At 38.9% G+C, this 72,089-nt stretch overlaps 1 protein-coding gene, 3 non-coding genes and 1 pseudogene across 5 annotated transcripts; 1 reads left to right on the forward strand and 4 right to left on the reverse strand.

Moving 5' to 3' along the window:
- Positions 1-288: 288 nt before the first annotated feature.
- On the reverse strand, positions 289-603 carry LOC148567488 (uncharacterized). The gene has a single exon (XM_088484571.1). The coding sequence runs from the start codon at positions 601-603 to the stop codon at positions 289-291; it is 315 nt and encodes a 104-aa protein (XP_088340697.1).
- Positions 604-23,300: 22,697 nt separating this feature from the next.
- On the reverse strand, positions 23,301-23,408 carry LOC148567489 (small nucleolar RNA R71). Its single transcript, XR_015881743.1, has one exon. It is a non-coding gene; the product is annotated as a small nucleolar RNA R71 (small nucleolar RNA).
- Positions 23,409-38,857: 15,449 nt separating this feature from the next.
- On the reverse strand, positions 38,858-38,964 carry LOC148567490 (small nucleolar RNA R71). Its single transcript, XR_015881493.1, has one exon. It is a non-coding gene; the product is annotated as a small nucleolar RNA R71 (small nucleolar RNA).
- A 10,987-nt stretch (positions 38,965-49,951) lies between these two features.
- Positions 49,952-53,879, reverse strand: LOC107637788 (uncharacterized; annotated as a pseudogene). Its single transcript, XR_015880576.1, has one exon. The product of XR_015880576.1 is annotated as an uncharacterized LOC107637788 (transcript).
- Positions 53,880-66,435: 12,556 nt separating this feature from the next.
- Positions 66,436-66,543, forward strand: LOC148567491 (small nucleolar RNA R71). Its single transcript, XR_015882360.1, has one exon. It is a non-coding gene; the product is annotated as a small nucleolar RNA R71 (small nucleolar RNA).
- Positions 66,544-72,089: the final 5,546 nt, after the last annotated feature.

Consider the following 72,089-nt stretch of genomic DNA (forward strand, 5'->3'; position numbering starts at 1 on the left):
GGTCCATCCAATGGCATGCTTATGCTTTTGCAATACTTGGAGTAGTTCCTCCTCTTGTTCTTGGCTGAGGGCTGAGTTTATGATCACTGGATAACTTTCATTCTCTCCTAAATATGCATATTTGAGAGTGGACGGCAGTGCCTTTAGTTCAAGTTTGGGTGCTTATTTTTTTTCATTCTTCTCCTCTAGTGTGCCCTGAACATGAACCTCAGCTATTGCAGCCTCTTCGCTTGATGCTGATTCCTCTTCTTATGTTAACCCCTCAAGTTCTTCCTCTTCAAAAGTTTCTTACACTATAGCTTCCATTGAATCCAACCTCATACATTCTCCCAATGAGTCTTGTGGGTAATTCATGCCCTTGAACACATTGAATATCATTTTCTCATCATGTAGTCTAAGGGTAAGTTCACCCTTTTGGACATCGATGATAGCTTCGGAAGTGGCTAAGAATGGCCTTCGCAGGATGATAGAGGCCTTGGCTCCTTCATCCATATCCAACACTACAAAGTCTGCTGGGACGATAAAGTCTCCTACCTTCACCAACAAGTCTTCTACTATTCCATGAGAAAATTTGAATGATCGGACTGCCAGTTGTAGGGCCATTTTTGTTGGCTTGGCCTCCTCAATCCTCATTTTTCTCATCATTACTAAGGACATCAGATTTATGCTAGCTCCTAAATCACATAAAGCCTTTTCCACTATGATTTCCCCTATAATACAAGGAATTTGGAAGCTCCCAGGATCCTTCAATTTCTGGGGTAATTTATGCTGAATGATGGCACTACATTCTTCGGTTAGTACCACAGTCTCGTTGTTCTTCCAGTTTCTCTTCTTGGTCATCAATTCCTTCAAGAACTTGTCATAGAGTGGCATTTGCTCTATTGCTTCAGCAAAGGGTATGTTAATCTGTAATTTCTCGAAGATTTCTAAGAATATTGAGAATTGGCTGTCATCTCCCCTTTTCTTTAATTGCTGAGGGTGTGGGGCTTTTGTAACATATGGCTTCAGCACTTGTCCTTCTTGATGTGAATTGGGAGTGGGAACTTAAACTTCATCTTATTCCTTTTTCTTTTTATCCGTGTTCTTCTGTTGTGGTTTCTTGGAGGTCTCCTTCAATTCCTTCCCACTTCTGAGGGTGATAGCCTGACACTCCTCCCTTGGGTTTGAATTAGTGTTGCTGTAAATGTTGTGGCTAGGAACTTGCTTGAATAGGTAGCTAATTTCTGTTTCAAGTTTCTTCATGGCAGCATCTTGATTCTGCATATTGGATCGCACTTCTTCCCGGAACATTTTACTGTCTTGAACTTCCTTGCATATACCTTCAAGTAGAGTCTCAATTCTGGAGAGTTTATCTTTGGATAGTGATGGTGAGTTGAGGTTGGATGGGTGAGAAGGGTCATTTTGGTTTTGATATGGATGTTGAGAGGTATTGTTGGGTGGGTGTTGATATGATCTCTGTGTGGAATGTTGATGAGTTGCATTGTTGTTAGGGTTGTGACGTCTCTGATCTTGGCCTTGATCTTGTTGATTTCCCGACCCAAAGTTTGGGTGGTTCTTCCAACAAGGATTATAAGTTTTAGAGTATGGATCATGGGTTTGCCTAGGTGAGTTCCCAATATAGTTAGCTTGTTCTCGGTCACCCTCTTCCTATGTATTTACTCCTTCTTGAGCTGCTGATGAGGTGGTGACTGCTGCAACCTGGTTTCTTTCCATCTTCTTGGTAAGGTCAGCCAGCTACTTGGTGATCATCTTGTTTTGAGCCAGCAGAGCGTCCATGTTGTTCAGCTCTATCACTCCTCGAGTGTTGCCCCTTTCAGAAGCATAGAAGTAGTCATTCTCAGCTACAGTCTCGATGACATCTATGGCTTCTTCAATGGTCTTCTTCTTGTTCAGAGATCCCCCAGATGAGTGGTCTACTACCTTCTTTGATTCATAAGAAAGATCCTTATGGAAAATGTGTAGTTGCACCCATTCATTGAACATGTCTAGCAGGCACCTTCTTGTTAAGTCCTTAAACCTCTCCCATGTTTCATAGAGAGTTTCACCATCTTGTTGCCTGAAGGTTTGTACCTCAGCTCTTAACCTGTTGATTCTTTGAGGAGGGTAGAATCTCGCCAAGAATTTGTTTACCACATCTTCCCAGGTGGTTAAACTCTCCTTTGGGAAAGATTCCAGCCATTTAGATGCTTTATCCTTGAGTGAAAAGGGGAACAAAAGCAGTCTATAAGTGTTAGGATGAACACTATTAGACTTCACAGTATCACATATCCTTAGGAAGATGGTTAGATGTTGATTGGGGTTTTCTTGGGCACTTCCTCCGAATGCACAGTTATTCTGAACGAGGGTGATGAGCTGGGATTTTAGTTCAAAGTTATTGGCATGTATGGTTGGCTTTTGGATGCTACTTCCATAATTTCCTGGGTTTGGATTGATATAAGAGCCTATAACTCTTCTCTCTTGCCCAGCATGATTTACTGGGCCTTCTCTGGCATGGTTGTGAGATTCTTCTTCATGGTGATCCTCTATATTATCCTTCATGTCTATTTCAAAATACTCTTCCTCTTCCTCAGCACCAATAACTCTCTTCCCTCTTACTTCCCTCCTTAATCTAAGGGGAGTCCTCTCAGGTTCAGAATCAAAGGAAGTTGAAACCTCGCTTCTTCTACCTGTCATACAACCAACAAAGCAAAAAGCAAGAAAGGAAATGAATGAAGAAATTACTCTTGTTAGAATGGCTGTTAGTGCGAGTGGTACAATGTATCAAACAGTTAGTGGGTTAGTGAACTAAATTGTAAACAATGAAGAAAACACAACAAACGGGTAAGGGGAAAAAGGGAAGAAAATAGCTAAAACTGAAAGTAAATTACTCAGATGGAACAAAATAAAAGAAAATTGCTCAATCTAGTTATCCTCCAACTTAATCATTGTCGATACAAAATCAATCCTCGGCAACGGCGCCATAAACTTGATGCACGGAAACTTGTCTCTCAACAAATTTCCATTCGGCAAGTATACCGAATTGTCGTCAAGTAAAAACTCACAATAGAGTGAGATCGAATTCCATAGGGATTGATTGGTCAAGAAACTTTAATTAGAGGAATGTTCTTGTTGAGCTAAGCAGAAACTGAGTTAGGAGATTGCAGAAAATTAAATGGCGGGAAAGTAAATAACAGAAAATGTAAATGCTGGAAATAAATGGCGGAATGTAAATTGCAGAAAGTAAATTGCATAATCTTAAATGGGGATTTGGGGAGATGAGCATAAAAGTAAATGGCAGAAGATAAAGAGAATGGGTAAGATCAGAAATGGGGGATTCATTGGGCTTAAGAGATGTTGCATTCTCTGGATCAAGTTCATTCTCATCTCTTCCTCAATCAATGCATTCATTGATCTCCTTGGCAATCTTAAGTGATTGGATCCCAATTTCTTGGCAACCCAATCAATCTAAGCTTGAACAATTGCCGAATTCCTTGATTTAATTGCTCATGGGAACAGATGAAGTATGGTCACTGATTATACCACATGTATTTCCAAATCAAAGTGTTGGTAGGTGGTGCACGAAATTGTGATCATCAAGGCGCCATCAACATGGTATGCTCAATTGTAATCTCAACTCTTTATCACAACTTCACACAACTAATCAGCAAGTGCACTGGGTCGTCCAAGTAATAAACCTTACGTGAGTAAGGGTCGATCCCACGGAGATTGTTGGTATGAAGCAAGCTATGGTCATCTTGTAAATCTCAGTCAGGCGGATTCAAATGGTTATGGAGGATGAATGATTAAAAGATAAATAAAACATAAAATAAAGATAGAGATACTTATGTAATTCATTGGTGAGAATTTCAGATAAGCATATGAAGATGCTTTGTCCCTTCCGTCTCTCTGCTTTCCTACTGTCTTCATCCAATCCTTCTTACTCCTTTCCATGGCAAGCTGTATGTTGGGCATCACCGTTGTCAGTGGCTACAATCCCGTCCTCTCAGTGAAAATGTTCAACGCACCCTGTCACGGCAGGGCTATTCATCTGTCGGTTCTCGATCATGTCGGAATAGAATCCAGTGATTCTTTTACGTCTGTCACTAACGCCCCACAATCACGAGTTTGAAGCTCGTCACAGTCATTCAATCCTTGATTCCTACTCGGAATACCACAGACAAGGTTTAGACTTTCTGGATTCTCAAGAATGCCGCCATCAATTCTAGCTTATACCACGAAGATTCTGATTAAGGAATCCAAGAGATAAACAGTCAATCGAAGGTAGAACGGAGGTGGTTGTCAGGCACACGTTTATAGGTGAGAATGATGATGAGTGTCACGGATCATCACATTCATCAAGTTGAAGAACAAGTGATATCTTAGAACAAGAACAAGCTGAATTGAATAGAAGAACAATAGTAATTGCATTGATACTCGAGGTACAACAGAGCTCCACACCTTAAATCTATGGTGTGTAGAGACTCCACCGTTGAAAATACATAAGAACATGGTCTAGGCATGGCCATGAGGCCAGCCCCAAAACGTGAAAAGAACTATGAAAGTATATGAAAGGTGTCTGTTTGTGTGTAATAGCAAAAGGTCCTATTTATAGAGAACTAGTAGCTTAGGGTTTACAAAAAATGAGTAAATGACGTAAATATCCACTTCCAGGCCCACTTGGTGTGTGCTTGGGCTGAGCATTTAAGCATTTTCGTGTAGAGACTTTTTCTGGAGTTAAACGCCAGCTTTTGCGCCAGTTTGGGCATTTAACTCCCACTTTGGTGCCAGTTCCGGCGTTTAATGCTGGGAATTCTTGAGCTGACTTTTAACGCCGGTTTGGGCCATCAAATCTCGGGCAAAGTATGGACTATTATATATTGCTGGAAAAACCAGGATGTCTACTTTCCAACGCAATTGAGAGCGCGCCAATTGGGCTTTTGTAGCTCCAGAAAATTCACTTCGAGTACAGGGAGGTCAGAATCCAACAGCATCTACAGTCCTTTTTCAGCCTCTGAATCAGATTTATGCTCAGATTCCTCAATTTTAGCCAGAAAATACCTGAAATCACATAAAAACACACAAACTCATAGTAAAGTCCAGAAAAGTGAATTTTAAATAAAAACTAATAAAAATATAATAAAAACTAACTAAAACATGCTAAAAACATACTAAAAATAATGCCAAAAACCGTATAAATTATCTGCTCATCAGTAGGATTATATGTCACTATATCCATCCAAACCCCAATTTGGTCCAACATGAGAAAGCAATTCTAGCATGATCTCCTCATCCCTTTTTCAAGACTCAGAGGAGATCCAATTATGGAGAGTTTCTTTTCCAAGACAACTAACCAATTGAATTAAGATCGAAAGCTTTCTAGTAAAATCAAGAAAAAAGAAAGAGGAAGAAGAATGAAAACTATAATTGATCCATCAAATTACAACAGAGCTCCCTAACCCAATGAAAAGGTGTTTAGTTGTTCATAGCTCTGGAAATGGAAGATGATAGAGAAGAGCGCATTCTGAAATTAAACTAGAAGTTGCATAGAAAGTAAAATATACAAAGTGTAGTTCTCAAGTTCCAGATCCCTTTTTTGATTCAAAACTATCCCTATATATACTACTCTTCTGATCTTCTAGTTAGCTCTTCAAGTCTTGGATATGGGCCCTTGATCTTTATTTGAAGCAGTTACAGTCTTTAGTGGGCTCAGCTTTGCTTGCAGAAAGAATGTGAGTTAGGCATGATGGGAAGTTAGTTAGGATGTTAGTGGCATTAATGTTAAGTGTAAACTTGGGTTCGAAAGCATTAGTGACGATAACTTTGTCACTAACGTTCCAAACTAGTTGATCCACGTTAACTTCAACGTTAGTGGTACTAACGTGACCACTAACGTAGCCTCTTAGCCCTTCGCAACCGTTATTGGCACTTACTTTTACCAATAACACTGCTCCTTGTCCCTTTCTTCCACGTTAATGATCCACGTTAGTGTAACTAACGTGGCCCTTAACGTGGGCATCCCAAGACTCGAGAGCATTAGTGACACTTACCTTTGTCACTAACGCTTCAAAACGCCCCTTCCTTCCACATTAGTGCTTCACGTTAATGTCATTAACGTGACCACTAACGTAGATGTGCTTGCCATTTCCAACGTTAGTGACAAAGGTTTGTGTCACTAACGTTGGCATATCAGCCCTTGCTCCACGTTACCCTTCACGTTAGTGGTCTTAACGTGACAATTATCGTAGGCAATCTTGGCCTGATCTAGAGTTAGTGACAAAGGTGAGTGTCACTAACGTTGGCGATCTCTTCTTACTCCACGTTAGAGTTCATGTTAATTGGGATAACGTGACTCTTAACATGGCTATTTGCGGCCTTTTGGAACGTTAGTGGTGTTTACCTTTACCACTAACGTTGGAGCTTCTCTTTTCTTCCACGTTAGTTCCCACGTTACTGTAACTAACGTGGCAACTAATGTGGGTTATGATGGCTTTCGAAGGCGTTATTGGTGGTAACTTTACCACTAACGTTGCAAGCTTACTCCCATTCCAGATTAGTGAAGCTAACGTGGCTCTTCTTTGCTTCCTTTGTCCTAAAATCAAACAAACAAGGTGCATCAAAGCTTTGTTTCAAGTCATGAGATCATGCATCATCCATTTTATCATTCAATTCATGCATAATTCTCATGAAATCATGTAAAGTTCACAATGTTTGCTTTAATCAAGATGTCAGTGTATATTCACCCAAAACTTGCTTATTTACTAAGAAAATGTATGAAACTACCCTAAAATAGTAAAGAAAAAGGTCAGTAAAATTGGCCAAGATGCCCTGGCATCATGCTCTCCTAGTGATGAACTTGCATCCACAATTGAATTCCTTGAGCTTGAAGAATCTTCCCCAAGTGAGTATGAAGATGATGTAGAGGTAGACTTTTCTCGACCTCCAACTTATGACTTGAGTGATGGGGAAGAAATCGAAGAATTTGATCAAGACGTGGTTGCAGTTGAAGAAGTTTGCAAGGAGGTGGAGGAATTCACAGAAGAGTACAAGGGAGTAGAGCTAGCAAGACCACTAGAAACACCTCTCCCAAGGCCATTACTACACAATAAAAACTTCAAGTGGGTAAAATCCTTAGCCTTTATCTTTACCTTCCCACTTGAATATGGTTTGCTTGAGCTTTAAGAGTAAGAGGGAGATGGTTAGTGATAGGAGTTAGCGTATAAGATTCAATACAGTTCCACACTTCGGAAGATGTTTGGGTATTTCAGTGAGAATTCAGCTTGCGTACCACCCGGTTGGAGCAATGTGGATAAAAGCGAAGACGGGTACAAAAGCAAGGTTTGAGATCTTGGAATTTATACTGACAATCAACACACATAGAGTCTTATCAGTTGCTTTAACTTGCTCGAAGGCCTTATATGCCTTGTTTGGGACCCCGGAGGCCATTGGAATCGCAAAAGTTGGTGGAGATTTCTGGATGAGTTCAAGCATAAGCTACCATGACAAGGAGCTAACCAAATGTCCAACTTAAGGACTTTAACTAAAAGTGCTAGGTGGGAGACAACCCACCATGGTATGATCATTCTTTTTCAATCTTAGTTTTATTTTGTTTTGTTTTATTCTTAGTTTTATTTTATTCTAATATTCTTAGTGTTCCTTCATAATGTCTGCATTAGCATCTGCATTCTGCATACTGCAAAAAAATAAAAAGCGAACCACGCGTGGGCGTCGATTTCAAATCGGCATTTCCATCCAACGACCAGAAAGTTGGGCTGGAATTGTGCGGCTGATGTGGGATAGGCACAAATTGGCCCACGCGTACGCGTCCATGATGCGCTCGCGTCAATTTCATTATGGCACATCACGCGTGGGCGTGTGCAACGTGCACGCGTCGCATGCAAATTTTTGCCCCCTCAAAACAGACAGATAGTTGTGCCAAAACGGCGCTGGACTCGTGCGTTTAGCAAAATTCTGGTAAACGCATTCACGTGCCTCACGCGTACGTGTCATTTCCACTTATGACTCTTCACGCGTTCGCGTCACTGACGCGTACGCATCGTTGCAATTTTACCTCATCCACGCTCATGCGTGGATTTGATTTTATAACACCCCCTAATGCGAGAAACTCTAAACCGCGTTGCTAACTCCTTTCCCTCCCCCCAACGTTCCATTTTCCCTCTCTCTCCCTCCAAACCTCCATAGCCACCACTCACCACTACCAACCTCTCACCGAAACAGCCGCCGGCAACCCCATACCGCCGCCGCAACCGTTTCCCCCTCACTCTTCCTCTATTCCCCTTCAACATCCCAATCTCCTTTTTCCCTTCTCCCTCAAACTCCCAACCCACCACTGCCACCAGCCCGTGCCGCGGCCACCACCGGCGAAGCCAAAACTGCCACCGATACCACCCTCCTTCCCCTTCCTTCTTTCTTCCCTTCTCCTTCTCTTCCCTCTCAGCACCCCTCTCACCTTCCCGCCACCCCAAGCCGCTGTGGGCAGAACCAAAGCCGCCGTGCCGCCACCACCAGCACCGCCGCACCACCCCCTCTCTCTTTGTTTCCATTTCTTTCACTACCCACCAAGGTTTCTATATTCTCTTCTCTGCGTTTTACTCTTTTCTCTTTCTGTTCAAGTTAGTCAGTTAGCATTATTTACATTTTGTTCAAATTTAGGTTAGTTAGATATGCATGTTTTGTAGTGGATTCTAGGTGGTTTAGTAGCTAGGTTGTGGTTAGAGGACATAGGTCTGATAAGTGCTCCGTTCCTGCTGATTGAATTATCTGATTTTCACCATTGACTTGCTGTTTGAATTAGTTCGATATGCTGTGCCCTGTGCTGACCTGCTATTGATGCTATGTTCATAGTTCATTGTTTGCCTTTAACACTGGTTTCTTGTTGTTGCTACATATTATCTGAATTTAATCCTATCCGAATCGATTTGATTACTTGATAATTGGATTGTTCATGTCTGATTTTTGTAAAAATCCAAATCTGAGTTAGCCTTGCTATTCAATTCTTGTTGCAAGTTGGTCTTCATTATTAATTCAGTGGATTTACTTCTTTGAATACATATCTCTTGCTATTGCTTGCTTTCTGAACTTGATGAAGCTAGGCTACTTGCAGATACCTGCCTATTGCTATTTTGAATTGGCTCAATTGTCACATTCTTCTGAATTTACATATGATTTTAATGCTTATCATGGCTACTGCTTTCCTAAGAAATCCAAACTGCTAAACTGAGTTTAGGCCTAGCCTGCTACTTTCTTCTATTTTCTAATGCCTAAGTCACATGAGTTACCTTGTTCTTCATGCTATTGCCTTATAACAAAATTCATGTGCTGTTTGAAATTGCTGTTGCTTACTAATGAGGGGATATTTTATACGCTTTTTGGGGGTATTTTCATATAGTTTTTAGTACGATTTAGCTACTTTTTAGTATATTTTTATTAGTTTTTATGCAAAAATCACATTTCCGAACTTCACTATGAGTTTGTGTATTTTTCTATGATTTCAGGTATTTTCTGGCTGAAATTTAGGGACCTGAGCAAAAATCTGATTCAGAGGCTGAAAAAGGATTGCAGATGTTATTGGATTCTAACCTCCCTGCACTCGAAATGGATTTTCAGGAGCTACAGAAATCTAATTGGCGCCCTCTCAATTGCGTTGGAAAGTAGACATCTAGGGCTTTCCAACAATATAAAATAGTCCATACTTTTCCCACGTTTTGACGACGCAAACTGGGGTTTAAACGCCAACTTCCAGCCCTATTCTGAAGTTAAACGCCAGAAACAGGTTACAAACCAGAGTTAAACGCCACAAATAGGCTGCAACCTGGTGTTTAACTCCAAGAGAAGCCTCTACACGTGTAAAGCTCAATGCTCAGCCCAAGCACACACCAAGTGAGCCCCGGAAGTATATTTCTGCACTATCTATCTTAGTTTACTCATTTTCTGTAAACCTAGGTCACTAATTTAGTATAAAAACACCTTTTAGAGACTTACTATGTACCTTATGACATTTTACATCTGAATTTGTATCTTCTACGGCATGAGTCTCTAAACTCCATGGTTGGGGGTGAGGAGCTCTGTTGTGTTTTGATGAATTAATGCAATTACTACTATTTTTCATTCAATCCCGCTTGTTTCTATTCTAAGATATTCACTTGCACTTCAACAAGATGAATGTGATGATCCATGACACTCATCACCATTTTCAACCTATGAACGCATGCCTGACAACTACCTCCGTTCTACCTTAGATTGAGCGTGTATCTCTTGGGTTCCTGGCTCATACGTTTGATTGCATCTCCTGACAATAGAGCATTCAAATCTGTGAGATCAGAGTCTTCGTGGTATAAGCTAGAATCAATTGGCAGTATTCCTGAGATCCGGAAAGTCTAAACCTTGTCTGTGGTATTCCAAGTAGGATCCGGGAAGGAATGACTGTGATGAGCTTCAAACTCATGAATGCTGGGCGCAGTGACAGTGTGTAAAAGGATCAATGGATCCTATTCCAACATTAGTGAGAACCGACAGATGATTAGCCATGTACATGGACCCTTTTCATTGAGAGGACGGCTGGTAGCCATTGACAACGGTGATCCACCAACATACAGCTTGCCATGGAAGGAGACCTGCGTGCGTGAAGAAGAAGACAGTTGAAAAGCAGAGATTCAGAAGACAGAGCATCTCTAGAACCTCAACCTGTTCTCCATTACTGAATCACAAGTAACCTTTATTTCATGTTATTTAGTTTTCATAATCAAAAGTAATTTTTATCATTAATCTCCTGACTAAGATTTACAAGATAATCATAGATTACTTCAAGCCGACAATCTCCGTGGGATCGACCCTTACTCACGTAAGGTATTACTTGGACGACCCAGTGCACTAACTGGTTAGTTGTGCGGAGTTGTGAAAGGTGTAAATCACAATTTCGTGCATCACTTACATTGTTCATTCTGCTGTTTGAATTTTCAGGAAGGTCCATTTTACTGCCAAAATGCTGCCCAAATTTTTTTCTGCAAAATCTGTTTTACTTAATTATCACTCATGATTTGACTTTGGCATTTTTGACAATGCAATTCACTTGGTTTACACCAAAGCCATTTCATGATATACTAGGCTAGCATTTCCATTCCATTTGGTTCCCTTCTTCATTGCATCGCATTGTTAATGATTTTACTTTTCTTTGTGCTTTCTTTACCTGATTTATCGTCAATATTCTGCATTATCCATTTGTGCTTGATAAATTATATCCTGGAAACTTTGTTTTTTTCAGGATGTCTGATCCAAAAGGGAAAGGAAAAGCTAAGGCCACCATGGGTAAAAGGAAATGAGGCCAATCATCTATGGCTCTAATAGATATTCTGCATGATGTTTCCTGGCGTGAGAAGAACTTCACTCCGCAGGAAAAAGTATATCAACTAATGCCTGCGACTGATCCAACCAAGTTCGCAAATCGCTATTGTGAACTGAAATATGAGGTCTTTGCGACTAAAAGGCACCTATATTTGGAAAAGACCCTCAAAATTCCAGCTGAATTATAATAGTACACTACAGAGCAAATCAAACAGAGAGGCTGGTTCTTTCTGGAGAGGAACTTGACTAAGGTTAATGCATCCTGGGTCCGGGAATTCTACTGCAACTATTACAAGACGACCCTGGATGCAGTACAGCTCAGAGGGAAACAAATTTTAGTTACTGAGGAGGCCATTGAGGATATCCTCCATTTCCAGCCTAAATCAGACGAGCCAGATGGCTATCAAAAGGCTGAGGATTCCATGAGGTTTATGAGCTTTGACTGGGAGGCAATGAAGCGCACCATAACCGTTGATCCAGCTGTCCCATGGGCTATGGGTAAGTCGACAGTGAACCCAAAAGGCATAAAAATTATTTATCTTAATGATGAGGCTCAGATATGGCAACAAATCCTGAGCAACTATGTGATGCCGAGCACTCACGAGACAGAGATGCCAGCTGCTATGATCCTTCTTATCTGGTGCGTTATGGAAGGCAAGGATCTATACCTTCCACGGTTCATCACGCACTCCATGGCTAGAGTTTAGGTTAGAGGCACTCTGCCATTCCCTTATCTGATTACCCAGATGGGCCGCTGGACTGAGGTACCCTGGGAGCCTGAGGATGAGAAGCCCCCAGCTGCCGACTGCAAGAAGATCATCCCACACGGCAAGAGGTTCGAATCTCTGGGCCACAGACCTCCTTTTCTTACTGCCTCCGCTGATGTAGCCACATCATCTGTTGCCCCTTCAGCACTTGCTGCACCACCAACATCCACAGCACCATCACCAGCTTCCCAGCCCATATACCACCTAGTGCACTGCCTCTTCGAGTGCCTGGATCAGATGGAGCCCCACAACCAGTGGCGCTATGAGCGGTCTGAGCGTCGCAGTAAGCGACGCTATGAGCATTTGAAGCTGATGATCAGGTCGGGCCATTCTGACATCCCCTCCAAGCCTGATACACCATCAGAGCCATCTGAAGAGGAGGCGTATGAGCAGGAGGAGGAGGCACAGATAGAGCCCCAGCATGAGGAGCCCTAGCACGAGGAGCCTCAACAGCCACATCAGGCAAAGCCCCAGGCCCCTATACAGGCAGAGCCACAAGCTCCTTCATTGCTAGAGCCCACAGAGACAGCATTAGCACACCCTTCAGGCGGTGACGACCCTTTACACCCAGCTTGACTGAGCATCGAGGACGATGCTATTATACAAGTGTGGGGAGGTCGCCATCTCTGGTGAATCTTATTTTGGTGAACTATTTTAGACCTTTTCATCCTATTTTATTTCATTTTCTGTATTTTTGTTTTATTTTATTATATCTTATTTTCCTTTCAGTATTTGCACATTTTCTTTACTGTACTTTTATTTATTTCTACTTTATTACATTTTACCCTTTGGGCCGTATATATCTTAGATATTTAGCTTGATTTGCACTCTTAGTTTATTAGTTGTGATATAGAAAAATATGGATTATTAAGTTTAGTTTACCCTTTTTAGCATATGAGAATTTGTATTAATTGAAAATAGAGAGTAAACTATAAATTTTTAGATTTTCACAATCACAACAAATCCACTAGGTTGTATATATATATATAGTAATAAATGTTGGTCAATTGATGACATTTTCAAGGAATATATTTATTTTTATAAAAGCCATTCAAAGATTCACATTGATTTGAGTTGAAACTCTTTACCCTTACTTGCATGATATACATGACTGATATATGATTTGTGAGCCAAAGAACACACAACCTGTGAGATTTGAGCTTAACTACATGGTTACATTATTTAGCCATAATATTTTATTCTTGTGTATTTCTTCACTATGATCGCAGACTTTACTTTGTTCTATTCTATATGTCCATTGTTTAGTGTATTTACATGCTTGCATATTATTGAGGCAATGTTTTTTTAAAAGCTCACTTATCCTAAACAGCCTGCCCTTTCAATCACCGTTGTTAGCCACTTTGGACCTTTTAATCCCCATTTATTCTGCATTTTACCATATCACTAGTCTTAAGCAGAAAAATAAATTAAAAACCCCAAATTGAATCTTTGGTTACCTTAAGATAGAGATTGTGTATCAATTAAGTGTGGGGAACCGTGGGAACTTGGGTTGATGGGAAAGTATTGAATTGACAATTTATTTGAAATTTGGGTGCATGCTCATGTGAAACCAAAATAATTAAAATACCATGTGCATTGATATGTTATGTTTATATAAAAAAAATTTTCCTATAATTAAATAAATAAATAAGGGGACAAAATTATCCTAGTATTAATTTTAGTAGAAGATCAATGCATATGTAATAAAATTAAAAATGATTTGGTACATGAGTATGAGATGAAAAAGTGAGAATTATGGGTAATTAGGCGTAAATTTAGAGTTGTATAGAGTATGTGTATGTTAGGTGAGATCTTTGACTAATCAAGGATTCAATTTATAGCTCACTTGGCCATACATATATCCTCACCTTTGCCTTAACCCCATTACAACATTGAAAAGACCTCATGATGTTTGCATTTATGTATTAAATATTTGTTGATTGGTTAGATGAAGAACAAAGTCTTCGAAAGCATAACTAGACAAGAGCGGAGTGATTAACCCGAAACACTGAGTGATTAGAGTGCATATACAAATCCATTGAGGGTTCAATAGCTCATTTCCATATATCCATATTTGATCACTGCTTGTCTTGCAAGTTTGTGAACTCTTTTGATTGACTCAACTCAATTGTGAATGTGTTTTAATATGATTTAGCCCTTGGTTGTGCATATATGATTCCTTGAAAATTTGACTCAATCTAACCACATGTAAGCTTTATGTATATAGGTGGATAGTAATTAGAATTGTATGATTCATTTAGGTAGCTTGCATTTAGATAGATTGCATTGCATAGATTCCACCATTCTGCCTTCACTCTGTTTTACTTTCTCTTAACTTGAGCTTGACGACATGCTAATGACTAAGTGTGGAGAGATTGATAAACCAATATTTTATGGTTTATCTTGTGCTAATTTGAGTGGTTTTTATCAAGTCTTTGCTCACTTATTCATATGATTTGCATGGTTTTACAAACCCTTCCTTATTCTTTGATATAGTTAAAAACATGTTTCCTGGACCATTAAACTGTTGATTTTAAGTATCCTTTATTACCACGATGCCGTAATTTATGTGTTAAGTATTTTCAGGCTTTATAGGGCAGGAATAGCTCAGAGGACAGAAAGGAAACATGCAAAAGTGGAAGGAATGCGAGAAAATGAAGTTTTAAGAAACTGACAGTGACGCGCACGCATGGACGACGCGGATGCGTGCCTAGCGCAGAACATGAGCGACGCATACGCGTGACAAGGAAAATCACCAATTGACGTGGACACGTGACCTACGCGCATGCGTGACAGAGGCCACGTGCAGAAAGTTGCAGAAATTGCCCCCAGCGATTTCTGGGCTCCTTCTCGGCCCAAATCCAAGCCCGGAAACACAGAATAGAGGCTAGAGAATGAGGGAATCAAGACATTCATTCATTATTCACAATTTTAGGTTTGAGATGTAGTTTTGAGAGAGAGAGGTTCTCTTATCTCTCTTAGGTTTTAGGATTTAGGATTTCTTCTTTCAATTTCTTCTCAATTTCAGGTTCAATGATCCTTTAAATTAGTTACTCTTCTATTTTTATTTACTCTATTACTTTAGTTGTTATTTTCCTAATTTGGTTTATGAATTCCAATGTTAGATTTGATTTTATGTTTAATGCAATTTGAGGTATTTCAGATTTATGATTTTAACTTAGCTTTCTACATTATTAGCTTGAATTGAGTAATTGGTGACACTTGAGTTATCAAACTACTATGTTGATTGATAATTGGAATTTGCTGGTTGATTTAGAACCCTCTAAAGCTAGTCTTTCCTTAGGAGTTGACTAGGACTTGAGGAACCCCATTGACTAGTCCACTTGACTTTCTTTTATTTAGTAAGGGTTAACTAAGTGGGAGCAATAAACAATTCTCATCACAAATGATAAGGATAACTAGGATGGGATTTCCAGTTCTCATACCTTGCAATGGTTTTCATGATTATTAATTTACTATCTTGCCAATTTATTTCTTTGTTCCCTATTTCAAAAACCCAAAAAGATACAATCTCATAACCAATAATAATTACACCTCCCTGCAATTCCTTGAGAGACGAACCGAGGTTTAAATACTTCGGTTATAAATTTTACTGGGTTTGCTTTCGTGACAAACAAAACTTTTGTACGAAAGATTCTCTATTGGTTTAGAAACTATACTTACAATGAGAATTTAGTTGTGAAATTCTTTACCGACAGAAAATCCCGTTCGTTAGTGGTTCAGCTTCAACTAGTTGCTTTCCTTTTCTTCTTCTGGAACTTGACGAAGCCATTTGAGTGGGGAAGGGATGACAAAGAATATCTTTTGGTTAGAGCATGCTTCAGGAGGAAAGGAAAGAAAAATATGGGCACCGTGTGATGTTGTTGGTTGAAAGAAGAATGCTGTAGATTGTATGGAAAGAGTATGTGAATAAGGTACATGTGTGTGAGCATAGGAAAGGGAATCACTTGCTCATTAGTGTGAGCATAGGAAATAATTTTGAATTCTATCTTGAAAATAGTTTAATTATTTTGATGTGGTGGAAATACTTTTTGTTTTCTGAATGAATGCTTGAACAGTGTATATTTTTGACAGTAAAGTTTATGAATGTTAAAGTTGTTGGCTCTTGAAAGAATTATGAAAAAAGAGAAATGTTATTGATAATCTGAAAATCATAAAATTGATTCTTGAAACAAGAAAAAGTAGTGAAAAACACAAGGGTAAAGAGGAAAGCCAATAGCTGTTTAAACCAAAAGGCAAGAGCAAAAAGCTAGTAACCCTTTAAACTAAAAGGCAAGGGTAAAGAGGATCCAAGGCTTTGAGCATCAGTGGATAGGAGGGCCCAAAAGGAATAAAATCCTGGCCTAAGTGGCTAAATCAAGCTGTCCCTAACCATGTGCATGTGGCGTAAAGGTGTCAAGTGCAACGCTTGAGACTGAGCGATTAAAGTCATAGTCCAAAGCAAAAAGAGTATGCTTAAGAACTCTGGGCACCTCTAACTGGGGACTCTAGCAAAGCTGAGTCACAATCTGAAAAGGTTCACCCAGTTATGTGTTTGTGGCATTTATGTATCTTGTGGTAATACTGGAAAACAAGATGCTTAGGGTCACGGCCAAGACTCATAAAATAGCTGTGTTCAAGAATCAACATACTAAACTAGGAGAATCAATAACACTATCTGAATTATGAGTTCCTATGGATGCCAATCATTCTGAAATTCAAAGGATAAAGTGAGATGCCAAAACTGTTCAGAAGTAAAAAGCTACTAGTCCCGCTCATCTAATTGGAAATAAGATTCATTGATATTTTGAAATTTATTGTATATTCTCTTCTTTTTATCCTATTTTGTTTTTGGTTGCTTGGGGACAAGTAACAATTTAAGTTTGGTGTTGTGATGAGCGGATAATTTATACGCTTTTTGGCATTGTTTTTAGGTAGTTTTAGTATATTCTAGTTACTTTTTATCATATTTTTAATAGTTTTTATGCAAAGTTCACATTTCTAGACTTTACTATGAGTTTGTGTGTTTTTCTGTAATTTCAAGTATTTTCTGGCTGAAATTGAGGAACCTGAGCAAAAATCTTATTTAGAGGCTGAGAAAGGACTGCAGATGCTGTTGGATTCTGATCTTCCTGCACTCAAAGTGGATTTTCTTGAGCTACAGAAGCCGAATTGGAGTGTTCTCAATTGAGTTGGAAAGTAGACGTCTTGGGCTTTCCAGAAATATATAATAGTACATACTTTGCCCGAGATTTGATGGCCCAAACTGGCATTAAATGCCATCTAGAGACCCTTTTCTGACGTAAAACGCCAGAACTGGCACACATCTTGGCGTTAAACACCCATTTTGGCACCCTGGGTGGCGTTTAACTCCAATTTGAGGCATATGCACGTGGAAGCTAGAAATCTCAGCCCAAACACTCACCAAGTGGGCCCCAGAAGTGGAATTTTGCACTATCTACACCTAGTTACTCATTTTCTGTAAACCTAAGTTATTAGTTTAGTATAAAAACTACTTTTAGAGATTCATTTAGCAACTCATGACATTTTACTTTTTATATTGTATCTTCTACGGCATTAGTCTCTAAACCCCATAGGTAGGGGTGAGGAGCTCTACTGTGTCTCAATGGATTAATGCAATTACTATTGTTTTCTATTTAATCACGCTTGATTCTGTTCTAAGATACTCACTCGTACTTCAATATAGAGAATATGATGATCCGTGACACTCATCATCATTCTCAAATTTATGAACGCGTGCTTGACAACCACTCCCGTTCTACCTGAGCTCAACGTAGTCATTGGACGACAGCTTGAGTACGTATCTCTTGGGTCTCTAATCCACGGACCGAGTTTGTGAGATTAGAACCTTTGTGGTAGAGGCTAGAACCAATTGGAAGTATTCCTGAGATCCAAAAATTCTAAACCTTGTCTGTGGTATTCAGAGTAGGATCTGGAATGGGATGACTGTGACGAGCTTCAAACTCACGAATGTTGGGTGCAGTGACAGTATGCAAAAGGATAGAGAGAAATCTGTGCGGTAATGGTGCGCAGAAATCGTGATGGTTCCATTCCTTGGTAACGGCACTGAAAACTTTATACGCACGTTCATAATCTTAATTCTTTTTTCACAACTTCGCACAACTGACCAGCAAGTGCACTGGGTCGTCCAAGTAATAAACCTTACGTGAGTAAGGGTCAATCCCACGGAGATTGTCGGCTTGAAGCAAGCTATGGTCACCTTGTAAATCTCAGTCAGGTGGATTCTAATGTATTAAGAGATTATAGTGTACTAAAAGATAATTAAAATAGGATAGAGATACTTATGTAATTCATTGGTGAGAGTTTCAGATAAGCGTATAGAGGTGCTTTCGTTCCTCTGAACCTCTGCTTTCCTGCTGTCTTCATCCAACCATTCCTACTCCTTTCCATGGCAAGCTTTATGTAGGGCATCACCGTTATCAATGGCTACATCCCATCCTCTCTGTGAAAATGGTCCAATGCGTTGTCACTGCATGGCTAATCATCTGTCGGTTCTCGATCATACTGGAATAGGATTTACTATCCTTTTGCGTCTGTCACTACGCCCAGCACTCGCGAGTTTGAAGCTCGTCACAGTTATCCCTTCTCAGATCCTACTCGGAATACCCCAGACAAGGTTTAGACTTTCCGAATCTCAAGAATGGCCATCCATGGGTTCTAACTTATACCACGAAGATTCTAATATCTCAGACTCGGTCCCCTGTATTAGATACCTAAGAGATATTCATTCTAGCCTGTTTGCATGTAGAACGGAAGTGTTTGTCAGGCACACATTCATAAGTGAGAATGATGATGAGCGTCACATAATCATCACATTCATCATGTTCTTGGGTGCGAATGGATATCTTAGAATAGGAATAAGCTTGAATTGAATAGAAAAACAGTAGTACTTTGTATTAATTCATGAGGAACAGCAGAGCTCCACACCTTAATCTATGGTGTGTAGAAACTCTACCGTTGAAAATACATAAGTGATAATGGTCCAGGCATGGCCGAATGGCTGATGAGCGGATAATTTATACGCTTTTTGGCATTGTTTTTAGTATGTTTTTAGTAGAATCTAGTTACTTTTAGGGATGTTTTTATTAGTTTTTATGTTAAATTCACATTTTTTGATTTTACTATGAGTTTGTGTGTTTTTCTATGATTTCAGGTATTTTCTGGCTGAAATTGAGGGACTTGAGCAGAAATCAGATTCAGAGGTTGAAGAAGGACTGCTGATGCTGTTGGATTCTGACCTCCCTGCACTCAAAGTGGATTTTCTAGAGCTACAGAACTCAAAATGGCGCACTTCCAATTGCGTTAAAAAGTAGACATCCAGGGCTTTCCAGCAATATATAATAGTCTATACTTTGGCCGATTTTAGACGACGTAAAAGGGCGTTGAACGCCAGTTCTATGCTGCTGTCTGGAGTTAAACGCCAGAAACATGTCACGAACCAGAGTTGAACGCCAGAAATACATTACAACCTGGCGTTCAACACCAGAAAGAGCCTCTGCACGTGTAACATTCAAGCTCAGCCCAAGCACACACCAAGTGGGCCCCGGAAGTGGATTTATGCATCAATTACTTACTTCTGTAAACCCTAGTAACTAGTTTAGCATAAATAGGACTTTTTACTATTGTATTTGAAATCTTATCATCTTGGGACGTCTGGTTCTTAGACCATGGGGGCTGGCCATTCGGCCATGCCTGAGCCTTTCACTTATGTATTTTTAATGGTAGAGTTTCTACACTCCATAGATTAAGGTGTGGAGCTCTGCTGTTCCTCATGAATTAATGCAAAGTACTACTGTTTTTCTATTCAATTCAACTTATTCCGCTTCTAAGATATTCATTCGCACTTCAACATGAATGTGATGAACGTGACAATCATCATCATTCCCCCACGAACGCGTGCCTGACAACCACTTCCGTTCCACCTTAGATTGGATGATTATCTCTTGGATCTCTTAATCAGAATCTTCGTGGTGTAAGCTAGATTGATGGCGGCATTCATGAGAATCTGGAAAGTCTAAACCTTGTCTTTGGTATTTCGAGTAGGATTCTGGGATTGAATGACTGTGACGAACTTCAAACTCGCGAGTGCTGGGCGTAGTGACAGACGCAAAAGGAGGGTAAATCCTATTCGAGTATGATCAAGAACCTCAGATGATTAGCCGTGCTGTGACAGAGCATTTCGACCATTTTCACAAGAGGATAGGATGCAGCCATTGACCACGGTGATGCCTCCAGACGATTAGCCATGCAGTGACAGCGCATCGGACCATTTTCCAGAGAGGATGAAAAGTAGCCATTGACAATGGTGATGTCCTTACATAAAGCCAGCCATAGAAAGGAGTAGGACTGATTGGATGAAGACAGCAAGAAAGCAGAAGTTCAGAGGAACGAAAGCATTTCTATATGTTTATCTGAAATTCTCACCAATGAATTACATAAGTATTTCTATCTTTACTTTCTGTCTAGTTGTTATATATTTTCGAAAACTCCATAACCTTTTGATATCCGCCTGACTGAGATCTACAAGATGACCATAGCTTGCTTCATACCAACAATCTCCATGGGATCGCCCCTTACTCACGTAAGGTTTTATTACTTGGACGACCCAGTGCACTTGCTGGTTAGTTGTATCGAAGTTGTGAATGAAAAACAATTTTATTAAGATGTGCGTACAGAGTTTTTGGCGGCGTTGCCTGAGATCACAATTTCGTGCACCAAGTTTTTGGCGCCGTTGCCGGGGATTGTTCGAGTTTGGACAACTGACGGTTCATCATGTTGCTCAGATTGGGTAATTTTCTTCTTATTTTATTTTCAAAAAAATTTTCAAAAATATTTTCTTCTTTTTCGTTTTTTCCAATTAATATTCAAAAAAAAAATTTTCAAAAAAATAAAATATATTTTTCTTCAGAATTTTTAAGAATGAATTCTAGAGTTTCATGAAGCATGTGAAGCCTGGTTGGCTGTAAAGCCATGTCTAAATTCTTTTAGACTGAGGCTTCCAAACCATCAGCATAGAGGCAAGTTAATTTGATAAGTACTGAGCAGTATATTCTGATGTTACATGCTAAAGCTTGGCTGGCTATTAAGCCATGCCTAACCCTCAGATTGGAGCTTTAGACTAAGAGTACAAAGATTCCTGGAATTCATATTAAAAATTTTGGTATCCTTATTTTTCTTTTTCAACTAATTTTTGAAAAAATCCAAAAAAAATTAGAAAATCATAAAAATAAAAAAATTGTTTTGTGTTTCTTGTTTGAGTCTTGAGTCAAATTGTAAGTTTGGTGTCAATTGCATGTTCATCTTGCATTTTTCGAAAAAAAATCATGCATTCATGGTGTTCTTCATGATCTTCAAGTTGTTCTTGGTAAGTCTTCTTGTTTGATCTTGATGTTCTCTTGTTTTGTGTCTTTTCTTGTTTTGCATGTGCATTTTTGCATTCATAGAGTCTAAGCATCAAAGATTTCTAAGTTTGGTGTCTTGCATGTTTTCTTTGCATAAAAAATTTTTCAAAAATATGTTCTTGATGTTCATCATGATCTTCAAATTGTTCTTGGTGTTCATCTTGACATTCATAGCATTCTTGCATGCATTCATTGTTTTGATCTAAAAATTTTCATGCATTGCATCATTTTCATGTTTTTCTCTCTCATCATAAAAATTCAAAAATAAAAAAAAAAATATCTTTCCCTTTTTTCTCTCATAAATTTCGAAAATTTGGATTGACTTTTTCAAAAATTTTTAAAATCTAGTTGTTTTTATGAGTCAAATCAAATTTTCAATTTAAAAATCTTATCTTTTTCAAAATCTTTTTCAAAAAATCAAATCTTTTACATTTTTCTTATTTATTTTCGAAAATTATAAAAATATTTTTCAAAAATATTTTTCTTAAATTTTATCTCATAATTTTCGAAAATAACATCATCAATTAATGTTTTGATTCAAAAATTTCAAGCTTGTTACTTGCTTGTTAAGAAAGATTCAAACTTTAAGTTCTAGAATCATATCTTGTGATTTCTTATGAATCAAGTCATTAATTGTGATTTTAAAAATCAAATCTTTTTCAAAACTAATTTCAATCATATCTTTTCAAAAATATCTCTTTATCTTATCTTTATCAAAATCATATCTTTTATTTAAAAAATTTGATTTTAAAATATCTTTTCTAACTTCTTATCTTCTTATCTTTTCAAAATTGATTTTCAAATTTGTTTCAACTAACTAACTAACTTTTTGTTTGTTTCTTATCTTTTTCAAAACTACCTAACTAACTCTCTCTCTAATTTTCGAAAATATCTCCCTCTTTTTCAAAAAATTCTTTTTAATTAACCAATTATTTTAAATTTTGATTTTCGAAAATTACTAACCTTTTTCAAAAATAATTTTCGAAAATCACTAACTCTTTTTCAAAAATAATTTTCGAAAATTCTCTCTCTCTCATCTCCTTCTATTTATTTATTTATTTACTAACATCTCTTCCTCACTCACCAAAAATCCGAACTCTCTCCCTCTCTCTGAGTTCAGATTTTCTCTTCTTCTTTTCTTCTACTCACATAAGGGAACCTCTATACTTGGGTAAAAAGGATCCCTATTATTATTATTTTTCTGTTCCTCATTTTTCATATGAGCAGGAGCAAGGACAAGAACATTCTTGTTGAAGCAGATCCAGAACCTGAAAGGATTCTGAAGAGAAAACTAAGAGAAGCTAAATTACAACAATCGAGCAAGCACCTTTCAGAAATTTTCGAACAAGAAGAGGAGATGGCAGCCGAAAATAATAATAATGCAAGGAGCATGCTTGGTGACTTTACTGCACCTAATTCCAATTTACATGGAAGAAGCATCTCCATCCCTACCATTGGAGCAAACAATTTTGAGCTGAAACCTCAATTAGTTTCTCTGATGCAGCAGAACTGCAAGTTCCATGGACTTCCATCTGAAGATCCTTTTCAGTTCTTAACTGAATTTTTGCAGATCTATGATACTGTTAAGACTAATGGAGTAGATCCTGAAGTCTACAGGCTCATGCTTTTCCCTTTTGCTGTAAGAGACAGAGCTAGAGTATGGTTGGACTCTCAACCGAAAGATAGCCTGAACTCTTGGGATAAGCTGGTCACGGCTTTCTTAGCCAAGTTCTTTCCTCCTCAAAAGCTGAGCAAGCTTAGAGTGGATGTTCAAACCTTCAGACAGAAAGAAGGTGAATCCCTCTATGAAGCTTGGGAGAGATACAAGCAACTGACCAAAAAGTGTCCTTCTGACATGCTTTCAGAATGGACCATCCTGGATATATTCTATGACGGTCTGTCTGAGTTATCTAAGATGTCATTGGATACTTCTGCAGGTGAATCCATTCACCTAAAGAAAACACCTGCAGAAGCTCAAGAACTCATTGACATGGTTGCTAATAACCAGTTTATGTACACTTCTGAGAGAAATCCTGTGAGTAATGGGATGCCTCAGGAGCAGGGAGTTCTTGAAATTGATACTCTGAATGCCATATTGGCTCAGAATAAAATATTGACTCAGCATGTCAACATGATTTCTCGGAGTCTGAATGGAATGCAAGCTGCATCCAACAGTACTCAAGAGGCATCTTCTGAAGAAGAAGCTTATGATCCTGAGAACCTTGCAATAGCAGAGGTAAATTATATGGGTGAACCTTATGGAAACACCTATAACCCCTTATGGAGAAATCACCCAAATCTCTCATGGAAGGAACAACAAAAGCCTCAACAAGGCATTAATAATGGTGGAAGAAATAGGTTTAACAATAGTAAACCTTTTCCATCATCCACTCAGCAACAGACAGAGAACTCTGAACAAAATATTTCTAATTTAGCAAACTTAATCTCTGATCTATCTAAAGCCACTGTGAGTTTCATAAATGAAATAAGGTCCTCCATTAGAAATTTGGAACTACAAGTGGGCCAGCTGAGTAAAAGAGTTACTGAAATCCCTCCTAGTACTCTCCCAAGAAATACAGAAGAAAATCCAAAAGGAGAGTGCAAGGCCATTGATATAACCATCATGGCCGAATCTAAAGAGGAAAGGGAGGACGTGAATCCCAAGGAGGAAGACCTCCTGGGACGGCCAGTGATCAATAAGGAGTTTCCCTCTGAGGAACCAAAGGACTCTGAAGCTCATCTAGAGACCATAGAGATTCCATTGAACCTCCTTATGCTATTCATGAGCTCTGATGAGTATTCCTCTTCTGAAGAGAATGAGGATGTTACTGAGGAGCAAGTCACCAAGTACCTTGGTGCAATCATGAAGCTGAATGCCAAATTATTCGGTATTGAGACTTAGGAAGATGAACCTCCCTTATTCACCAATGAACTGAGTGATCTGGATCAACTGACATTGCCTCAGAAGAAACAGGATCCTGGAAAGTACCTAATACCTTGTACCATAGGCACCATGACCTTCGAGAAGGCTCTATGTGACCTTGGGTCAGGAATAAACCTCATGCCCCTCTCTGTAATAGAGAAACTGGGAATCTTTGGGGTGCAAGCTACTAAAATCTCATTAGAGATGGTAGACAATTCAAGAAAATAGGCTTATGGACAAGTAGAGGACGTGTTAGTAAAGGTTGAAGGCCTTTACATCCCTGCTGATTTCATAGTCCTAGATACTGGGAAGGATGAGGATGAATTCATCATCCTTGGAAGACCCTTCCTAGCCACAGCAAGAGTTGTGATTGATGTTGACAGAGGCGAACTAGTCCTTCAATTGAATGAGGACTCCCTTGAGTTTAAAACTCAAGGTCATCCTTCTGTAAACATGGAAAAGAGGCACAGTAAGCTTCTCTCAAAACAGAGTTAACCAGAGCCCCCACAGTCAAACTCTAAGTTTGGTGTTGGGAGGCCACAACTAAACTCTAAGTTTGGTGTTGAACTCCCATATCAAAACTCTAAGTTTGGTGTTGGGGAGTCTCAACAATGCTCTAAACATCTGTGAGGCTCCATGAGAGCCCACTGTCAAGCTATTGACATTAAAGAAGCGCTTGTTGGGAGGCAATCCAATTTTTATTTATCTAATTTAATTTTTACTTTATTGTTATTTCATGTTTTATTAGGTTCATGATCATGTGGAGTCACAAAATAAATATAAAAATTGAAAACGAAATCAAAAATAGTAGAAGAAAAATCACACCCTGGAGGAGGATCTCACTGGCTTTTGTATTCACTGCTTTTTCTTGCTTCAAAAATCATTTTGTTATGATTTTTCAGATTATCAGATGACATTTCTCCTTTTCATCATTCTTTCAAGAGCCAACATATTTAACATTCATAAACAACAACTTCAAAAGACATATGCACTGTTTAAGCATACATTCAGAAAACAAAAAGTATTGCCACCACATCAAAATAATTAAACCAGTTTCAAGGATGAATTCGAAACCATGTACTTCTTGTTCTTTTGTAATTAAAACATTTTTCATTTAAGAGAGGTGGTGGATTCATATTCATAGCTTTAAGGCATAGACACTTAGACACTAATGATCATGTAATAAGACACAAATATAAATAAACATAAAGCTCAAAAATCGAAAAACAGGAAAACAAATAAACAAGGAGATTAAGGAATGAGTCCACCTTAGTGAGGGTGGCATCTTCCTCTTCTTGAAGAACCAATGGTGCTCTTGAGCTCCTCTATGTCTCTTCCTTGTCTTTCTTGCTCCTCCCTCATAGCTCTTTGATCTTCTCTAATTTCATGGAGGATGATGGAATGCTCTTGGTGCTCCACCCTTAGTTGTCCCATGTTGGAACTTAATTCTCCTAGGAAAGTGTTGATTTGTTCCCAATAGTTTTGTGGAGGAAAATGCATCCCCTGAGGCATCTCAGGGATTTCATGGTGAGGAATTTCCTCATGCTCATGTTGAGGTCCATGATCTCTTATTTGCTCCATCCTTTTCTTAGTGATGGGCTTATCCTCTTCAATGAGGATGTCTCCCTCTATGTCAATTCCAGCCGAATTGCAGAGGTGACAAATGAGGTGAGGAAAGGCTAACCTTGCCCAAGTGGAGGACTTGTCAGCCACCTTGTAGAGTTCTTAAGGTATAATCTCATGAACTTCCACCTCCTCTCCAATCATGATACTATGGATCATGATGGCCCGGTCTATAGTAACTTCAGACCGGTTACTAGTAGGAATGATTGAACGTTGAATGAACTCTAGCCATCCCCTAGCCACTGGTTTGAGGTCATGCCTTCTTAATTGAACCAGCTTGCCTCTTGAGTCAATTTTATATTGAGCTCCTTCCTCACATATGTCTATGAGGAATTTGATGCACGGAAAAATTGTCTCTCAACAAATCTCCCTTCGGCAAGTGTACCGAATTTGTCATCAAGTAAAACTCACAATAGAGTGAGGTCGAATCCCACAGAGATTAACGGATTAAGCAATCAATGGTTAATTGATTATCCTAGTTAGACGATTCAGATTTGGATGATGAGCAACAAGGAAATGTAAATTGACAGAAAAGTAAAGAAAGCAATAAAGTGCAGAAAAGTAAAATGGCAAGAAAAGTAAATATAAGAACTAAAAATAAAATGAACATTGGGATCAAGAGATATTGCAATCCTCCGGATCAAGTTCATTCTCATCTCTTCCTCAATCAATGCACTCATTGATCTCCTTGGCAATCTTAAGTGATTGAATTACAATTTCTTGTAATTCAATCTCTCAAATCTTGATCAATAGCCAATTCCTTGGTCAATTGCTCATGAGAAGAGATGAAGTATGGTCACTGATTATACCACATGCATTTCCCAAATCAAGTGTTGAGAGGATTATAGTCACATATCCATCCAAACCCAATTTGGTCCAGCATGAGAAAGCATTTCTAGCTTGATCTCTTCATTCCTCTTCCAAGGTTCAGAAGAGATCCAAGTATGAATAGTTTCTTTTCCAAGATAACTACCCAATTGGATGAAGATCGAAAGCTTTCAAGTAAAATCAAGAGAAAAGAAAGAAGAAGAAGAATAAGAACTACAATTGATCCATTGAATCACAATAGAGCTCTCTAACCCAATGTAAAGAGTTAGTTGATCAATGCTCTACAAAATACAAAATAGAAAAGAAAGAAAGTGCAGAAAAGTAAAGATGAAGACTGAAAATGAAAATTGAAAATTTAACATTCAAAAATGAAAATTATAACTAAAAGAAAAAACTACTACTAAGAAAAGAAAAGAAGAGAAAAGGAAGAATAGTGGTTAAGGGGAGGGGTCCGAAGACCTACTCCCCTTGGAGTGTGCCAATTCACAGAAGTTCGAATTGGTCTTCACTCTCTCCCCCTTCCTTCAATTTCCAGAATTCCCGAATGCTTTCAATGTAAAAACAAAGGCCTTTATATAGGCTCTCCTAAATTACAAAATGAAAATAAAAGCAAATTACAATAAAATGAAAATTCCTATTCTAGATGCTTCCTGTGGTCTTGATTGGTTGACAATTGTGGGCTTGCTTGCTTTGAGCTTTGAAGTGGACTTGAGAGAGAAGTGAGTTAAGTTGAGGCCCAGGTGCTAAAGTTAGTGCTAAAGTTAGCCACACTAACGCTACAAGTGTGGCGTTAGTACTAAAGTTATTGTGGCTAACGTTGCACTTGCTGCCCAGTTGGTGTTTTTGGGGCTTAAAAGATACCTCCTGTTTGTGCTCAAATTTAATACCCACTATAGAGTATTATATATCGTTGGAAAGCTCTGAATGTCAGCTTTCTAACGCAACTGGAATTACTTCAATTGAACCTCTATAGCTCAAGTTATGCTCCTTTGAAGTGGGCATGGTCGCTGGCATATATGCCAACGTTACTAAAAATGTTGATTGCCAATAACGCTAGCAATTTCCCGTTTCTGAAGCTCAAACTTAGTGTCCACCCCATACTATTATATATCGTTGGAAAACCCTGGATGTCTACTTTCCAATGCCTTTGGAAGCGCATCGTTTGGAGCTCTACAACTCGAGTTATACTTCTTGGAAGGTGAAGAGGTCAGTTGGCCTTAATACAGGTTGACACCATGTTCATCATTGCACTTCGAGGCAGGTTTTCTCCCTCAAATTTAGTGTCAAACATGTAGTGCCATATATTTTTGTAAAGCTCTGGAATCCTACTTTCCAATGCCACTGGAATCACCGCATTTGGAGTTTTGTGGCTCAAGTTATTCTTGTTTGAAGAAAGCATGGTCAAGCTGCCAGGTGGGACTTTTGCCCACGTTAACTTCCACCTTAACTAAGTTAACGTGGGAGTTAACGTGGCTCTTTGTGGCTTGTGTTGGCAACGTTAGTGACAATGTTTGGTGTCACTAACGTTGTCGACAACTTCTTCTTCTTCTCGTTAACTTCCACGTTAACTAGGTTAACGTGGGAGTTAACGTGGCTTCTTGGGGATAGTGTGTGTTTCCAATGTTAGTGACAATGTTGGGTGTCACTAACGTTGTCGACCACTCTTGCCTTTTCACGTTAGCTTCCACGTTAACCAAGTTAACGTGGGAGTTAATGTGGCATTATGCACTTAGGCCAACGTTAGTGACAATGTTGAATGTCACTAGCGTTTGCTTCCTTTCCCCTTTTAACGTTAGAGGCCACGTTAACTAAGTTAACGTGGACTCTAACGTGGCCACTTGTGAGCATTGGCCAATGTTAGTGATAATGTTAAGTTTCACTAACGTTGGCTCAAATTCCATTTCTTCAAAGTTAATGCCAATAACTTTTCCCACTAACGTTGGGGCTTTCCTTCCTTCCACGTTAGTGTAACTAACGTAGCCACTGACGTGGCTCTTCTCTCCTTCTTTTGGCCTGAAATCAATCAAATAAAGTGCATCAAAGTCTTGCTCTTAATCATGGATCATGCATCATCCAATTTATTATATAATTCATGCAAAATCCTGATGAAATCATGTAAAATGCACAATGTATGCTTGAATCAAGATGTAAGTGAATATCCACCCAAAACTAGCTTATTTCCTAAGAAAATGCATGAAACTACCTTAAAAACAGCAAAGAAAAGGTCAGTGAAACTGGCCAAAATGCCCTGGCATCACAACACCAAACTTAAAGCTTGCTTGTCCCTAAGCAAGTATTGGAACAAGAGAATGATGAATGGAATGCCAAGAGAAATGAGTCATTCTTGTCGAAGTCATGTCCCTGGTTTTATGGTGGTTTCATGCATAGCAACTTAGGTTCATTCCTGGCTTTCAGACCTTTATCATGTCCTAAAACACTCACTTTGATTGCATCCCATGAGACTTTTATTCATTGATCCTTTTATTGTCATTCCAGGGCTTATTTTTGTTCTTAAGCTAAGTGCTCTGTAAGGGGGCAACTCTTTAAAATAAGCTTTTAGCCAACACTCCCGAACCAGTTGGTTCAAAGTGCTAGGTGTTGAAGCACCCCTAAGGACTTACTTGCTCAAGTCTCTCCCCCATACATACACACCACAAGCATATAGTTTATTTATTTTCTTTTCTTGAGACCTTGGTGTCCAGTACCTCTTTGGGTTACTAAATGCTCTGTAGTGAGGGTTACTCTTGATAGTGGACTTTCAGCTGATAATCCCGGGTTAGTTAACCCAAGTTACCAAGTGATAAAGCACCCCAAAGAGCTTATTCATCTAAGTAGATCACTCACACAGGAGCACCACAGACACATGCTTCAAGATTAAAACCATTGGTGCCTAGCCTTATTGCTTACTTTTTTTTCTTTTATTCTTCCACATTCATTGTTCTTTCCCTCGTTCTTATTAGGATATTCTTATTTAGCTAGTCTCATGGGGTGTGTCTCAAGCAAAGTATTCATGACAGATAGTTGTCTTCCCACCTTTGTGGTTGAACCAACTTAGCTAACTTATGACCACACCACAAACTCATGAACTCATTCCATAGTATGAACTCTACTCTGGTCTTTTAAAAAGCACTCATTCTCCTTTCATTTGATTCAAAAGGGAAAAGCATACAAGTAAGCAAAGTAAGGATGCAATAATGACATTTAGACTAGAAAACACAACCTTAATCAATAAAAAGTTTAAAAGACAGAATTGACATGCTTATTTACAGGGAACAAGCACACATACATACAAAGAACTTAGAAGACAATCATGCAATTGAATGTACTGGAAATAAGTAAGAGGAGAAAGGAACTTTACCACCTTGTAGTTCATCTTTATTGTTGTTGCCCTTCTTCTCCTACTTTTCTCCCTTCCCACACCAATTTAGACTAATTGCTTGTCTTCAAGCAGCAAATAAAATAGTGGTGGTGGGGTCTATGATGGGTCATGAATGTCTTACATACTGAAATGTAAGTGATGTATGTGGTTAAGCAAGCAAGAATTAAGGATAACACTGCAAGCCTAAGAAGCAAAGGCATTATGATTATACAAACAAGTGGTGTTGCTGGATACATTGCATAGAAAAATAAGTGGCACACCAAACTTAGTGTGATACTTTCTCTTAGAATTGATGCAAGTATCCAGAAAGATTGAAAATAGATTGTTGCAGGGCAACACCAAACTTAGAATGTGATCATATGCCAATTTTATTTGGAAAGAAGCTGAGTAAAGAACTGTTGTATTAATAACAAAATCATCAAGAGCCAAAGCTGTCACGAACAGGGGCTTCTTGGTGAGGCATTAACACAAACAGTTAGAGAGCATAGAAAATAAAGAACTAAAGCAATTACTTGAATAAAGCAAAACAAAAGAAAATGTCTAATCTAGGTAATCAACCAACCGGTAGTTTGTTAATCCCAATTAATCCCCGGCAACGGTGCCATAAACTTGATGCGGGAAAAACTTGTCTCTCAACAAATCTCCCTTCGGCAAGTGTACCGAATTTGTCGTCAAGTAAAACTCACAATAGAGTGAGGTCGAATCCCACAGAGATTAACGGATTAAGCAATCAATGGTTAATTGATTATCCTAGTTAGACGATTTAGATTTGGATGATGAGCAACAAGGAAATGTAAATTGACAGAAAAGTAAAGAAAGCAATAAAGTGCAGAAAAGTAAAATGGCAAGAAAAGTAAATGTAAGAACTAAAAATAAAATGAAAATTGGGATCAAGAGATATTGCAATCCTCCGGATCAAGTTCATTCTCATCTCTTCCTCAATCAATGCACTCATTGATCTCCTTGGCAATCTTAAGTGATTGAATTACAATTTCTTGTAATTCAATCTCTCAAATCTTGATCAATAGCCAATTCCTTGGTCAATTGCTCATGAGAAGAGATGAAGTATGGTCACCGATTATACCACATGCATTTCCCAAATCAAGTGTTGAGAGGATTATAGTCACATATCCATCCAAACCCAATTTGGTCCAGCATGAGAAAGCATTTCTAGCTTGATCTCTTCATTCCTCTTCCAAGGTTCAGAAGAGATCCAAGTATGAATAGTTTCTTTTCCAAGATAACTACCCAATTGGATGAAGATCGAAAGCTTTCAAGTAAAATCAAGAGAAAAGAAAGAAGAAGAAGAATAAGAACTACAATTGATCCATTGAATCACAATAGAGCTCTCTAACCCAATGTAAAGAGTTAGTTGATCATTGCTCTACAAAATACAAAATAGAAAAGAAAGAAAGTGCAGAAAAGTAAAGATGAAGACTGAAAATGAAAATTGAAAATTTAACATTCATAAATGAAAATTACAACTAAAAGAAAAAACTACTACTAAGAAAAGAAAAGAAGAGAAAAGGAAGAAGAGTGGTTGAGGGGAGGGGTCCGAAGACCCACTCCCCTTGGAGTGTGCCAATTCACAGAAGTTCGAATTGGTCTTCACTCTCTCCCCCTTCCTTCAATTTCCAGAATTCCCGAATGCTTTCAATGTAAAAACTAAGGCCTTTATATAGGCTCTCCTAAATTACAAAATGAAAATAAAAGCAAGTTACAATAAAATGAAAATTCCTATTCTAGATGCTTCTTGTGGTCTTGATTGGTTGACAATTGTGGGCTTGCTTGCTTTGAGCTTTGAAGTGGACTTGAGAGAGAAGTGAGTTAAGTTGAGGCCCAGGTGCTAAAGTTAGTGCTAAAGTTAGCCACACTAACGCTACAAGTGTGGCGTTAGTGCTAAAGTTATTGTGGCTAACGTTGCACTTGCTGCCCAGTTGGTGTTTTTGGGGCTTAAAAGATGCCTCCTGTTTGTGCTCAAATTTCATGCCCACTATAGAGTATTATATATCGTTGGAAAGCTCTGAATGTCATCTTTCTAACTCAACTAGAATCACCTCAATTGGACCTCTGTAGCTCAAGTTATGCTCCTTTGAAGTGGACATGGTCGCTGGCATATATGCCAACGTTACTGGAAATGTTGATTGCCAATAATGCTAGCGATTTCCCGTTTCTGAAGCTCAAACTTAGTGTCCACCCCATACTATTATATATCGTTGGAAAACCCTGGATGTCTACTTTCCAATGCCTTTGGAAGCGCATCATTTGGAGCTCTACAACTCGAGTTATACTTCTTGGAAGGTGAAGAGGTCAGTTGGCCTTAATACAGGTTGACACCATGTTCATCATTGCACTTTCGAGGCAGGTTTTCTCCCTCAAATTTAGTGTCAAACATGTAGTGCCATATATTTTTGTAAAGCTCTGGAATCCTACTTTCCAATGCCACTGAAATCACCGCATTTGGAGTTTTGTGGCTCAAGTTATTCTTGTTTGAAGAAAGCATGGTCAAGCTGCCAGGTGGTACTTTTGCCCACGTTTCCACGTTAACTAAGTTAACGTGGGAGTTAACGTGGCTCTTTGTGGCTTGTGTTGGCAACGTTAGTGACAATGTTTGGTGTCACTAACGTTGTCGACAACTTCTTCTTCTTCTCGTTAACTTCCACGTTAACTAGGTTAACGTGGGAGTTAACGTGGCTTCTTGGGGATAGTGTGTGTTTCCAACGTTAGTGACAATGTTGGGTGTCACTAACGTTGTCGACCACTCTTGCCTTTTCACGTTAGCTTCCACGTTAACCAAGTTAACGTGGGAGTTAATGTGGCATTGTGCACTTAGGCCAACGTTAGTGACAATGTTGAATGTCACTAACGTTTGCTTCCTTTCCCCTTTTAACGTTAGAGGCCACGTTAACTAAGTGAACGTGGACTCTAACGTGGCCACTTGTGAGCATTGGCCAACGTTAGTGATAATGTTAAGTGTCACTAACGTTGGCTCAAATTCACTTTCTTCAAAGTTAATGCCACTAACTTTTCCCACTAACATTGGGGCTTTCCTTCCTTCCACGTTAGTGTAACTAACGTAGCCACTGACGTGGCTCTTCTCTCCTTCTTTTGGCCTGAAATCAATCAAACAAAGTGCATCAAAGTCTTGCTCATAATCATGGATCATGCAGCATCCAATTTATTATATAATTCATGCAAAATCCTGATGAAATCATGTAAAATGCACAATGTATGCTTGAATCAAGATGTAAGTGAATATCCACCCAAAACTAGCTTATTTCCTAAGAAAATGCATGAAACTACCTTAAAAACAGCACAGAAAAGGTCGGTGAAACTGGCCAAAATGCCCTGGCATCAGACTTGGTCCAACCTTTGATCAAACTTGACCCTTCTTGTGTAGGGGCGTGCATTCTCTTCCATCATTGGCAAGTTGAACGCCAGCCTTACATTTTCCGAACTGAAATCTAAGTATTTCCCCCGAACCATGGTAAGCCAATGCTTTGGATTTGGGTTCACACTTTGATCATGGTTCCTTGTGATCCATGCGTTTGCATAGAACTCTTGAACCATTAGGATCCCGACTTGTTGAATGGGGTTGGTGAGAACTTCCCAACCTCTTCTTTGGATCTCAAGTCGGATCTTCGGATACTCATTCCTTTTGAGCTTGAAAGGAACCTCAGAGATCACTTTCTTCTTGGACACAACTTCATAGAAGTGGTCTTGATGGACCTTTGAGATGAATCTCTCCATCTTCCATGACTCAGAGGTGGAAGCAATTGCATTCCCTTTCCTCTTTCTAGAGGTTTCTCTGGTCTTAGGTGCCATAAATGGTTATGGAAAAACAAAAAGCTATGCTTTTACCACACCAAACTTAAAATGTTTGCTCGTCCCCGAGCAGAAGAAGAAAGAAAGAAGTAGAAGAAGAAGAGAAATGGAGGAGAGGGAGAGAGAGTAGGTTTCGGCCAAGTGGAAGAAGAGAGGGTTGTGTTGTGTAAAATAGAAGAAGGAATGAGGGGTTTATATAGAAGTGGGGAGGGGTTTAGGGTTCGGCCATTTAGGGTTGGGTTTGGGAGGGAAAATATTTTGAATTTGAAGGTAGGTAGGGTTTTTGGGGAAGAGAAGATGGATGAGAGTGGTGAGGGGGTGATGGGAAAGAGTGATTGAAGTGATTGGTGAAGGGCTTTTGGGGAAGAGAGTTATGAAAAGGTGTGAAAAGGAGACAATAGGGTTAGGTAGGGATCCTATGGGGTCCACAGATCCTGAGGAGATCCTGTGGGGTCCACAGATCCTGAGGTATCAAGGATTTTTTATCCCTGTACCCTTTAGACGTGTAAAATGCCCTATACATGCAATCCTGGCGTTTAACGCCAGACTGCTGCCTGTTTCTGGCGTTAAACGCCACTTCCATGCTCTGTTCTGGCATTTAACGCCAGGTAGATGCTTGTTTCTGGCGTTAAACGCCAGCTTGGTGCCTGTTTCTGGCATTAAACGCCAGACAGATGCTTGTTTCTGGCGTTTAAACGCCAGACTGTTCTCCTCCAGGGTGTGCTATTTTTCATTCTATTTTTGATTTTTTTGTAGTTTTTGGGACTTCACATGATCATCAACCTAAATAAAGCATAAAATAACAATAGAAAATGGATAAATATAATTAGTTAACATTGGGTTGCCTCCCAACAAGTGCTTCTTTAATGTCAATAGCTTGACAGTGAGCTCTCATGGAGCCTCACAGATGTTCAGAGCTTTGTTGGAACCTCCCAACACCAAACTTAGAGTTTGAATGTGGGGTTTCAACACCAAACTTAGAGTTTGGTTGTGGCCTCCTAACACCAAACTTAGAGTTTCACTGTGGGGGCTCTGGTTGACTCTGCAGGAATCGTGACAGTTCCATTCCTTGGTAACGACGCTAAAAACTTTATACGCACGTTCATAATCTTAATTCTTTGTCACAACTTCGCACAACTGACCAGCAAGTGCACTGGGTCATCCAAGTAATAAACCTTACGTGAGTAAGGGTCGATCCCACGGAGATTGTTGGCTTGAAGCAAGCTATGGTCACCTTGTAAATCTCAGTCAGGTGGATTCAAATGTATCAAGAGATTATAGTGTACTAAAAGATAATTAAAATAGGATAGAGATACTTGTGTAATTCATTGGTGAGAGTTTCAGATAAGCGTATAGAGGTGCTTTCGTTCCTCTGAACCTCTGCTTTCCTGCTGTCTTCATCCAACCATTCCTACTCCTTTCTATGGCAAGCTTTATGTAGGGCTTCACCGTTGTCAATGGCTACATCCCATCCTCTCTGTGAAAGTGGTTGATGCCAGGGCAATTTGGCCAGTTTCACTGACCTTTTCTTTACTGTTTTTAAGGTAGTTTCATGCATTTTCTTAGAAAATAAGCTAGTTTTGGGTAGATATTCACTTACATCTTGATTCAAGCATACATTGTGCACTTTACATGATTTCATGAGAATTTTGCATGAATTATATGACAAATTGGATGATGCATGACTCATGACTTGGATTAGAACTTTGATACACTTTGTTGCTTGATTTCAGGACAAAGGAAGCAAAGAAGAACCACGTTAGCAGTCATGTTAGTCCCACTAACGTGACCTCTAACGTGGAATGGGTGCTAACTTGCAAAGTTAATGAGAAAGGTAATCGCCAATAACTCCCTCGAAGCCATCATAAGCCCACGTTAAGAGTCACGTTAACTAAGTTAACGTGAACTCTAACGTGGAAGAAGACAACAAGGCCAACGTTAGTGACACTCTCCTTTGTCACTAATGTTGGACCAAGCTCATAATTGGCCACGTTAGTTGCCACGTTAACTTAGTTAACGTGGACTCTAACGTTAAGAAGCAAAAGAGAAGCCAACGTTAGTGACATTCACCTTTGTCACTAATGTTGGCCAAGCCTCCATAAGCCACGTTAACTCCCACGTTAACTTAGTTAACGTGGAAGCTAACATGGAGAGAGCAATTGATAGCCAATGTTAGTGACACTTACCATTGTCACTAACGTTGGGGTGAACTACCAAGAGCCACCATGAGTAACGTTAACTCCCACGTTAACTTAGTTAACGTGGAAGCTAACGTGGATAAAGAGATGATGAGCCAACGTTAGTGACACTCACCTTTGTCACTAACATTGGGGATGGCTAGCATTACTACGTTAGAAGCCATGTTAACCTAGTTAACACGGACTCTAACGTGGGAAAGGGGCACATTGGAACGTTAGTGACAAAGGTAAGTGTCACTAACTTTCTCAAAGAATTGGCACTGCTACGTTAGAAGCCACGTTAACCTAGTTAACGTGGACTCTAACGTAGGGACAAGGGAGGACTCTCCACGTTATTGGGAAAAGTAAGTCCCATTAACGTGTGCGAAGGACCAAGAGGCAACGTTAGTGGTCACGTTAGTGCCACTAACGTTGAATTCAATGTGATCATATTTGGGTTAGGAACGTTAGTGAAAAAGGTGATTGTCACTAACGTTCTCGAACCCACACTTTCACTTAACGTTGACACCACTAACGTCCTGAGTCAAAGTCCCTGCCTACTTCACCTTTTCTCTCTGCAAGCAAAGCTAAGCCCAATGAAAAGGATAACTGCTTCAAACTCAAGATTCAGAGGCCCATACCCAAGACTTGAAGAGCCAACTAGAAGATGAGAAGAGTAGTTTATATAGGAGTAGCTTTGAATTAGTTAGGGAGTTAGAAACTTTAGGGAGCCTTTGGCATAGAACTACTCTCTGTATTTTACTTTCTCTGCATTTCTAGTTTTACTTTCATCATGTATTCTCCATCTTGGTTTTCATTTTCCACAGCTATGAACAACTAAACCCCTTTCATTGGGTTAGGGATCTCTGTTATAATTTGATGGATCAATATTAGTTTTGATTCTCCTTCTTCTATCTTTTCTCTTGATTTTACTAGAAAGCTTTCGATCTTCATCCAATTGGGTAGTTATCTTGGAAAAGAAGCTATTCATACTTGGATCTCTTCTGAACCTTGAAAGAGGAATGAAGAGATCATGCTAGAAATGCTTTCTCATGCTGGACCAAATTGGGTTTGGATGGATATGTGACTATAATCCTACCAACACTTGATTTGGGAAATGCATCTGGTATAATCAGTGACCATACTTCATCTCTTCTCATGAGCAATTGACCAAGGAATTGGCTATTGATCAAGATTTGGGAGATTGAATTACCAAGAAATTGGAATTCGATCACTTAAGATTGCCAAGGAGATCAATGAATGCATTGATTGAGGAAGAGATGAAAATGAACTTGATCCGGAGAATGCAACATCTCCTGAGCCCAATGAACTCCCCATTTCTGATCTTACCCATTCTCTTTAATTTCTGCCATTTACTTTTATGAGCAATTACCCATTCCCGTTTAAGATTCTGCAATTTACTTTCCGCCATTTACATTCAACTCTTTATTTCTAGCATTTACTGTTTCTGCTATTTACTTTCCCACCATTTAATTTTCTACAAATCTCAAATCAAATTCTGGTTCGCTCAACTAGAACATTCCTCTAATTAAAGTTGCTTGATCAATCAATCTCTGTGGGATTCGACCTCACTCTATTGTGAGTTTTTACTTGACGACAAATTCGGTACACTTGCCGAAGAAAATTTGTTGAGAGATGAGTTTTGTGCGTATCAAGTTTATGGCGCCGTTGCCGGGGATTGATTTTGAATCAACAATGATTAAATTGGAGGATAACTAGATTGAGCATTTTTCTTTTGTTTGATTTAAATTTCTGTTGAGTTAATTCGCTTTTAGTTTTAGTTAATTTTTTCCCTTCCCCCTATTTTTTCGTTTATTTTTTTTAGTTATTTACAATTCAGTTCACTAACCCACTAACTGTTTGATATATTGCATCACTTACACTAACAGTAATTCTAACAGAATACTTTCTGCATCTATTTTCCTTGCTTGTACCTTGTTGGTTGTATGACAGGGAGGAGAAGCGGGGCTTCAACTTCCTTTGATTCTGAACCTGAGAGGACCTTCCTTAGATTAAGGAGGGAAGCAAGAGGAAAAAGAGTAGTGGGTGCTGAGGAAGAGGAAGAGTACTTTGAACTAGACATGGAGGAGAATATGGAGAACATTCATGAAGAAGAGGCTCACAACCATGGCAGAGAAGGTCTAGCAAATCATGTTGGGCAAGAGAGAAGAGTTCTAGGCTCCTACATCAACCCAAACCCAGGAAACTGTGGGAGTAGCATTCAAAAGCCAACCATACATGCCAACAACTTTGAACTAAAACCACAGCTCATCACCCTTGTTCAGAACAACTGTTCATTCGGAGGAGGCGTCCAAGAAGACCCCAATCAACATCTAACCACATTCCTGAGGATATGCGATACTGTGAAGTCTAATGGTGTTCATCCTGACACCTATAGACTACTTTTATTCCCTTTCTCACTCAAGGATAAGGCATCTAAATGGCTGGAATCCTTCCCTAAGGAGAGTTTGATAACCTGGGAAGATGTGGTAAACAAATTTTTAGCCAGATTCTATCCTCCTCAAAGAATCAACAGGCTGAGAGCTGAGGTTCAAACTTTCAGGCAGCAAGATGGTGAGACTTTATATGAAGCATGGGAGAGGTTTAAGGACCTAACAAGGAGGTGTCCACCAGATATGTTCATTGAATGGGTGCAGCTACACATTTTCTATGAAGGCCTTTCTTATGAATCAAAGAAAGCAGTAGACCACTCATCCGGGGGATCTCTGAACAAGAAGAAGACCATTGAGGAGGCCATAGATGTCATTGAAACTGTAGCAGAGAATGACTACTTCTATGCCTCCGAAAGAGGGAACACTAGAGGAGTGATGGAGCTAAATAATGTAGATGCTCTACTGGCCCAAAACAAGCTCATTACCAAGCAATTAGCTGACCTCACCAAGAAGATGGAGAGTAACCAAGTAGCAGCAATCACCATTATCCTTGAGCTTTACTTTCTCACTTGAATATGGTTTGATTGAAAATGATGGTCAACTTAGAGCTCTTTGTGGAGTTAAAAGTAGACGAGAGTTGTGTAGTGGTTGGAAACATCACTCTAAGTTTATGATGGTTGCATGCTCAAAGTTGTATAGTAATGATTGGTGGAGAACCAAATTGCATGAGTCTAGGAAGTTGTTTGGTCACTTACATGAGAATTCTAAAGTCATGCCACCCGGATGGACAAATAATGATCAACTTCAAAAAAGGGTGTGAAAATAAAGTGTGGGATCCCAGATCCCACAACGAAAATCAAATTTGGGAGCCCATGGTTTGTGAAGAACTCCATCCATGCTTGAAGATATTAAAATTGAAGAATGGAGCTTATTGGAGATTCAAGCATTGGTGGATGTTCAAGGATAGTTTCAAGCACAAGGCACCTTGAGAAGAGCTCCCCATAAGTACAACTTAAGGACAAGAAACAAAAGTGCTAGGTGGGAGACACCCCACCATGGTAAAATCTTTCTTTTTTCTTATTTTTTGCACATATTGGTTAAAATAGTTTAATTTCATGTTTTGATTGATTTGTTGAGTTTGTTTGGTAGTTTAGTATGTTAAATAAGATTTTATGGTATTTTGGTAGTTGTTTGGAGGCTTGGAATGCTTGGATTGATGGAAAAACATAGAAAAATCTTCAAAAAAAAAAGCGCCATCCGCGCTTACGTGCACTGCGCGCGTAGGCGTACATCAAGCTTTTTCGCCTATCTGCGCGCACACGCCATGTACGCGTACGTGTGGATTGAAAAATTCCACCCCCAAGCCAAACACCCGAGAGTTGTGCGAACGCTGCGCGCGCATTGTGCCTTTGGCACAAAACCACTCGCGCGTACGCGTACATGACGCGTACGTGTCACTCTCAAAAAAAAAAAAAGCCATCGACGCGCTCGCGTACGCGTGGATTTCCACCCTGTTTTTCTCCTTTCTCTTTTCTCCTTTCTTCTTCTTTCTTCTTTTCTTCTTCTCTCTTTCTACCTTTCTTCTTTCTCTCTTGAAAAAAAAAATTTAATAAAAATAAAATAAAATAAAAATAAATAAATAAATTTTTTCCTTTTCTTCCATTTTCTTTTATTGCATTTGCTTACTTTCATTCATTACATTTTAATTTTGATTTTATAGCTTGTTGTAATTTTCTTTTTTTAGGTTTTTTATTTTAATAATGGTGTTGAATTTTCCTATTTAATCGTTGAGAATTTTTTGCGTTATCTTGGTGCCTCTTGACTTGTTTGATATTGTTGGGTGATGAAACTTTTAAATCAATGCTTAATCTTGTATGACTCTTGTGTCTTTGTGCATTGATATGACCTAATATTGTTTATCATGACCCACTTCTTCTTATTTGAACTTGATGCTCAATATGTTCTTCATGCTTTGATTTTACTCTTGCATCAAATGTTAGTTCATATGCCCTTTGCCTATATTATTTTCTCACTCACATGTTGTAGCTACCATGTAGTGAGAACCTTTCCCTTATTTAGCATTAGCCCCCGCCTATGTCCTCTTTGCTTTGATATCTTTGTTATAGGCTTAATTTTCTTTCTTTTTCTCTCCCTTTAGGTTGGCCACCAAGAAAGGAGGAAAAGGAAAAGCTTCGAGATAGGGCAACGAACAAGTCATCTGCATAACCTTTCGAAGAAGCTCATCAATTGTAGCAACCCATCCACCTTGCTCTTCTTTGCATGCACCGAGGACGGTGTAATCTTTAATTGTGGGGAGGTCGTTCGACCGATCTCCGTGGGTAACAATTTCTTTTTCAACACCAAAGTTAGCTAGATGTTGCATTGCATGATAGGTTGCATGTTAGTTAGAATTTTTATATATTTTATCACTTCTTTTTATGCTAGGATTACTTGGTTAGGGTGACGATTTCTTTTCCAAGAAAATTGTTTTAGGGCACCCTACCAATTTGAAAAATTTTTGGTTGAACTTGCTTGAAAGAATATATCTTGGAACATGGTTTTGAGCTAAGAACACAAGCTTGTGAGATTTGAGCCTAATGATGTGGTTACATCTTATAACCACTTATTTTCCTTCTTGTGTGCATTATTCTCTTTCTATGATTGTAATGTTTGATTTGTTTAATTCTTTATGTCCATTGTTTTGTGTATTCATGCATTTATATGATTGAGGCCATCATTTCAAATAGCTCACTTACCCAAATAGCCTTACCTTTTATCTTCCATTGTTAGCCAATTTGAGCCTACGATTAACCCACTTATTCTTAATTTTAGCACATTACAAGCCCTAGAGTGAAAAACAATAAATGTCCTTATTTGGATATTTGATTAGCTTAGGCTAGAGTGTGTATATCATTCAAGTGTGGGAATCTTGGGATATTTGGAGAATAAAAGGGTAGTTTTGTATTTTTATTGAAATTATTGGGAATTGGGTACATGCTCATGTATTGATAAAATGTATAGACCTTATGCATTGATGTTCTTGTATATAGTTTGAAAGAAAGAAAAAAAAATGAGAAAAAGAAAAGAAAAAGAAAAAGAAACAAAAAAGAAGAGCATGGAAAAGAAAAGAAAAGAAGAGAAAAAAATAGAAAAAGAAAGAAACAAATAAAAAGAAAGAAATAAAAAGGGGACAAAATGCCCCAAAGCAAAGCTCAATAAGGGTTAATGCATAAGTGTTGTGAAATGAAAAGGAAATGCATGAGTATATGAAAAAGTGTGAAAATGGGTAGTTAGGTTAGCTTTGAAATTGTATAGGATGTCATAGGTTAGGTGGCAAGTTTAAGCTTATCAAAGATTCAATTTTAAGCTCACTTGACTAAATCTGCATCCTTACCTTGACCCTAGCCCCATTACAACCTAAAGAAAAGACCTCATGATACTTGTATGCATGCATGAAATATATGTTGATTGTTAGAAGAAAAATAAATCTTAGAAAGCATGATTAGGGGAGAATTGAGAGAATTGACCCTACACACTTGAGCGACTAGAGTGCAAACACTTCCGGTGAGGGTTCGATGCTCAATTCCTTGATTCCCGGCTTTCATGAGCATTCTTCTTGGAAGTCTACTTGAACTTCATTTTGATATTTAAATTGGTAGGATTCATGAGTCGTCATGGGACCTTAGCCCTACTTGTGCATGTATGTCTTGGAGGATTGATTTATTTTTAACCAAGTAGGTAGAATCATTTTTCATTTAGTTGCATTCATGTAGATAGTTGCATATAGGTAGGGTGCATTTAGTTGATATCCTTTGCTTTCTCTTGGTTTAAGCATGAGGACATGCTTGGTTTAAGTGTGGGGAGGTTGATAAACTCCATATTTAGGGTTTATCTTGTGTTGAATTTAGAGCATTTTGATAACCTTTCCTCACATTTATTCAATAAAATAGCATGGTTTTATAACTTCTCCTTTAATTGTGCTTAAGAGTGAAAACGTGTTTTTTAAGACTTAGAATAGCTAAATTTAATTTACCTTTGATTCCATTAGATGCCTTGATATGTTTTTTAAGTGATTTCAGATTTAGGAGGCAAAGATTGGATCAAGGGAATGAAGGAAAAACATGTAAAAATGGAGAACTCATGAAGAAATGAAGGAATCGCAAAAGCTGTCAAGCCGACCTCTTCGCACTTAAACGACCATAACTTGAGCTATAGAAGTCCAAATGATGCGGTTAGAGTTGCGTTGGAAAGCTAACATCTGGGGCTTCAAAACGATATTAGATTTGCCATAGGTACTACAAGTATGGTGATGCATACACGCACTGTACGCACACACGTCGTTGCTGCCATATGATCCACTTAAAGCAATACGTGGCCAGCAAATTCTAAAGCCTTGTGGGCCCAATCTAACTCATTTTTGATGCTATTTAAGCCAAGGATTAAAGGGGAATCAAGATACTTTAGATACTTTCACACATCTAGTCTTTAGTTTAGTTTTATTTTAGTTTGATCATGCTTTAGTTAGTTTCTAGAGAGAGAAGCTCTCTCTTCTCTCTAGAATTGGGAGTAGGTTAGATCTAGATTAGGAATTCTTAGATCTAGTTTAATTCCATTCTTTGATTTACTTTTCTCTTTGTAATTCTTCTTCTTCTACCTTTCCTCTTTCTAGTTTTGCATTTAATTCATGTAATTTTCTACTTTTATGTTGATGCACTTTTGTTTCTTCTATTTTCCTTTAATGCAATTTATGATTCATGTTCCTTTGTTGTTCATTTGATTTGTTGTTATTTAATTCCTTGAAATTGAGTTGTGTAGATTTACTTTTCTTGCACTTTTTACTATGCTTTCCTTTTATGCCTTCCAAGTGTTTGATAAAATGCTTGGTGGGATTTTAGAGTAGAATTTTAGTGCTCTTGGCTTGGGAAGGTAACTTAGGAACTCTTGAGTTGCTAATGTCCAAGTGATTGACTATTGGGAGCCATTAACTCTAGATCTCACTAATTTATTTGGTGGAGAACTAGGACTTATGGACTTGGATTGATATAGCTCACTTGACTTTCCTCTACTATTAGTTAGGGGTTAACTTAGTGGGATTGATCCTTGCCAATTCTCATGTTGTGGTTATTGATTACGATAGAGATCCTTGACCACCAAACCTTGCCAGACCTTTTTAGCTATTAGTTTACTTCCTTGTCATTTATCTTTCATGTCTCTTATCAAAAACCCCAAAACATACCTCATAACCAATAACAAGGCACTTTATTGTAATTCCCAGGGAGAACGACCCGAGGTTCAATACTTCGTTTGTAAATTTAGGGGTTTGTTACTTGTGACGAACACAACTTTTGTATGAAAGGATTATTGTTGGTTTAGAAACTATACTTGCAACGAGAATTCATTTGTGAATTCTAAACCGTCAAAAAATCCAATTGATGACAAGTCATCTTAGCCTAGTTTCACTAGCCTTTTTCTTTTGTTTTCAATTGATTTATGCACTTTCTTGAGCCACAAGCAAGCCAATTGGGTAGATTTTCATGTTTCCTTTGATTTAATCAACCATAGATGAATTAATGCAATTTCATGGGGATTTATGCTATAATTGCAACATATTATGAAAGAATGACAAACTCATGATTTTGAGCATAGCTTTGATGTGTTTGGTTGTTTGATGATAGGTGAAGAAAGCTTGGAGAAAGGTTGAAGCAAGAAGGAATGGCTAGGAGCAAGAGAGAACAAAAGAGTTTGAGCAAAAGTTTGGCTCAAACTTTAGCTCAAACTTTCGGATAAGTGAAAACACACCAGGGAACAAAAAGCTTGAGCCAACGTTTGCCTCAAACTTTTTGGCAAACGTTGGCATCCCAAATCAACACCCTGGAGAGAAAAAGTTTGCGCCAACGTTTGCCTCAAACTTTTTGGCAAACGTTGGCGCCATCAGCAACACACCTTGGAGACAAAAAGTTTGCGCCAACGTTTGCCTCAAACTTTTTGGCAAACGTTGGCGCCATGAGTGTGCATAAGGGGGCCAACGTTTGAGCAAAAGTTTGACCCCAAACTTTAGCTCAAACGTTGGTAGCAGCAAGAATGGGGTTGCTGATGTAAAATGTTTGAGTAAAAGTTTGCCTCAAACTTTTACTCAAACTTTTACCCAAGCTTTTATAATTCCCAACCCGGTTCACTTCGGTTCTCTCTCCAACTCCAAGAGCAATCAACCAAGGCCTCTATCAACCCAATTCCATCAAGAGCAAAGGCCCAATTCAAGGCTTGAAGACCATTTGAAGAAAGTGTATAAATAGATGAAGATTTAAGTTTCTAGAGAGCTTTCTTTTCGGTTTTGGATTTTGCAGTTTGTAGAGAGCTCACTTTTACATTTTGGCATTGTTGTTATAATTCAAGAGAATTTGGGGAGGAGAATTGATCTCTCTTCCTCCTTGTTCTTGCTTGATTACTCTTTACTTTTCTTGCTTCGGATCTTGGGTGGAGAATTGAAGAAATTCTGTTTCAATCTCACCTTGGGATCTTGTTTAATTTTACTGCACAATTGAATTTCAGTTTCTGATAATTGTTTCTTCTTCTACTTTCTCTGCAATTTACATTTCCTTTGCAATTGGTCTTGTTGGATCTAGGAAGCCATTGAGATCTAGACTTGGTTATCTAGTCTCTTGAGTCCTGAGATCTGGATTCCCATTTTCGATTCTCTGTTTAATGCTTTTCAAGCCCATTTACAATTCCGTTTTAGATCTGATTCAATTCAAGTTATCTTCTACTCTTCTGTTTGTTGAATTTTACTTTTCCTTGTTTAATTTATGCAAATCCAATTCCCAATTCCCTTTACAATTCAAGCCATTTACATTTCTTGCACTTTAAGATTCTGCAATTTACATTTCTTGCGTTCTAAGTTTCGGCCATTTAATTTCTTGCTCTTTAAGATTCAGCACTTTGAATTTCAGTTCTCTTTAATTTCATGCAAATTGCCCATTCCCTTTACTTTCCATGCAATTTAAATTCTGCAAATCACAAATCTCTCAACCAAATCTTGATTCGCTTGACTAAATCAACCACTAAACTAAAATTGATCAATCCTTCAATCCCTGTGGGATCGACCTCACTCCCGTGAGTTATTATTACTTGATGCGACCCGGTGCACTTGCCGGTGAGTTTTGTGTCGGATCGTTTTCCGCACATCAAGTTTTTGGCACCGTTGCCGGGGATTGATTAGATTGACAATGATTAAGTGAGGTGGTGATCTAGATCTAGCATTTTTACTTTTTGTTTCTCTAATTTTTGATTGACACACTAACTGTTTGAATTTTTGCTTAAGCTAACTAAAATGTCACTTTAGCAATAGAGTGAAGTTTTTCTTAGTTCCTCTGGCTTGTGTGATTCTTGTGCTTTTGCTTGTTGATTATGCGAGAGAAGCAATTTTCATCTACTAATCTTTCAAGTCCATGAACTATTTGAAACATTGTGTCAACAAATCTTTTAACCATATTTTGGGCATGAATGTATTCAATCTTCATTTGGACTATCTGTGACTGTGCAGATCATGGAGAAAAATCCAACGAATCCCAGTCAGTATGGGAGCAGTGTCCCAACCCCAGATGACAATGCAACCCATGAAATGAAGCGTCCACTCATCACCATGAACGATGTGGCTCAATGGTTTGAAACTTTCCCACAAGGAAACATCATCGGATGGGAAGAACTAATGAGTGAACTCCTAGCCAAGTTGAAACCACCTCATGGAATTGGTAAACCAGAGGCAGAAGTTCAACCATTCACACAAGAGAAGGGAGTGGTGGAAATTGAAGGTGTCAGTGCAGTCATAAACCAAAACAAGCAGATGCATCAACAGACTCTGCAACAACTAAAGATGATTGTCAGAAAAATCAATGAGCTACGAACTGCCGTAGTAAATGCATACAATCTAATTCAAAATTCACATGGTTGGAATCAACATGAACAAGGTTTTGGAGTAATTGACCATGAGCAACAAAGTTATGAGCGATTACACTATCCAAACAATACCGCAAGTATGTCCCAACACAAGTCTCAAGGTGATGTGTACAACCCACCCTGGAGAACTCATTCCAACTGGAGAAGAAGTGAGCATCAAAATCAAGGACAAAGGGACTTCAACTACAACAACCCCAATTTCCCAAACCTGCAAAAATGTCACCATACCAACAACAACTATTACGCACCACCACAACACCCACCATTCCAACCTCATCACACCTCACAATTTTCCCGAAACAACTTTCAACAACCATCTCATTTTATACAGCCACAACCAAATCTAGGCTCTCAAAGAATCTCTAGTCTAGAGGTAATGATGGAGTATTTCATGAAAATTCAAGAGATGGCAAGACAAGATCAAGAAGCAACAAGTAGAGAGCAAGAAGCCTCAATCAGAAAACTTGAGAGGAAAATGGCACAACTGGCCAGGTACCTCGCAGAAATGGGTGAAAAGAGGGCTGAAGGAAAAGAATCACTCATCCAGGATGAACATCACAAAGCAAAACCTCACTTAGGAGGAAACCAAAGGCAACAGAAGCCTCAACTTCCATAATCAGAGGATGAAGGATGTCAAGCTAATGACAATAAAAGAGCGCTTGTTGGGAGGCAACCCAACCTGAGGTAGTTTTCTTTTCATAGCTATTTTAATAAAAAGGTTAATTAGTTTTATCTATATTGCAAGAAGCTAAGTTTGGTGTTGCACACCAAAATAATATAAGGAAGAATGAAGGATTCTAAGTTTGGTGTTCCACCAAAAATCCCATCATAAAACACATTCTCACTTTCTGCATAATGCTAGCTTCAAGTATTTAGATAAACAGGTTAACTATGCTGCCGTTTCCTAAGTTTCCAGTTTTGTCACTTTTGAAAAAGAAAAAGAGTTTCACATCTGGTTAGTTTGATGAACAAGAACCATTGGCAAGGTACTAAGTTTGGTGTTCCCACACCAAAGTAAGTACAAAAGCCCACAAATAAATCATGCATGCTAACCATTTTTCAAGTGCTTGGGGAACAAGCAACTTTCAATATCATTGCAGAGTGTCATACAAGCTTTTGGAAGAATTAAGCATCATCACCCAGAGAAATGAAAGAGGAATGCTAAAACCAGCAATGAGGATGATGAGGAGGAGGACAGCAAGTAGATTCCAAAAGGCTGTATTGTTCAGTGATTGTTCTATATCAGATACTGCTATGATTGAAAGTGATATAATACCCCTGCTTGTCTGCATAGTATAGCTTTTCTGTAAGTTAATAATTAAGATGCTTGATTACTCACAACACTACACTTTTCACACTTGTTTGCACTCAATATTTCAAAAATGCATCACATGAAAGTTCTTTGAAAAGAAGGATTGAGGAATTGAACAATTTTGAGGCAAGCAGAAGATTAGGAGAAGTGGTGGTTCTAGTTGTATAATCATGTATTGAGGTTGCATGCTTATAAAAACTTGCATGGGAGCTCATAGGCAGGACATGAAGTTCAAAGAAGTATTGTGGAGATTCTAAAAAATTTATTGATCCAAGAAGCAGCAAACAAAACAAAAGAAAATAAAGAAAATACAAAAACAAAAAGAACATGGCCCAAGGCTCTGAGCATCAATTACTAGGCAAAAAAGAAAGAAGAAACAAAAACTCAAAGAGTTGTTATCCTAGTAAATGCTTGTGGTCGAATTGTGTCAAAGAAAGAGGCTTGAGCAAGTAAATCCTTAGGGGTGCTTTAACACCTAATACCTTAAAACCAACTGGTTTAGGAGTATTGATTGAAAGCTTATCTAAAGAGCCGCTTTGAGACATGACACTTAGAGTCAAGGCCAAAGCAAAGAAACCATAAGCTGCTTCAAGGTGATTACATATAAAGAGACCTCCATGATACCATTTGGATGAAAATCCTAAGACCTAAGACATCCAAGATGTAGGGACTAGTAAGCACTGAGGCCCTTGCATGAGCACATGATTTAGAGTTTACCCCACTGTCACTTGATCACTTCACTCACAGGATAGTACATGTAATTTTTTAAATCCATTCTGATTGAAAGAACCTTCGAGCATAATTCCTTTCTTGCTTGGGGACAAGCATGCTTTAAGTTTGGTGTTGTGATGACAAGTCATCTTAGCCTAGTTTCACTAGCCTTTTTCTTTTGTTTTCAATTGATTTATGCACTTTCTTGAGCCACAAGCAAGCCAATTGGGTAGATTTTCATGTTTCCTTTGATTTAATCAACCATAGATGAATTAATGTAATTTTATGGGGATTTATGCTATAATTGCCACATATTATGAAAGAATGACAAACTCATGATTTTGAGCATAGCTTTGATGTGTTTGGTTGTTTGATGATGGGTGAAGAAAGCTTGGAGAAAGGTTGAAGCAAGAAGGAATGGCTAGGAGCAAGAGAGAACAAAAAAGTTTGAGCAAAAGTTTGCCTCAAACTTTAGCTCAAACTTTCGGATAAGTGAAAACACACCAGGGAACAAAAAGCTTGAGCAAAAATTTCCCTCAAACTTTAGCTCAAACTTTTGGGAGAAAAGCTTGAGCCAACGTTTGCCTCAAACTTTTTGGCAAACGTTGGCATCACAAATCAACACCCTGGAGAGAAAAAGTTTGCACCAACGTTTGCCTCAAACTTTTTGGCAAACGTTGGCGCCATGAGTGTGCATAAGGGGGCCAACGTTTGAGCAAAAGTTTGACCCCAAACTTTAGCTCAAACATTGTTAGCAGCAAGAATGGGGTTGCTGATGTAAAAAGTTTGAGTAAAAATTTGCCTCAAACTTTTACTCAAACTTTTACCCAAGCTTTTATAATTCCCAACCCGGTTCACTTCGGTTCTCTCTCCAACTCCAAGAGCAATCAACCAAAAGCAGCTGGCAATACTCTTCTACGCTTCCACTTGACAGGTTCAGCAGCTGGCACATTTTGTAAGGCGGGCTCGGGACCAGACAATACAAACCCTTCCTGCTCCTGTCTATATCTTCGTATTTATTTAAGATTTTGACAGTTATTCCTGCATATGTAATAAAAATCATTTTTGAATGACGTTTTAGTTTTAAAAGACAGCCTTTTATCGTCAGCTATAGCTATAAAAACCCATGCATAGCTATCTTAAACTCCCTGGTTGCAATGCGGTAGCTTTCTACGGGGGTCTATTACCAATCAACATAAAAATTCGCGTCAACTTCGGGAGATTGAGCTTCAGTACCTCCTTTAATTTAATTAATTTAATGAACACTACAGGCCTAACTTATTATTCGATATAATGAGAAGCACCTTTATTGAACTAGAACCCTTATCCCCCAACGGATCTACCCAGTAATGTGTGATGAGTTCCGACCTCGAAGGCCCATTCGTCGTACGGAATGAGTATGACTTGGCTACAAGGGAAAGAAAGCGCCCAAGAGATCTAGCTTCTTGGAGGACCGGTTGCTAGCCCCATCATCATCCCGAGCTTTTCCTAAGGCGGGATTGGCGGTCCCATGCCCATATTGAGAAAGGACGAGCCCTATGAACTAGCTCTTCCGTGTCCGCCGAACTGTACGATGGAGGGCTTTCCCCATTCGAGTATTGAATTTTCCCAACCGGGTGAGCACCGTTAATGTCTCTAGTAGATAGACTCTACAAGGAACCTGGCTCAGAGGAAGAAGGACATTAGTTTGAAGTCTCGAGTCTCTATCCCCTCTCTAGTGCTGCTTACAAGGACCGGTTTCCCTACTACCGTGTAATGGCGATATTTGCCTCGAAAGCCTCGGCTTGCTTCGTCTCCTAGTGGTGCTTTCCCGTGGAGCGACCGTGAGTCAGGTGGAGTAGCCCTATTCCACTCCATCTACCTCCCGAGACAATAATCCACCAATAGATTTTTTTGTCGAGGTAAGGTAGAGGATAAGAGGTTTCCTAGGCTGTGCTGAGAGAGGGTTGTAGCTTTATTGTTGGTTTACCTTTCCATGGCAGGGTTAGTGGGAGTGAGTTGGATACTTCTGCGGGCCACCAAGCAGCACAAGAATCCCGAAGCCGTTAATCCTTTGTTTCCCGCCAATTCCCTCACCCCGTTCCACTCCTTCAACGCCGCCGCCGCGGGCTTCGGTTTCGCTTCCTCCGGTGGTGCTTTATCTTCATTCCCATGAGGTCGCGGTACCCTATCGCCGAGATCTTGTGCAGCGCCGGGAAGTCGGAGGCTTCCACGACCATGGCGCCGATGTTCATGACGTCGTGGAACCTCCCCGACGACCGGAGAATCTGGACGGCGCTGAAGCAGGGTGTTCTGGCGGCGTCGGGGTCGGCGGGAGAGGAGAGGATGTTGCTGATGAGGAACCTGACGGTGCCGATTAGGCGGAAGGTGCCGACGGCGTAGATGGCGACGGAGATTCCGGAGGTGTCGCTGGCGAGGAACTTGTCGTTCCAGGTAGGGTTGTGGCCGCCAACGTTGTCAACTCGGGTTCGGAGCTTGGTGGAGGGGTCGATCCATGTGAGGGCGTAGGTTTGGAGCCTCTGCCGTGGAGACGAAGGTGGCTGCAGTCCTTGTGCTGAGATCAAGTTGATCTCCAATACTTGCTCCTGCATCTTCGCCGGCGACGCCATTCTCTCTCTCTAGAACCCTACCGCACCGCCGTCTTTCATTCTTTCTTCTTCAATCTCCGGCAAGATCGACGGGCGTGATGAACCAAGAAAGAATCAACGGTTCTGATTCCGGCGGAGGGAAGAGGTGCCTGATGATGTTGAGAGAAAAGGAATGTTATCGTTCGAGCGCAAGCACTAAGTAAGTAAACTACCTTATGTTTTTGATTTAACAATTGGGATACAGGTTTCACCGTACTTATAATCCATCTTTCATTATATGCTAATTTCTGTCTTTGAGTTGAGTTTATAGTATAGCGAAGCTCAGCTGCTGAGGATAGACTATCAGTCTTGTTTGCTATAGCTTGAATCCGTGATTGACCTATATCTAATAAATTGTTTGCTAGCTTGACTCCAGAACTAGTAGAAGGAAGAAAGCGATGATCGGTCTATCCCATTAAGTACCATTAAGCGTAATCCCGTTAGCCAATGAAAGGACTACTTTTCTTGGCCCAGGGCATGCCTTTACTCCAACAGCGGCGAGGACACAGAGCTAAGCGAGAGACGAGAAATGCGATAAAACTGCTTCTGCTAACAGTCCTCTATTTTCTGTATCGGCCGGCATCTTCTTTCTCAACCAGTCCTATGGCACTTATTGGATGGTCTCCTTTTTGTAAAGGAGTTTGGACTTTACAATGTTCTTACGGGGTAGTTTCCCGCTGCATCGGTCGGTCAAAGATCACCCCTAATTTTATTCAAAAGCTTGCGGTTGGCATGGCTGTGTGAGGTGCTCGTCGATCTCTCCGAACCGGTATACCCAAAGCCACTGACCAATCCCTGAGGGAGACGTCGAAACAACATCTTTGAGCCCAATAGTCTCCCCTTGCCTTATCCAGCAAATAGGGGCTATTGTCCAGCTCGAGCCGTACAATGCGAAATCGCATTGACGATTCCTTTCATTTCGCACAACAGACCCTTGATGGGACGGCCCTTCTCCAGGAGAAGGAGGAATTACATTATCCCCCGTCTCGGAGGACGAGCCCGGCTGTGTGGAATAGGTAGGCGTCGGCTGGTTCACGCTGGACGCCGAACCATCCCCCGAAACCATAGAAAGGATTACACCTCCTTCGTTCGAAACTACTGGACAAATAATTGAAAGCAATAGTAAGCCCGTATAAATCCTAAAAGAACCAAGATACAAGGCGACCAGAAAATAAAGGCACGTATCGATAACCAAGACAAGTCCCCTTCCATAACGTCTAGTTAATGAGACCCCAAAAAAACCCCGGAGCGCACAACAAAAAAACAAGACTATCCCATAAAGGGGGATAGTCATTAGACTGCTGCTTTGTTCTGATCCAAAATAGAGCAACCGTCCTACAAAAGCACCAACTACGGAACCAAAAATTGGAATTAGTGGAGACATGACAGAAACCGTTCAAAAAGAGCTCTGCTCCCAACCAAAAAGGGGAGACTTGTTTGTTGTCAATCGCCGGTTGGGTTTACCAACCAAGAAAGAATTGGGAAAGATAAGATGCACAAAGGAAACTTAACTGGGAAGAGTCGCGAGAGCTTCCACGCGCGTGTCGCGCCGCTATATGCTGTCCCCTACCCAGGAGCTAGGCTCGGCCCATACAGTACCAGGGAGGAAGCCGATAGCATTAGGAAGGAGAATTATCAGCACTTTACACAGAGAAAGCATGATGAACAATTAGCTGCTGGTAAACAGTCCCATGCCAGCTATCACACATCTCACTTTACGCAGAGTCAGCGCGAAGAAAGGCAGATCAACTTCCTTTCTCTTACTTACGACATTTTCATTTCTAGTTAGAGGAGCAGACCACTCTAACTTACTTTATCTTAGATAGAGCTATGATAAATGTAAAACTCACCCACTGAAGAACTAATGTGAGCTCGGGAGGAAATGTGCCTCGTACTTTGCTACAACGATCTTTGTATGTACGGGTATTGATAATGGAAGAGACTAGATCAAATAGGGCAATTCGTAATGCTCTCTTCCTTCCTGTCCTAACCTAAATAAGGCTTGTCATCCCTTACCTATGCTCATCGGGTGGCATTCTTCTTAGTTCTGAGGTATCTAATGCTGTCTTTCCAGATGGATTATTACTTATATAATAAATTAGTAATTATAATTGTTGCTACTACGGTAAATAATACTATTCTTATGTATGGACAGTCCAGGAACGAGACCTTCACCTAACCCTCAGAAGGTTGGCTCGTTGTTAACAAGCAAATGCGAAGGAAAAGGCTTCAATCTCACATTTCGATGTCACTGCTGAATGAATGTGGTTGCTTGAAAGGAAAATTTCACATATGGAAGAGATAGGATTCACTCACAGGAAGAAAGCGGCGAACTCCAGAGAGAGGGGAGGCGCCCTCAACCTCTTAATCAAGCCGGAAGTGAGGGGCCAAAAAGCATTGATTTCCAGGTCTATTATACGTTATTTCACCGATGCAAGTGCCGAGTTGTTTCGAGTCTCAGAATCCGATCCTCGCTCAGCTCCAGCTGAAAATGTCTGATATGTAGTCCCATTTTCCGGTAGAAATGATGGGTTGAGTCGGTAAACTGTCATGTAAAGAAAGGAGAAAGTGTATAAATAGATGAAGATTTAAGTTTCTAGAGAGCTTTCTTTTCGGTTTTGGATTTTGCAGTTTGTAGAGAGCTCACTTTTACATTTTGGCATTGTTGTTATAATTCAAGAGAATTTGGGGAGGAGAATTGATCTCTCTTCCTCCTTGTTCTTACTTGATTACTCTTTACTTTTCTTGCTTCGGATCTTGGGTGGAGAATTGAAGAAATTCTGTTTCAATCTCACCTTGGGATCTTGTTTAATTTTACTGCACAATTGAATTTCAGTTTCTGATAATTGCTTCTTCTTCTACTTTCTCTGCAATTTACATTTCCTTTGCAATTGCTCTTGTTGGATCTAGGAAGGCATTGAGATCTAGACTTGGTTATCTAGTCTCTTGAGTCCTGAGATCTAGATTCCCATTTTCGATTCTCTGTTTAATGCTTTTCAAGCCCATTTACAATTCCGTTTTAGATCTGATTCAATTCAAGTTATCTTCTACTCTTTTGTTTGTTGAATTTTACTTTTCCTTGTTTAATTTATGCAAATCCAATTCCCAATTCCCTTTACAATTCAAGCCATTTACATTTCTTGCACTTTAAGATTCTACAATTTACATTTCTTGCGTTCTAAGTTTCGGCCATTTAATTTCTTGCTCTTTAAGATTCAGCACTTTGAATTTCAGTTCTCTTTAATTTCATGCAAATTGCCCATTCCCTTTACTTTCCATGCAATTTAAATTCTGCAAATCACAAATCTCTCAACCAAATCTTGATTCGCTTGACTAAATCAACCACTAAACTAAAATTGATCAATCCTTCAATCCCTGTGGGATCGACCTCACTCACGTGAGTTTTATTACTTGATGCGACCCGGTGCACTTGCCGGTGAGTTTTGTGTCGGATCGTTTTCCGCACATCAAGTTTTTGAAAAACTTGATGTGCGGAAAACGATCCGACACAAAACTCACCGGCAAGTGCACCGGGTCGCATCAAGTAATAAAACTCACGTGAGTGAGGTCGATCCCACAGGGATTGATGGATCAAGCAACTTTAGTGGGTGATTAGTTTAGTCAAGCTAACATTGATGTGAATTGTGTGAAATTGTAACCAACAGGAAGTAAAGGACAATGAATTTAAAGTTGCAGAATGTAAATTGGCAAGTAACTTTAAGAGCAAGAAATGTAAATTGCAAGAATCTTAAATTGCAAGAAAAGTAAAATTGCATTAAATGTAAAGGGGAGTGGGTGCTGGAAATTTAAGAGAGAAATAGATCAAAGCTTAGAGAAAATTAAACTTGCAGGAAAAGTAAATCAGATCATGAACAGAAATGTAAAATGCAGAGCACTTGCAGAAGAATTAAATTGCTTGAATGTAAATTGAATTCAGTGAGAACATTAAGCAATGAGAACCAAAGATCAAAATCAAGCTCAATGTAAATTAAATTGTAAAATTGCAGCAAAGGAACTTGTAGTAGAGGAGAAATTAAAATTGCAGAAGAAGAAAACAGAGAGAATTCTCAAGGTGAGATTGAAACAGAATTTCTTCAATTCTCAACCCAAGATTTAAAACAAAAAGAAAAACTAAAGAGAGAGAGTTCTGTATTCCTAATGCTCCCTAGTGGAGCTCGCCTCTCTAATAAAATGAAACAGATGCCTATTTATAGGCATTTTTACAAAATAAAAATGAAATTCAAAACAAATTACAATTAAAATGAAATTTCTATTCTAACAATCTCTTGTGCCTTTGAGTGGTGTCAATTGGACCCTTGCTCTTGATGGAATTAGGTTGACAAAAGCCTCTGTTGATTGCTCTTGGAGTTGGAGAGAAACCCATTGTGAACCGGGCCATGAATCATAAAAGTTTGAGTAAAAGTTTGAGTAAAAGTTTGAGGCAAACTTTTACTCAAACTTTTTATACCAGCTGCCCTTATTTGCTGCTACCAACGTTTGGGCTAAAGTTTGAGGTCAAACTTTTAGCCAAACGTTGGGCCTTCTTGCATGCATGTTGGGGTACTACTTTGTCTGCTTGTCAACGTTGCAAATTTCATGCCCACTATAGACTATTATATATGGTTAGAAAGCTCTGAATGTCAGCTTTCTAACCCAATTAGAATCACTTCAATTGGACATCTACAACTCAAGTTATGCTCATTTGAAGAGGACAAGGTCGCTGGCTTTGGTGTGCAGCGTTTGAGGTAAAGTTTGCCTCAAACGTGGTCAAAACGCCAGTTCTGGAGGCTCAAACGTATTGTCCACCCCATACTATTATACATTGTTGGAAAGCCCTAAATGTCTACTTTCCAATTCCGTTGAAAGCGCATCATTTGGAGCTCCATAGCTCGAGTTATACTCCGTCGAAGGTGCAGAGGTCAGTTGGCCTCACTGCAGGTTGCCACCATGTTCGTTTATGCACATTGCGGGGCAGTTTTCTCACTCAGTTTTAGTGTCCACCATGCAGTGCCATATATGCTTGGAAAGCTCTTGATTCCTACTTTCCATTGCTTTTTGAATCACCTCATTTGGAGCTCTGTAGCTCAAGTTATTCTTGTTGGAAGTATACCCCTTGTATGCATGTGTGGCGCCAACGTTTGCCAAAAAGCTTGAGGCAAACGTTGGCGCAAGCTTTTGCTCCCTCCAGGGTGTAGTCAAGCTCCTCCAAAAGTTTGAGCTAAAGTTTGAGGCAAACTTTAGCTCAAGCTTTTTTCCTCTCTTGCTCTTTGTTTTGAGCCACACTTTTCTTCCTTTGGGCCACGCTTCTCTTCCTTGATTTGGTCATGGGTCACGCTTTTAGAAGCGTGGCCTAAGCCTCCAAAGTGTGCTCCAACTTCAAAGTGTGCCCAAAATTCCTCTTTTCTTCTTTTTAGCTTATTTTGTGCTCTTTTTGCTTCTTTTTCTTCTTATTTCCTACAAAGTTTATCAAATCAAAAGATCAAAGAAATATACCATTTAAGCACCAAAGAATGCAATATTTAAGCACTAATCATAAATTTCTTGTATGAAAAAGCATAGAAAAACATGACATGGTGACATGTCATCACCAATCATCAACTGTCAACAAAATATCCTCGTTGGAGCACATAGAGATTGTTAATCAAAACACAGGAAGAAGGTTCACAGTGAGAGGAGATAAGCTGAGGCACTATGATCATCAACCACCCTAATAGAGAATTGATGTCAAGCTAGTGACACTAAAAGAGTGCTCCATGGGAGGCAGCCCATGATTTAATACTCTTGCCTTTATTTTAATATCAATAATTAATGGTTCTTCTAGCATGAATTTGAGCTTTCATGGGTAGATTTGATGGCTGCATACATCATTTTAAGGCATATGTCTGACTCGTAAGTTTGGTTTTCCTCAAGGCACTCTAAAATGGCTTTCCAAGTATGATGATCATATAACCATCTTAGGATATATACTTATTCAGTTTATTGAAGTATATAGCCAAACATTAAGTTTGGTGTTCTACATGTGCTATAAGTTTCAAGAAAATCACAAATGCTCTAAGACTCAAATTCATGAAAAGATAAACCATGTCTTGCATCATTTTGTGAATTTATTTTGTTAAAGTAGAAAATAAAATGTTCCCTGAAATGAATAAACTAACAGCGACAAAAATCAAAATTTCACATGAATTACTTGTTGTAAAACAAGTCTGGTGTCCACCAAAACTGTGTGTACTTACATGTAGCATAGTTAGTTATTTATATATGAGGAACATGTAGCCAAAATTTTTAATTTTCTTCATAAAGTCATTAATGTTCACTTGCTGTCCGCCACCTCTTTGAACTTAAATTTTGTTGTTTTGCTAGGGTGGATAAGTATGAAGAGGAGAAGATTGTGAGAAGTGACAAGACCATGCTGTATGGTTAATTACAAGAGTGAATAGCATTCCACAGGTGCTTAAAAATGGATTATTGGGAAGCACACATCTGCACAATGGTGGAGAAGGACTCATCACCTAGAAAACCGAACCCATGTGCTCAATGAAGAGGCGATCCTTGGCCTTACCCAACTCCATAAGCACATCATTCATTCCCTTATTCTCAACAACATCTTCACCCTTCATTTCAATATGACCGAACCTCCAACTCCTTGTTTTGCCTTAATAACTCATGTCCTTGCTACAAATTGGCCAGTAACACTTCCTATGCTCACACACCTGTGCCTTTTTCAATACTCTTTCCAAACAATTTACAGCATTCTTCTTTCAACCAAAAACATCACACGGTGCCTATATTTTTCTTTCCTTTCCTCCTGAACCATGCTCTAACCAAAAGATATTATTTGTCATCCCTTCCCCACTCAAATGGCTTCGACAAGTTCCAGAAGAAGAAAAGAAAAATAACCAGTTGAAGCTGAACCACCCACTTATGATAATAGGAGATTTAAACCTCAGTTTCATGAATCACAATATCATGGGTGGATGGAGGAGAAAAAAATAATCCAAGAGGTCAGATTTAGAGTGAAGGATGGTGAGTATCCTATAATGAGGGAAATCATTGAGAAGAGAAGATGGGAACTCCTCTGTGAACCCCTCACAGACATAAGTGCAACTATGGTATGGGAGTTCTATGCTAATGCAGTGAGACAAAGCAAAAATGAAATCCCCTAGAAAAGTTTTGTTAGGGGAGTGGAAGTGGACTTCAATCCGTCTACAATCATGCGAGTTTTACAAAAATTAAGAGCAATACCTTTCAGAGAACCCAGTTTTGATAAAAGAACAAATGGTGAGAACGATCCTGATGAGCTCATAAATGATATATGCCTAGGTGGCAAAGATTGGGTAAGAGATTCAAACAGGGAGCCATGCCACTTAAAGAGGATGGATCTCTTACCTGAGGCCAAAGGTTGGTACGAAATAGTGAGGAGATCAATCCTCCCCACTGGAAACCCCTTGGAAGTTACTATAAGAAGAGGAATCAGGGTACACTGCATACTCAAAGGAGGAGAAATAAATGCCCCTCAACTAATTGCAGACAGCATCCAAGAGATGGCTGAAAGTAGCAGCAAGTCAGCCAAGCTTGCCCACCCAAGTACCATATTGCGTTTGTGCAATAGAGCAGGGGTGCTTTTTGAAGATTCAGATACAGATTGGGTGCAAGATGGAAGAGCAATCACCAGGCAGAGAATAAAAGGTTCCACTGATGATCAGAGTGAGAGAAGACCTTAGAGAAGAAGAAGGGGACCACAAATAGAAGAAGGACAAGCTTCTGGACCACAAAGGGAAGAGATCCAAGCCTCTAGCACAATGAATTTAAGCCAAATTCAGAGTTCAATTGAAGAAATGTCTTGGCAATATATGAGGGCACAGGAACAACAATAAGAGCAATACTTGAGGGATTGGGAGTAGCAAGAGAATTGGCAGCTGAAGATGATGGAGAAATAAGAAAATTTCCAGCTCATGATGAAGGATCAGAATAGAGAATTCCAAGTGAGAACTTTGGATCGACAAAGGGAACAATCTGCGCACTTCCAAGAATTATTTGATAAATCGTTCCAACAACAAGCCAAGCAAGAGGCGTACATCTAAAATCTCTATCAATGGAAGAACACATTCCACACAACTGAAGAGCATAGGTATCTAGACTGAATAGAGTCTCACATAGAGACTCAGGCAAAGCTAAACTACATGGTTTACGGCATGCCAGTGATCAACCGAGAGATCAAACCATTTGTTGAGTGTCATGAATCAGTCAACCATCAAAATAAAAGAGTTAAGAGAAATATAGACAGAATGGAGCAAAGGTTGAAGGAAGCTGGACTATGGGATCGGATAGACCAATCTTGGGATTGAAGATGCCCTTCTGAGGAACAAAAAAAAACAAGAAAGAAGAAGAAGCAGGAGCCAAAGAAGAAAGGAGAGTCCAGCAAAGGAAAAGAGCACAAAAAATTAAAGGTGGTGGAGTTCCTTTCGTAACCTTAGTCAATAAGGAAGATGCATATCTGAAAAATGATATGCCTTCCAAGTTTTCATGTGTTGCACATTTATGATTAAGCTTATATGTTCTGTACCTTTAGGTTTCGTTGTCTTTTGATTTTAAAATGTTTATTCAGCATAGTTTTCTTATGGCTTAACAATAATGATGCTTGATATTTCACAACACTATACTCTTGGAAAATTGCTTGCACTAAAATTTTCAAAAATGCATCAAAGAACAGTTCTTTGAAAGGAAGGATTGAGGAATCAAAAATTTGTTTTGAGGCAAGCAAAAGATTAAGAGAAGTGGTGGTTCTAGTTGTATGATTGTGTATTGAGGTTGCATGTTTATGAAAACTTGCATGGGAGCTCATAGGCAGGAAATAAAGTTCAAAGAAGTATTTTAGAGATTCTCAAACATTTGTTGATCTAAGAAGTAGCAACAAAAGAAAGTAAAAGAAACAGAAAAACAAAAGAATATGGCAAAAGGCTCTGAACATCAATTACTAGGAAGAAAAAGAACGAAATAGGAACTCAAAGAGTTACTATCCTAGTTAAATGCTTGTGGTAGAATTGTGTCAAAGAGAGAGGTTTGAGCAAGTAAATTCTCAGGGGTGCTTCAACACCTAATACCTTAAAACCAACTGGTTTGGGAGTATTGATTGAAAGCTTATCTAAAGAGCCGCTTTGAGACATGACACTTAGAGTTAAGGCCAAAACACAAAAACCATGAGCTGCTTCAAGGTGATCACCTATAGAGAGATCTCCATGATATCAATTGAATAAAAATCCTAAGATCTAAGACTTCCAAGATGTAGGGACTAGTAAGCACTGAAGCCATTACATGACCATATAATTTGGAGTTCACCCCACTATCACTTAATCACTTCACTCACAGAGAATTATAAGTTATTCTTCAATCCATCCCGATTAAAAGAACCTTTGTGCATAATTCTTTTCTTGCTTGGGGACAAGTGGTGCACTAAATTGTGATCTCAACGGTGCCAAAAACTTGGTGCACGCATGTTCATAATCTCAATTCTTTTTCTCAACTCCGTACAACTAACCAACAAGTGCACTGGGTCGTCCAAGTAATAAACCTTACGTGAGTAAGGGTCGATCCCACGGAGATTGTCAGCTTGAAGCAAGCTATGGTCATCTTGTAACTCTCAGTCAGGTAGATTCAAATGGTTATGAGGTTTTGATAATTAAAAGATAAATAAAACATAAAATAAGATAGAGATACTTATGTAATTCATTAGTGAGAATTTCAGATAAGCGTATGGAGATGCTTTGTTCCTTCTGAATCTCTGCTTTCCTACTGCCTTCATTCAATCATTCATACTCCTTTCCATGGCAAGCTGTATGTTGGGGGATCACCGTTGTTAATGGCTACCGTCTGTCCTCTCAGTGAAAATGGTCAAAATGCGTTGTCACTGCACGGCTAATCATCTGTCGGTTCTCACTCATGTTGGAATAGGATCCATTGATCCTTTTGCGTCTGTCACTACGCCCAACACTCGCGAGTTTGAAGCTCGTCACAATCATCCCATCCCAGATCCTACTCAGAATACCACAGACAAGGTTTAGACTTTTCGGATTTCAAGAATGCTGCCAACTGATTCTAGCTTATACCACGAAGACTCCGGTGTTTCGGAATGGAGGCTAAGAGATAAACACTTAAGCTATTGCAAATAGAACAGAAGTGGTTGTCAGGAATGCGTTCATAGGTGAGAATGATGATGAGTGTCACGGATCATCACATTCATCAGGTTGAAGTGCGATTGAATATCTTGGAATAAGAATAAGCTTGAATTGAATAGAAAAAAATAGTACTTTGCATTAATTCATGAGAAACAGCAGAGCTCCACACCTTAATCTATGGGGTGTAGAAACTCCACCATTGAAAATAGATAAGTGATAATGGTGTTCATTGGCTTTGGCCCCAGAGGGGGAACCAGAATGACCAAGACGTCGAATACAATAGTAAAAAGTCCTACTTATACTAAACTAGTTACTAGGGTTTACAGAGATAAGTAAATGATGCGGATATCCACTTCCGGAGCCCACTTGGTGTGTGCTTGGGCTGAGCATTGAGCTTTACACGTGTAGAGACTTCTCTTGGAGTTAAACGCCAGGTTCCAGCCTGTTTGTGGCGTTTAACTCTGGTTTGTAACATGTTTCTGGTGTTTAACTTCAGAATAGGGCAGGAAGTTGGCGTTTGAACGCCAGTTTGCGTCGTCAAAACTCGAGCAAAGTGTGGACTATTATATATTGCTGGAAAGCCCTAGATGTCTACTTTCCAATGCAATTGAGAGCACCCCAATTGGTATTTCGAGTGCAGGGAGGTCAGAATCTAATAGCATCTGCAGTCCTTTTTCAGCCTCTGAATCAGATTTTTGCTCAGGTCCCTCAATTTCAGCCAGAAAATACCTGAAATCACAGAAAAATACACAAACTCATAGTAAAGTCCAGAACTGTGAATTTTGCATAAAAAATAATAAAAACATAGTAAAAACTAATTAAATTATACTAAAAACTACCTAAAAATAATTCCAAAAAGCGTATAAATTATCCGCTCATCACAACACCAAACTTAAATTTTTGCTTGTCCCTAAGCAACTGAAAATCAAGTAGGATAAAAAGAAGAGAATATACTATAAATTCCAAAATATCAATGAAACTTAGTTCCAATTAGATGAGTGGGACTAGTAGCTTTTTGTCTCTGAACAGTTTTGGCATCTCACTTTATCCTTTGAAGTTCAGAATGATTGGCATCTATAGGAACTCAGAATTTAGATAGTGTTATTGATTCTCCTAGTTCAGTATGTTGATTCTTGAACACAGCTACTTTATGAGTCTTGGCCATGGCCCTAAGCACTTTGTTTTCCAGTATTACCACTGGATACATAAATGCCATAGACACATAACTGGGTGAACCTTTTCAGAATGTGACTCAGCTTTGCTAGAGTCCCCAATTAGAGGTGTCCAGGGTTCATAAGCACATTCTTTTTTCTTTGGATCACGACTTTAACTGCTCAGTCTCAAGCTTTTGGCTTGACACCTTCACGCCACAAGCACATGGTTAGCAACAGCTTGGTTTAGCCGCTTAGGCCAGGATTTTATTCCTTTGGGCCCTCATATCCATTAATGCTCAAAGCCTTGGATCCTTTTTACTCTTTCCTTTTAGTTTAAAGGGTTACTGGCTTTTTGCTCTTGCCTTTTGGTTTAAAGAGTTCTTGGCTTTTTCTGCTTGCTTTTTCTTTTTCTTTCTTTTTTTCTTTATTTTCGCCATTTTGTATTCTCTTTTTTTGCAAGCTTTTGCTTTTTTCACTGCTTTTTCTTGCTTCAATAATCAATTTTATGATTTTTTAGATTATCAAATAACATTTCTCCTTTTTCATCATTCTTTCAAGAGCCAACAATTTTATCATTCATAAACAACAAATTCAAAAGACATATGCACTGTTGAAGCATTCATTCAGAAAGCAAAAAGTATTGTCACCACATCAAAATAATTGAACTAACTTCAAGGATAAATTCGAAATCATGTACTTCTTGTTGTTTTGTGATTAAAAACATTTTTCATTTAAGAAAGGTGATGGATTCATAGGATATTCATAGCTTTAAGACATAGACACTTAGACACTAGTGATCATGTAATAAAGACACAAACATAAATAAACATAAAGCATAGTTTTCGAAAAACAAAAAAATAAGAGCAAGGAGATTAAAGAATTGGTCCACCTTAGTGATGGCGGCTAGTTCTTTCTCTTGAAGATCTTATGGAGTGCTTTAGCTCCTCAATGTCTCTTCCTTGCCTTTGTTGCTCCTCCCTCATAGCTCTTTGATCTTCTCTAATTTCATGGAGGAAGATATAATGCTCTTGGTGTTCCACCCTTAGTTGTCCCATGTTGGAACTTAATTCTCCTAGGGAGGTGTTAATTCGCTCCCAATAGTTTTGTGGAGGAAAGTGCATCCTCTGAGGCATCTCAGGGATTTCATGATGAGGAATTTTCTCATGCTCTTATTGATGTCCATAAGTGGGCTCTCTTGTTTGGTCCATCATTTTCTTAGTGATGGGCTTTTGAGATGAATCTCTCCATCTCCCATGACTCAGAGGTGAAAGCAATTGCCTTCCCTTTCTTCTTTCTAGAGGTTTCTCCGGCCTTAGGTGCCATTAGTGGTTATGGAAAAATACAAAAGCAATGCTTTTTCCATACCAAACTTAAAAGGTTTGCTCGTCCTCGAGAAAAAGAAGAAAGGAGAGAGGAGAAGAAGAAGAAAATGGAGGAGATGGAGAGGTGTGAGTGTGTCGGCCAAGGGGGGAAAGAACTGTGTATTAGTGGTTGGGTTTGGGAGGGAAGAGTGGTGAAGAGGTGATGGGGAAGAGAGATGGAGGTGATTGGTGAATGGTATTTGGGGAATAGTGTTATGAAAAAGTGTGAGGAAGAGAGAGAGTAAATTGAGTTAGGTGGGGATCCTGTGGGGTCTACAGATCCTGAGGGGTTAAGGACTTATCATACCTGCTCCATTTAGGCGTGTAAATGCCCTTAGAGTGCAATCCTGGCATTTAACGCCAGACTGCTGCTTGTTTCTGGCGTTAAACGCCATCTTTTCTCCCTTTCTTGGCGTTAAACGCCAACTTGGTGCTTGTTTCTGGCATTTAACGCCAGTCTAGTGCTTGTTTCTGGCGTTAAACGCCAAGCTGTAGCTTGTTTCTGGCATTTAACGCCAGCTTGATGCTTCTTTCTGGCGTTAAACGCTAGTCTGATGCTTCTTACTGGCGTTTAAACGCCAGTAAGCTCTTCCTCCAGGGTGAGCTATTTTTAATGCTATTTTTCATTCTACTTTGATTTTTCAGTTGTTTTTGTGACTTCACATGATCATCAACCTAAAGAAAACATAAAATAACAATGGAAAATAAATAGTTATAATTAAATAACATTGGGTTGCCTCCCAATAAGCACTTCTTTAATGTCAATAGCTTGATAGTGAGGTCTCATTGAGCCTCACAGATAATCAGAGCAGGGTTGGGGCATCTCAACACCAAACTTAGAGTTTAGTTGTGGCCTCCCAACACCAAACTTAGAGTTTGAATGTGGGGGTTTTGTTTGACTCTGTATTGAGAGAAGCTTTTCATGCCTCCTCTCCATGGTTACAGAAGGAGAACCTTGAGTCTTGAATACAAGGTAGTCTTCATTTAACTGAAGGACCAACTCTCCTCTATCAACATCAATCACAGCTTTTGCTGTGGCTAGGAAAATCTGCCAAGGATGATGGATTCATCCTCATCCTTCCCAGCGTCTAGCATTATGAAATCAGCAGGGATGTAAAGGCCTCTAACCTTCACTAGCACGTCCTCTACTAGTCCATAAGCCTTTTTCATTGATTTGTCTGCCATCTCTAGTGAGATTCTTGCAGCTTGTACCTCAAAGAGAGGGGCATGAGGTTTATCCTTGACCCCAGGTCACATAGAGCCTTTTTAAAGATCATGGTGCATATGGTACGAGGTATGAAGAATTTTCTGGGATCTAGTTTCTTCTGAGGTAATGTCTGCCTCATTAATGCATTCAGTTCATTGGTGAACAAGGGGGGTTCATCCTCCCAAGTTTCAATACCAAATAACTTGGCATTCAACTTCATGATTGCTCCTAGATATTTAGCAACTTGTTCTTCAGTGATGTCTTCATCCTCTTCATAGGAAGAATATTCATCAGAGCTCATGAATGGTAGAAGAAAGTTTAATGGAATCTCTATGGTCTCTGTATGAGCCTCAGATTCCTTTGGTTCCTCAAAGGGAAACTCCTTTCTGTCCAGAGGACGTCCCATGAGGCTTTTCTCACTGGGACTCACGTCCTCCTCACTCTCTCCAGGTTCGACCATGTTGGTCATGGTTATGGCCCTGCACTCTCTCTTAGGATTTTCTTCTATATTGCTTGGGAGAGTACTAGGAGGAGTTTCAGTAATCTTCTTACTCAGCTGACCTACCTGTGCCTCCAAATTTCTAATAGAGGACCTTGTTTCATTCATGAAACTTAGTGTGGTCTTGGATAGATCAGAGACTATGGTTGCCAGGCCAGAATGGCTCTGTTTAGAATTTTCTGTCTGTTGCTGAGAAGATGATAGAAAAGGCTTGCTATTGGTAAACCTATTTCTTCCACCATTATTATTGAAGCGTTGTTGAGGCCTCTGTTGGTCCTTCCATGAGAAATTTGGATAATTTCTCCATGAAGGATTATAGGTGTTTCCATAGGGTTTTCCCATGTAATTCACCTCTGCCATTGCAGGGTTCTCAGGATCATAAGCTTCTTCTTCAGAAAATGCTTCTTTAGTACTGTTGGATACAGCTTGCAATCCATTCAAACTTTGAGAAATCATATTGACTTGCTGAGATAATATTTTGTTCTGAGCCAATATGGCATTTAGAGTATCAATTTCAAGAAGTCCCTTCTTTTGAGGCATCCCATTTTTCACAGGACTCCTCTCAGAGGTGTACATGAACTGGTTATTTGCAACCATTTCAATGAGTTCCTGAGCTTCTGCAGGAGTTTTCAGATGAAGAGATCCTCCTGCAGAATGGTCCAATGACATTTTTGACAACTCAGATAGACCATCATAGAATATACATATGATGCTCCATTCTGGAAGCATATCAGTAGGACACCTTTTGATCAATTGCTTATATATTTCCCAAGCTTCATAGAGGGACTCACCTTCCTTCTGTCTAAAGGATTGGATTTCCACTTTAAGCTTGCTAATCTTTTGAGGTGGAAAGAATTTGGTCAGGAAATCACTAACCAGCTTTTCCCAAGAGTTCAGGCTTTCCTTAGGTTGTGAATCTAACCATGTTCTAGCTCTGTCTCTTACAGCAAAAGGGAAAAGCATAAGCCTGTAGACCTCGGGATCAACTCCATTGGTCTTGACAGTGTCACAAATTTGCAAGAATTCAGCTAAGAATTGTTGAGGATCTTCCAATGGAAGTCCATGAAACTTGCAATTCTGTTGCATTAGAGAAACTAATCGAGGCTTAAGCTCAAAGTTGTTTGCTCTAATGGCAGGAATTGAGATGCTTCTTCCATAGAAGTCAGAAGAGGGTGTAATAAAGTTACCAAGCAACTTCCTTGCATCTCCACCATTGTTTTTGGGTTCGGCCATGTCTCCTTCTTTTTCGAAAATTTCTGTCAGGTCCTCTCCAAAGGGTTGTGCTTTAGCTTCTCTTAGTTTCCTCTTAAGAGTCTTTTCAGGTTCAAGATCAGCTTCAATAAGAATGTCTTTATCCCTGTTCCTACTCATATGAAAAATAAGAGAACAGAAAAGAAGAGGAATCCTCTATGTCACAGTATAGAGATTCCTTTATGTGAGTAGAAGAAGAGAAGAATAGAAGAAGGAGATGAGAGAGGGGGAGAGAATTCGAATTTAATTAAAAAGAGAAGGAAAATATTTTTGTTTTTATTTTAATTATTAGTTAGAATTTGAAAATTAAAAAGAGATATAAGATTAAATTAAAATTTTAAACAATTAGTTAATTAAAACAAATTTTAAAAAAGACGTTAGTAATTTTCGAAAATTGGAGAGATAAAAGTAGTTACGTGGTTTTGAAAAAGATATGATTGAAATAGAAAACTTTTTAAAATCAAACCAAAAAGTCAAGTAGTTAATTGAAAAAGATTTGAAAACCAAATTTGAAAAGATAAGAAGTTAGAAAAAGATTTTGAAATTAAATTTTGAAAAAGATATGATTGAAAATCAATTTGAAAAAGGTTTAAAAAGGAAATTTTAAAAGATTTTATTTTTGAAATTAAAGTTGATTACTTGACTAACAAGAAACAAAAAGATATGATTTTAAGATTTAAAAATTGAACCTTTCTTAATAGGCAATTAACAACTTGAAATTTTTGAATCTAAAAATTAAATGTTAGTGAGATTTTCAAAAATATGAAGTAAGAATAGGAAAAAGATTTTGACAATCAATTTTTAAAAAAAAATTCGAAAATATATAAAAATAAATGAAAAAGATTTGATTTTTAAAAAATATTTGAAAAGATAGAATTTTGAAATTGAAATTTATGAGTAAAACAAGGAAAGATATATTTTTTATTTTTGAATTTTTAATGATGAGAGAGAAAAATAGTAAATTGAAACAAATCATGAAAATTATGAATCAAAACACCTAATGCATCCAAGAACACTTTGAATGTCAAGATGAACACCAAGAACACTTTGAATGTCAAGATGAACACCAAGAACTTATTTTTGAAACATTTTTAAGAAAAGAAACACATGAAAGACACCAAACTTAGAAATTTTCAATGTTTAGACACTAACAAATTGAAAATGCATATGAAAAACAAGAAAAGACACAAAACAAGAAAATACAAAGATCAAACAAAGAAGATCATCAAGAACAACTTGAAGATCATGAAGAACACATGAATTTTTGAAAATTAAAGGGAAATTAAAACACATGCAATTGACACGAAACTTAAAATTTGACGCAAAACTCAAACAAGAAACATAAAATTATTTTTGGTTTGATGATTTTATTAATTTTTTTGTATTTTTCGAAAATTATTTGGAAAAAGAAAATAAAGAAATTCAAAATTTTTAATACGAATTCCAGGAATCATGCAATGTTAGTCTAAAGCTTCAGTCTAAAAGGATTAGACATGGCTAGCCAAGCTTCAGCAGGACATTACATACAACAGCCAAATTGATGGGAATCAACTAGCTCCTGTGATGATAAAAGCATCATCTGAAACTCTAGAATTCATTCTTAAAAATTCTTAAGAACATAAAATAATTTATTTTTTTTTTTTAATTTTTTTTCGAAAATAAAAATAATAAAAACAAAAAGCTTAAAATTAAAATAAAAATACCTAATCTGAGCAACAATATGAACCGCCAGTTGTCCAAACTCGAACAATCCCCGGCAACGGTGCCAAAAACTTAGTTCACGAAATTGTGATCTCAACAGCGCCAAAAACTTGGTGCACACATGTTCATAATCTCCATTCTTTTTCACAACTCCGCACAACTAACCAGCAAGTGTACTGGGTCATCCAAGTAATAAACCTTATGTGAGTAAGGGTCGATCCCACGGAGATTGTCGGCTTGAAGCAAGCTATGGTCATCTTGTAAATCTCAGTCAGGCAGATTCAAATGGTTATGAGGTTTTGATAACTAAAAGATAAATAAAACATAAAATAAGATAGAGATACTTATGTAATTCATTAGTGAGAATTTTAGATAAGCGTATGGAGATGCTTTGTTCCTTCTGAATCTCTGCTTTCCTACTGCCCTCATTCAATCATTCATACTCCTTTCCATGGCAAGCTGTATGTTAGGGGATCATCGTTATCAATGGCTACCGTCCATCTTCTCAGTGAAAATGGTCCAAATGTAGTGTCACCGCATGGCTAATCATCTGTCGGTTCTCACTCATGTTGGAATAGGATCCATTGATCCTTTTGCGTCTGTCACTACGGCCAACACTCGCGAGTTTGAAGCTCGTCACAGTCATCCCATCCCAAATCCTACTCGGAATACCACAGACAAGGTTTAGACTTTCTGGATCTCAAGAATGCTGCCAATTGATTCTAGCTTATACCACGAAGACTCTAATCTTTCGGAATGGAGGCTAACAGATAAACACTCAAGCTATTGCAGATAGAAGGGAAGTGGTTGTCAGATACGCGTTCATAGGTGAGAATGATGATGAGTGTCACGGATCATCACATTCATCAGGTTGAAGTGCGAGTGAATATTTTGGAATAAGAATAAGCTTGAATTGAATAGAAAAATAATAGTACTTTGCATTAATTCATGAGGAACAGCAGAGCTCCACACCTTAATCTATGGGGTGTAGAAACTCCACCGTTGAAAATACATAAGTGATAATGATGTTCATTGGCTTCAGCCCCAGAGGGGGAACTAGAATAACCAAGACGTCGAATACAATAGTAAAAAGTCCTATTTATACTAAACTAGTTACTAGGGTTTACAGAGATAAGTAAATGATGCAGAAATCCACTTCCGGGGCCCATTTGGTGTGAGACTTCTCCTGGAGTTAAACACCAGGTTGCAGCCTGTTTGTGGCGTTTAACTCTGGTTTGTAACCTGTTTCTGGTGTTTAACTTCAGAATAGGGCAGGAAGTTGGTGTTTGAACGCCAGTTTGCGTTGTCAAAACTCGGGCAAAGTATGGACTATTATATATTGCTGGAAAGCCCTGGATGTCTAATTTCCAACGCAATTGAGAGTGCAGCAATTGTGTTTCTATAGCTCCAAAATATCCATTTCGAGTGCAGGGAGGTCAGAATCCAACAGCATCTGCAGTCCTTTTTCAGCCTCTGAATCAGATTTTTGCTCAAGTCCCTCAATTTCAGCCAGAAATTACCTGAAATCATAGAAAAATACACAAACTCATAGTAAAGTCCAGAAATGTGAATTTTGCACAAAAAACTAATAAAAATATAGTAAAAACTAAATAAATTATACTAAAAACTACCTAAAAACAATGCCAAAAAGCGTATAAATTATCCGCTCATCAACAAGCAAGATTTAAGTTTGGTGTTGTGATGACAAGTCATCTTATGCTAGTTTTACTAGCATTTTTCCTGGCTTTTATTAGGTTTTATGCACTTTCTTGCACAATAAGTAAGTGATTGGAGTAGAATCTCATGTTTATCTTAACTCAATCAAACATTGTTTATTTTATACAAAATCAAAAGATTTATGCACAATTTAGATGATTATTATGAATGATGCAAAACCTTATGATTTTTGTTAGGCTTTGATTGCATGTTTGATTGATGACAGGTGAGAGGTAATGCACAGAAACTTGTCTCTCAACAAATTTTCCTTCGGCAAGTATACCGAATTGTCGTAAAGTCAAAACTCACAATAGAGTGAGGTCGAATCCCAAAGGGATTGATTGGTCAAGCACCTTTAATTAGAGGAAGGTTCTAGTTGAGCTAAGCAGAAATTGAATTGAGAAGTTGTAGAAAATTAAATGGCGGGAAAGCAAATAACAAAAATGTAAGTGCTGGAAATAAATGACGGAATGTAAATTGCAGAATCTTAAAAGGGGATTTGGGGAGATGAGCATAAAAATAAATGGCATAAGATAAAGAGAATGGGAAAGATCAGAAATGGGGGATTCATTGGGCTTAGGAGATGTTGCATTCTCTGGATCAAGTTCATTCTCATCTCTTCCTCAATCAATGCATTCATTAATCTCCTTGGCAATCTTAAGTGATTGGATCCCAATTCCTTGGTAACCCAATCTCTCTAAGCTTGAACAATTGCCCAATTCCTTGATTTAATTGCTCATGGGAAGAGATGAAGTGTGGTCACTGATTATACCACATGTATTTCTAAATCAAAGTGTTGGTAGGATTATATGTCACTATATCCATCCAAACCCCAATTTGGTCCAACATGAGAAAGCAATTCTAGCATGATCTCCTCATCCCTTTTCCAAGGCTCAGAGGAGATCCAATTATGGAGAGTTTCTTTTCCAAGACAACTAACCAATTGATTTAAGATCGAAAGATTTCTAGTAAATCAAGAGAAAAGAAAGAAGAAGAAGAAGAATGAAAACTATAATTGATCCATCAAATTACAATAGAGCTCCCTAACCCAATGAAAAGAGGTTTAGTTGTTCATAGCTCTAGAAATGGAAGATGATAGAGAAGAGTACATTCTGAAAACTAAACTAGAAGTTGCAGAGAAAGTAAAATGTACAAAGTGTAGTTCCCCAAAATTGTAGATCCTCCTCTTTTAATTCAAAACTATCCCTATATATACTACTCTTCTGATCTTCTAGTTAGCTCTTCAAGTGTTGGATATGGGCCCTTGATCTTTAGTTGAAGCAGTTATAGTCTTCATTGGGCTCAGCTTTGCTTGCAGAAAGAATGTGAGTTAGGCATGGTAGGACGTTAGTTAGGACGTTAGTGGTGTTAACGTTAAGTGTAAACTTGGGTTCGAAAGTGTTAGTGACGATAACTTTGTCACTAATGTTCCAAACCAATTAATCCACGTTAACTTCAACGTTAGTGGTACTAACGTGACTACTAACGTAGCCTCTTAGCCCTTCGCAAGCATTATTGGCACTTACTTTTACTAATAATGCTGCTCCTTGTCCCTCTTTTCCACGTTAATGATCCACGTTAGTGTAACTAACGTGGCCCTTAACGTGGGCATGCCAAGGCTCGAGGGCATTAGTAACAAACAAAGAAAGGATACATTCAAACAACAATCATAACAGAGGAAATGCACAAACAAATATAATGCATGACTA

Source organism: Arachis ipaensis, chromosome B4, assembly GCF_059453495.1.
Source record: "Arachis ipaensis isolate K30076 ecotype BB chromosome B4, ASM5945349v1, whole genome shotgun sequence".
In the NCBI taxonomy this organism is placed as follows: Eukaryota; Viridiplantae; Streptophyta; class Magnoliopsida; order Fabales; family Fabaceae; genus Arachis; species Arachis ipaensis.

Bases quoted from the DNA above. Each gene is read 5' to 3' on its own strand.
- LOC148567488 (XM_088484571.1), bottom strand. From the start codon at position 603: ATGGCCCTACAACTGGCAGTCCGATCATTCAAATTTTCTCATGGAATA.